Source organism: Tasmannia lanceolata, unplaced genomic scaffold (assembly GCF_043159265.1).
Source record: "Tasmannia lanceolata isolate RefF3 unplaced genomic scaffold, GAP_Taslan_0.1 ptg000006l, whole genome shotgun sequence".
NCBI lineage: Eukaryota > Viridiplantae > Streptophyta > Magnoliopsida > Canellales > Winteraceae > Tasmannia > Tasmannia lanceolata.
The window spans coordinates 23,014,051-23,074,998 of record NW_027518683.1 but is presented as its reverse complement, the minus strand read 5'-3'; the positions used below and the strand labels follow the sequence as shown (position 1 = coordinate 23,074,998).

At 39.1% G+C, this 60,948-nt stretch overlaps 2 protein-coding genes and 1 non-coding gene across 3 annotated transcripts in view; 2 read left to right on the top strand and 1 right to left on the bottom strand.

The window, feature by feature from the left end:
* The first annotated feature begins 9,289 nt into the window (after positions 1 to 9,289).
* Positions 9,290 to 39,650, top strand: ORP3C (OSBP(oxysterol binding protein)-related protein 3C). The gene is made up of 10 exons (XM_077382878.1): positions 9,290 to 9,680; positions 11,199 to 11,292; positions 12,508 to 12,624; positions 12,721 to 12,793; positions 12,882 to 13,000; positions 13,728 to 13,849; positions 15,438 to 15,614; positions 16,015 to 16,159; positions 38,553 to 38,731; positions 39,192 to 39,650. Exons 1-10 carry the CDS (start codon positions 9,583 to 9,585, stop codon positions 39,436 to 39,438), a joined length of 1,371 nt encoding a protein of 456 aa, XP_077238993.1. The 5' UTR covers positions 9,290 to 9,582; the 3' UTR covers positions 39,439 to 39,650.
* Positions 34,864 to 34,984, bottom strand: LOC143880527 (U6atac minor spliceosomal RNA). The gene has a single exon (XR_013251749.1). It is a non-coding gene; the product is annotated as a U6atac minor spliceosomal RNA (small nuclear RNA).
* Positions 39,651 to 57,283: 17,633 nt separating the features above from the next.
* LOC143880120 (telomere repeat-binding protein 5-like) overlaps positions 57,284 to 60,948 on the top strand; it is a 9,734-nt gene continuing 6,069 nt past the window's right edge. Inside the window, exons 1-6 of the mRNA XM_077382877.1 lie at positions 57,284 to 57,543; positions 58,255 to 58,338; positions 59,105 to 59,341; positions 59,446 to 60,328; positions 60,526 to 60,735; positions 60,817 to 60,879. Of these exons, the coding sequence (XP_077238992.1) occupies positions 59,261 to 59,341; positions 59,446 to 60,328; positions 60,526 to 60,735; positions 60,817 to 60,879 (1,237 nt within the window). The 5' untranslated portion in view covers positions 57,284 to 57,543; positions 58,255 to 58,338; positions 59,105 to 59,260. The remainder of the gene's footprint in view (positions 57,544 to 58,254; positions 58,339 to 59,104; positions 59,342 to 59,445; positions 60,329 to 60,525; positions 60,736 to 60,816; positions 60,880 to 60,948) is intronic.

Sequence of the window (60,948 nt, the reverse complement as noted above, 5' to 3'; positions counted from 1 at the left end):
ATACAAGAGAAAGGGAAAGGAAATAACGAAGATAGAAAAAAAAAACTACTCAGAAACAACAGACACCCCTCCCTAAAACACCGCCTCCCTGGCTAGCCTATCGGCCTTTGAATTAGCCGACCACCTCACATAATGATATAATATAGAATATCTGGCTACGCGATCACGAGTTTCATCAATCCAACGAACAAACCACCGAGGGGGAGATACCTTCCCTTCTAACCACTTAACAACATTCAATGAGTCTCCTACTATGAGCTTATCCAACATATTTCGATCCATCAACTTTATTCCTTGATGCACTGCTCTAACCTCCGCCTCATTAGAGTCGGCAATTCATATTGGACCCGAGAAGGCGTTGAATTTTCTTTATAAAATAAATAAATGGAATTAAATAAACTAACCTTGAGGAGGTAGAACACCCTGGCTAAGATGGCAAATCCAATGGGCAGATCGTGTGTATTCACTATGCCAAAATTCAAGGTGTGATCCTCCTTTTATAGATTAGGCCCATCCCAAATCTCTCTCATTAGATACGTGGAATGGTATTAAAAAACGAATCCCTCTTTTTATGTTTGTTCTTATCAAGCTAGAGTCATAGCCAAAGTGGAGTAGGAGAGTCAGTTAAGATAAGATCGAATACAAACCAGCGAATAAAATAAAAGAGTTTTTAAAGGCCACATATTTAACAATCTCCCACTTGGCCTTTAAAATCTTTTTGAATCAAATTTCACTCATACCCAATACAGATAGGTAGACCAATTATTTTAATCGCATGTGCCCCATATCAAAGTACTCACGAAATGAGATTTTCACAAGCACAATTATTAGGGATTATTATCGGGATCAACTTATTTTGTGAACTCCTGCCATAGATATTGTGAATTCCTTCCACAATTCATATTGTAAACTCTTACCACAAATACTGTGAACTCCTACCACATTTTGTATTGTGAACTCCTGCCAAAATTCATATTGTGAACACCTACCACAATTTGTGGACTCTTGTCACTTTAGATGGACTCATGTCATCTACCTTATGAGAGTTCTTTTCTTATTTTGGTGCACTCTTGTCACCCCATTTAATCTGAACCCTAGTCACATATTACATGAACTCTTGCCATGTTAAGGTGAACTCATGTCACTCTATTTAGTCAAAATACATACGAACTCTTGCCGTATATAATAAATCTTAAGCGTAAAAATTATCTGATAACTTCAACAAAATCAGAACATCTTACTCATATGATGTAGTCCCATATTTGACACATGCGTTTCAAAGCTTTTCATTTATAGAGCTTTAGTGTGAGGATCTACCAGGTAATCATTTGAATCTATCTTTGACACAATGATTCACTTTCCACTCACTTGTTCTCGAACATAATGGTAATGAACCTGGATTTGTTGTTTGACATATCTGATTTCTCAAATTCATTCTTGGGACACCGACTATTGTTTAATTTGTCTCATTTGACTATTTGTGTACTTCCTGGCTTGCATCCTTCCATTCTGAACTTCTTGAGGAATTTTGTTAACATAGGATTCTTGAGACCGTGCAAGTTACCTTCCTTTTCTACCACGATTGATTTTTACTCCAAGGACATAAGAAGCTTCACCTAAATCTTTCATTTCAAAAGATTTAGACAAAAAAGTTTTTTTTGTATGGAATAAAAGAGCTTTGTCATCACTTTTTAGAATGATATCATCGACATATAGCACTAGAAAAACTACATGTCTCCCACTAAACTTGCAATACAAACAATGTTCAATAGGATTCTGAGATAAACCAAACTGAGTGACAACATTGTGGAATTTCAAGGTCAAATATGTGTCAATCTGCAAACTCTTGTTGCAAAAGAAGAAATGTCTACTTTTGGGGTATGACATTCCTCAATAAATCATCTTGTTGAGAAAATTCGCCGGACAATCCGATTCGACCGTGAACAAATTAAACGAAAAGTAAAATAAACAAACAAGCCACAAGATGAACACCAAGATTTTACGTGGTTCGGCCAAGCCTACTCCACGGGAGAGAAACACGATCTCCCACTATGAGAAAACAATATACAAGGATTACAATGGATTTAAACCAAAACCCACAAAGCCGCAACCCTTTCTTTGCTCTCTCACCCAAGATCATACAAGAGGGTAACCCGAGAAAAGCCCAACAGAAACTCGAGGAAGAACCCCAAGAGAAAAATACACAAGAGAAAAAACCCAAGAAAAATACTTTCTTCTTCTCTCTTTCTCTCTCTCTCTTCCCTTCTCTCTTTTTCTTCTCTCTCTGTCTTTTTTCTCTCCAGGAGGTAGCCGAACACACCTCTTGCCCTCTTATTTTGCCACGCACCAAGAGAACAACACTTCTCTTTTTATAGTTTAGTTTTCCCCAAAAGCTAAAATAGAATTTCTATTTTTGCCTTTGCCTTCCCAACCAAGCAACCACCATGGGTGAGAAATAAGGCAACCTTCCCAACAATCTCCACCTTGGCTTATTTCCCAACCACCTTAAGATTTTCTGTTGATGTTGCCACCAGTCCACTATCGCCGCAAACCACCATTGGCCATTTGAAGTACTAGCTACACACTCCTCGAATTATCCTGGTTCTGATTCCTCCCAATTCGATCAACACGGCCAATGCACATGTGTAGCTACCAACCCATTGACTCACCCTGTCAACCTTGGAGAGGGATCTCGATCCATCCTCCCCAACGCAGGTATTATCATCCTCTCACCATCGTCTGCAACCTGGAAACCTGTCTCTGCACCAACTGCGAAAGAGACCCTACGCGTGCACGCGCCTCCAATCCTTTTCCAACTAGCCATCGAGATCTTAGGAATACTAGTCACCGTGTCGGCATGTCCCCAACCAGACGATACAATCCACCACACTCCTCTCCTTTCATCATAACCATACAGTCGCGTGTGATTTTCATAGCTCCACCTGCAGCTGAAAACCTGCAACCCTTGGAGTCCAACCAGCCAAGATATACTAGATTCTTCCATATCTTTGGGACATACGCCACACCACCCAAAGTACGAACCACTCCATCAAATATTTTGATCTTCACCGTTCCAACTCCCATGATGTCACAAGTAGACCCGTCACCGAATGACACTTCACTCGCCCTTATCTCCTGGAACGTATCAAAATATTTCCTCCTGGAGCATACATAAACAGAGCACTCTGAATCTAAAATCTACTCATCATGAGGAGAAGTGTGATTACCTGTGGCGACTGTGAGAACGTATCCAAACTCTTCGCTCTGTTCATCCGTTACCACCAACATAGCATTCGTAGCACCATTATCCGCCCGGTCAGCTCAATTCGGACAATCCCACTTAATGTGGCCATATTCCTTGCAACAGTAACATTGCACACCCTTTCCGCCAACCCTAGATCTTGACCTGCTTTTTCCTGATCCCCTGTCAGATGACCATCCTATTTGATTCCCACCATGACCAACCTACACACGCTCTTCATTTCCACAAGAGAAGGTTTCTTTCGCATCTCATTCGATAAGAGCAACGTCGTGACTACCTCTAACTTGTATCCTTACCATACAATAAAGTCGTCACCAGGTTGTCATACGAATCAGGAAGTGAAGTAAGAAGTAATAGGGCCTTGTCTTCTTCCTTCAACTTTTCGTCAACATGTGGAGTTGATCCACAAGCCCATTTGAACACCGTAATGTGTTTCAGAAGATCCCCACCTTCCTGCATCTTCAGCCCATACAATTGCCACTTCAGATACAACCAGTTGGCCAAGCTTTTTGACATATAAAGCTTTTCCAACTTCTCCCGTAATTTAGGCGCATCTTCTTCTTCCATAACGTTAAACATAACGCTATCTGCCAGATATTGTCGAATCGTGATGACCACCTTCGACTCAATGTCTTCCCACTCGGCATCTGTCATCTTCTCCGGCTTCCCATCATTCCCCTTCAACGCCTTAGCCAAGCCCTGTTGAACTAGGATGTCCTTCACCCTCATCTGCCATCGGGTGAAACTACCATTTCCATCAAATATGTTAATGTTGAACTGAGTAGAACTTGATTTATCGACATCTCAGATTACTTTGCACTTCTTAGTGTATCTCTTCACCTCGAACAAGAATCTTTATTGGACAACCTTTCTACTCCAAAAAATCGCTCTAACCGCGATCCAACCACAACACCCATGATCACTCCACCCGGCCTCGACGATCACTCCAACCACAGCTCTGGTACCACTTGTTGAGAGAATCCGCCGAACAATCCAATCCGATTGTGCACAAATTAAACGAAAAGTAAAATAAACAAACAAGCCACAAGATGAACACCAAGATTTTACGTGGTTCGGCCAAGCCTACTCCACGGGCGAGAAACACGATCTCCCTCTATGAGAAAACAATATACAAGGATTACAATGGATTTAAACCAAAACCCACAAAGCCGCAACCCTTTCCTTGCTCTCTCACGCAAGATCATACAAGCGAGTAACCCGAGAAAAGCCCAAGAGAAACTGAAGGAAGAACCCCAAGAGAAAACCCAAGAGAAAAATACCCAATAGAAAAACCCCAAGAAAATATACTTTCTCCTTCTCTCTCTCTACACATATAATGTGGCCCCCATTGTATTTTAATCTAGTGTGTAGATAACTTATCTACACATATGTGTAGGAACCGTTTTCTCTTGATAATTATATCTTTTTAAAATTTGTGTGAACTTTTTTACCGTCGGATTTCAGCATACTATAAATAGTAAATTTTGTTTTACTATAAATAGTAAATTCTGATTTTTACTATATCTAGTAAATTCCGTTTTTACTATGTATAGTAGGTTCGTTTTTACTATAAATAGTAAGTGGGTCCCACATGTTTTAAATAACTTTAATTGATCTTAGATTGATAACTACACCCTTTTATAATAGTTTAAACAAAGAAGGACTCTTGCTTTATTAGAAGTAGACTATGATTAGGAAACCCAACATGTGGGTTTATAAAAACAACCCACTATGGGTTTTCTAAACCCATGGACGCCCCCTTCTCCCAAAAAACGATTGGGAGAGAGACCGTGAGAGAGAAAGAGAGAAAGAGAGAAGAATAGATGAAGATGTTCGATCTTCGGTTTGATTTTCATCTTCGAGTAAGTGTCCGAAAAACCCTTTTTCATATTCCTTGTTCGAATTGTGTGTGTTTGCTTTTCTTTGTTCTTGATTTCTCAAAACAAGGGTTTTAGTGGTGTTTTTTGATTGATCATGATTCTTTTGGATCAAGAAAAGAGTTTTTAATTTTCTTTTAGTTTCTGTTCACTTGCTATCCCGAAGCCGGAAAGGAAAGGAAAATAGCCCTTTTTTCCCGAGAAACCAAAAAAAACAATGTTCACTTGCATTGACGAGAAAGTTTAAAAAACGACGTGGAATAACAAAAAAATTACGTGGAATATGGATTTTCCCACAAGCCCCCTTTTCATGTTCTTGCAAAATGGGTAGGAAATAGGGTTTCTCGAGAAAAAGCATCGGGCGCCTCTCTCTCTTTTGCTATCTCTCAAAACACAGAAACGAGGGTTCCTCTCTCCATCGTCGCCGAGCTTGAAGCCTTGTAATGCCACTTTATCTAGATGGCCTATCTGTAAAACTTAGGATCATGGTGTTCAATCTATATTCCATGATTATAACAAATTAATAAAATGATCTTCCATGCAAAGTACTAGGATACAAAAGAAAGATTATGAAGCTTACCTTGATCTCCTATGGTGGTGGACCAAACGGGATGGTCTTCTACTGCCTCTGTAGTCTGCCTAACCTCTCGTGGGGGAGATCTCCTTATGACAGGTTAGACGGTAGCAGGGACCAACCCCTTTACTTATAGATAAAGATCTTCTAAAGTCACGCCCACAGTCAAACTCTAGTTGACTTAATCTATTTCATCAACGAATACAATTGAATCATGGGCTACACTAATCATCAATGTCTCGATAGTGATGGGATGCACTGATTACCCTTATACCCTTTATTGATCACGGTGGAGACGGATAACTTCTGTAATTTCACACTTAATCTCATTCTTCAATCTAGGCCGTAGATCTTAGATCAATGATTGCCCACATAAGGTCTTACATTCTCCCTCTTGGACAAGCATTGAATATAAGACTAACCTTAAAACGTATCTAGATTGGAAAACCTTTTGGTCAAATAAGATTAATGTGACAACATCTCACAGAAAGGATCCTGTCTAACAAGATTCTAATAACGAACCATAGAGGTCAATACTCCATCAAACGGTGTATGACCAAGTATGATCACGATTATCAGAAATCTCGTTCATAAATGATCGACGACAAATATGGAACTTGTAGTATGGAAATAACGTACCATTTTGTGATCCTTTTACGCTAAATCCAATATTTGTCAACCTTTATGCTTCTCTCTTGAAGCCCTAATGTGACTAATAACCGTCATGCTTAAGTGTATAACTTAAGACTCTTTTGCTTCTTACCTGAAGCCCTTATGCGACTATTACCGTCATGCTTAAGTGTAAAACTTAAGGCTCTTTTGCTTCTTACCTAAAGCCCTTATGTGACTATTATCGTCATGCTTAAGTATGAAACTTAAGGCTTTCATTCCAGGAATATTTCCATAATTAACCAATGAATATAGATATTCCTTAACTGATATCAGAATTTTATTTTATTAAATCAAACCGGCTACGCTCTAAGTAACTTGAGCTGCCTACATACCAGGAAGTAGGATCAAGCCTACACGTAGTTCTTGTTATTCTTTACAATATGACAAAATTAAAATGTGCTCCAACTAACAAAGTACATAAAAGAATAATCAATTGAAAATGGTCTATGTACTTCGATAAAATTATTTCCTACTAATTTTATTAGCTCCAAGCAAACTTTCTCCATTTCCTACTTAGATAACAACTCCACCCTTAATTTGAATCCTCTGGCTTGAAAACATTAGCTGCCTTTTTCTTCTTCTCTAGCCAAGCTAGATACTTCCGACACTCCAACTTCTTATTTTCCTTCTTCCTGTAATTGAAACATTTAATAACATAGCTCTTCTCAGTCTTGGGATCTTGTTGAGGCTTCAATGTCTTCGACTGGAAAGGTTTCATAAAGTTTGGTCTCTCACTTTGAAAAGAAAACTCTTTAGCTTTCTCATGTTGTACCAAGTAAGCACTCTCAATTATTTCTTTCTTCAAACGATCTTCCTCCTGAACACACACGGAGATCAGCTCATTCAGCTTCCACTTTTCCCTTAATGCATTATAAGTGGTCTTTAGTTGTCCAAATTTCAACGGAAGTGAATGCAAGGCTAGGTGTACTATAAATGAATCGAATATGCCCACTCCCAGAGACCTAAGCTTGGATCCCATGTTTATCAATCGTAAGATGTTCTTGCGCACACTTCCATTTCTATCATATCTCATGTTAATCAGTTTATCCATTGAAGTCACAGTCTCCACAACGAAGTGAATGCAAGGCTGGTGTGCTATAAATGAATCAGATATGTCCACTCCCAGAGACCTAAGCTTAGATCCCACATCCATCAATCATAAGATGTACTCACGCAGACTTTCATTTTCATCATATCTCATGTTAATCAGTTTACCCATTAAAGTTCTAGTCTCCGCTTTGTTAGATTCAACGAATTTCTGCCCCACATCATCCAAGAAATCCTTGGCCTTATCACACTCAGGAATCCCACCCCTGATTACTTCGGACATGGACTCCGCATGATTAGAAGACACATTCGATTGGCCTTCACCCACCTTTCATACTTGGCCTTCGTTTCACGAGAGCAATATTGCATTGGTTTTGGAGGCTCATCATCTCTAAGTGCCAAGTTAAAATCCATAATCCCTAGAACAATCTCTAGGTCCTGCTTACTGTAAAACTTAGGATCATGGTGTTCAATCTATATTCCATGATTATAACAAATTAATAAAATGATCTACCATGCAAAGTACTAGGATACAAAAGAAAGATTATGAAGCTTACCTCGATCTCCCATGGTGGTGGACCGAACGGGTATCTTCTACCGCCTCTCTAGTTTGCCTGACCTCTCATGGGGGAGATCTCCTTATGATGATAGGTTAGACAGCAGCAGAGACCAACCCCTTTTACTTATAGATAAAGATTTTCTAGAGTCATGCCCACAATAGAACTCTAGTTGACTTAATCTATTTAATCAACGGATACAATTGAATCCTGGGCTACACTAATCATCCATGTCTCGATAGGGATGAGATGCACTGATTACCCTTATACCCATTATCGATCACTGTGGAAACGGATAACTCTAGTAATTTCACTCTTAATCTCATTATTCAATCTAGGTCGTAGAACTTAGATCAATGATTGCCCACATAAGGTCTTACACTATCATCCCTCACCATTAGAATTGGCATGATTGGTTATCGCCCGCTAAAGTGGAACAAAATGGGGTGTCTACGTTGGGCGCAAGAAAGAAACCTTCATTCGCAAACCACAATATTGATATCATCGCCCATTTATGCCCCTCGTTTTAACAAGGGCACCTAATTTTAAATAACCAAACACCTAACCATTCATTTATAATCCACTTGACTTCTACTCTGAGAGTTTTATATGGTGTAAGCTTGTATAGTCCAATATTTCAAGAAAGTATTGTACATAATACACCATAAGATGCCAAACGGTCCGTTTGATGGGCCACAACTTAAATTAAGGAACTGAATATTATGGACACCTCTAGATTGGAGAGTTAGGACCATCCTATGGAAATCGCGTGAGCCCTACAAATGGACGATTTGGATCATCTTATGGTGTAAGCCCTACAGTGAAAAATACAGGACTGTACGGGCTTACACCGTATAAAATCTCTCTACTTCGCTACCACTTCACCTCTACCCTCGTCTGCACTTGAACCATTGAACGACAGAGGACCTAGACAATTGCTCCGACCAAATATTCTTTTACACGTCACGTGAACAGTAATCCAACGGTCAGGATCTTCTATCCGGTGTGATGACTGGATAGTGGATCATTTAAGTTGGCCCACAGCCCAAATTTGATCTCCCTTTCGAAGAAGGGTGATGATAAATTCGCGCCCCTTGTAGGACGTCAAAAAGCGTTAAAATCTGACCCTTTTTGACGTTACAGTGGTGCGAATCATCCTACAGGGGGTGTGAATTCATCATTTCCCTTCGGAGAAGCGAAGAACCTCAAAGAATGAGGTCAACGCCATTAATTCAAAAGTGAGGGGTATATCAGTCCTTTCCACCATTCAATCCAAATCTCCTTTTGTTTTTCTTTCTGTACATAAAAATCACCGACCTTCAAACATTAGAAGCGCCAAGGGATTCCAATTTCCAAACCCTCATCCTCTCTCTCTCTCTTCTGTAATCCCATTTTTTCCCCCTTTTTTCTCCACCCCCCTATTTTTCCTTTCATTCGCCCCTTTTCTCGATCTCTGTTCCTAAATTTCATTCAAAAGGATCGATTGATCGATCCTTTATTTTGTCGAGATCTCTTCCTCCTCCAATCAAACAGATCACTAATTGTTTTTGAAGCTTCGTCTTTTGAAATAGGAGCGAAATTTAGGGTTTTGACATGGCATCGAACGATCAGAAACAAGGCGGGGGTTTTTTCTCCTCGATTGCATCGAGCTTGTCTAATTTTGGCAGCGCGATGCACAAATCTGTTAACGGGTATACGAGAATTTTTATCTGCTTTATTCTTTTCTTTTTGGATAGATCTCTGTTTGTGTGATGAATTATTAGGTTTTTTTTGGCGTGAACCCTAGTTTTCAGTTTTGTTTGCCTCGAATTTAGTTGTGATTTTGGTTATAATATTGTCTGTTCTTGACTCTTTTCATAAAATCTAATGCTTTGTTGTCGCAAAGCTTAGTAATTTGCGTTTTTTCTCGACTATGTTGAAATCGGAGCCTTTTTCAAATGGAAAGATCTAATGGAAGTTGCGTAGAAAAATATGGATTTTAGGTCATGAATGAAGAAAAGTTTATTCTGGTTAGGTGTTGAAAGTGATCAATTTTAGTGGATAAAACGGTAAAGAGGGGCAGTGAATTTTTAGTTTCTTAAATGGATTTCACCTTTAGTTTTTGAATCCAACTATTTCATCTGATATTGGTTATTCAAATATAAATCATCTAAAGAGTACATGGTTCAAAATATATAAAATCGCAAAGTGAAATTAGTACCTCACTTTCAAAGTTTGCTATCTCTAGGGATGAGTAGTTTTTTTCCTTCTTGAGCTTAAGTTAGCATGGCATAATGTTTAGCAATGTACATAAGGATTTTAGTCATCTGAACATGGTGTTACTGTTAACACTCCATCATTTTATGTGATTCAAGTGTGGTCCAGTTGTATTGCCCCCATTAACTTGCGTTATTGTGTTGCCATCGCGAGATATATCCTTTTAAACTTCTCATTTTGTAATCCTATTTTAAAAAAAATTATAAAAAATTGTGAAAATTATGCTGCAGCCTTCTGATATCTTCTGGGCCAGGGTTAATAGGTCATTTGCAGGTAGAAATAAACCCACTCAATGGAATCAGGATCTTGTTTCCAATATAATCCCTTTACATGGAAAGATCTACTGGCCATTTGCAATATGATTATCATTCTCACTTTGATAGCCATGACCTGTCATTGTGTTCGCAAAGTACAAACATTCTTGGTAGTTCCCAGACAAGTTTGAAATTCCACATCCTAGAATCGGATGGGCCATGCAATTGCTTATTTCCTATTATCTGTAACCTATATGTTTATTCAGGTTTACAAATTTTGCGAATCTGTAAACATTTTGGAATCATTATTTCCACATGTGATTTTTGGCTTCCCCTCGGTGTCTTCCAGTTGAGTTCTAAAATATACAGTATTACAAAGGAATTCTTCATTATTGTGAAATAGTTGCTTTATTTTAGTAGATTAGTTATTCCAGTATACACAGACCTCAGTTTGGGTCTTATAAGTGAACTTCTTTATGCCGACACACAATTGTTGCCACACTTCTATACTTGTTCTACTCAGTTTGTTGGTTCCGATCAGCCCTAGCAGGCTGCACTTTATTTTTTTTTCCAATCAACTGAAATATTCTGCTATTATCATCTTATATCATTGCCCGGTTTCAATATGTCATTGTTCGGGTTCTCTAGCCAAACTAGTTTTATGAGCTGTATAATATGGTCTTCTTTTCTCCCCTTCAGGTTGGTTGGTTACGAAGGTCTAGAAGTTATAAACCCAGAAGGAGGCACGGAAGATGCAGAGGAGGAAGCTCAGAGGGGAAGATGGAAGCAAGAGGTTCTCCCCCCTACTTTTCTCTCTCTTACTAGTCCATATAACTAATGTTTTCTCTAATATTTAGGAATTTTTTTTCATAGTTCAATGCATATGTTTTTTATAGCAGTGTGTGGAAATCTAATGAGTTTATATAAAGAGTTATGCTAGGAAGAGAAGGGTGAATGTAGGGGTGGTTATTCGGTTATAACTGAACCGAATAAACCGAAATTTGATAACCGAAATAATTTCGGTTTTCAAATTTCGGTAACCGAAACCGAACCAAAATTCCTAAAAACCGAACCGATTAACAATTCTGTTATTCGGTTATAACCGAATAACCGAATAACCGAATTGTGGGAGAAAAAGAGGGAAAAAAGGAAAATCTCGGTTTGGATCGGAGGGCTATAATCATCCGATCGAAATGATTCTTTTGAGCACAACCTAATTAAGTTGTGATGAATCAAATGGACGGTTTTGATCATCCTACGGAGTGCACATATAGCACTTTTTTTTTGTGGAAAAAAATGGTTTTCATCCATAATTTCGGTTATTCGGTTAACCGATATTTTTTTGAGATAACCGAAAACCGAAACCGAATAACCGAATTTCCAAAAAAAAAAAAAACCGAAACCGAACCGAAAAGAAAAAAAACGAACCGAACCGACCGAGCCAATTCGGTTCGGTTATTCGGTTATGACCGAATAATGAACACCCCTAGGCGAATGTCCTTCATAATTACACGAGTTACTAGTTCTATGGGTGCCAGCCATGCTTGGTGATTGGCTCCATTAATCTGGTGGGCCACCATTATTTCTGACTCTTGCCTTCAGTCCCATTGTAAGCGGGCGATTCTACACGATTGAAACATGTGACCATAGGAACCTAAGTCGCACCTTTCCAATTAGCCGAAAAAGTAAAAAATGATTTTTTGGTAGCAGCTTAAAAAAATACAAAATAAAAAGGACTTTTTTGGGTTTAAAAAAGAAAAGCAGGGTTGAGGTGTTTTTGTCATTTTCACTATTACTTTGGGCTATGTACTTGCCTATCTTTTTCCATTTAATTAATATAAATAGAAATAGCGTTTCACTTTTGATGTGGAGATTTTTTTCTTGTGGCACTAAGGTCTCCTTTTGTTAATATTTTACTCAACACTCGAAAGTCACTTTGCTTTTGCTTCTTAATTTTGCATTTTTTTGGCATGCGTTTCGGGTTTGAACTTCCCTTGTTTTCTTGCAGGATCGAGATAGTTATTGGAAGATGATGCACAAGTATATAGGGTCTGATGTTACGTCAATGGTGACACTTCCAGTCCTCATTTTTGAGCCGATGACAATGATTCAGAAAATGGCAGAGGTTTGTATTATTTCTAGATTCAGACCAAATATTTTTAATGTTCATGCTATATAATTAATGCGATTAATCACTCATATTTTATGATACTTATCACAGTTAATGGAGTATTGCCACTTATTAGATCTGGCAGATGAATGCGAGGATCCTTACATGCGGCTGGTCTATGCTGGTAAGTGTTCTATTCTATTATTTGATATTGATGAGCAGTATGCATATACATTATCATATGTAATGGGATTCTTGGTTATTGGTTATAGCATCATGGGCAATATCTGTCTACTATGCTTATCAGCGGACCTGGAAGCCCTTCAATCCCATCCTTGGCGAGACTTATGAGATGGTTAATCATGGCGGTATTACATTCATTTCAGAGCAGGTGAATTGTTGGGAACCATTTATTAGCTTTTATTTTCATTTCTTGTCTGCTTCTGGTATTTTCACGTGCATGGCCCAAAAGTCGCACTAATTAGACAATCCCAATACCCAATAATATGTATTTTTGGTTGTTGAATGTGAGCCGTTGCCTATACATAGTTTACACGTCGACGTCCAATGACAAAAGAATACATTTTATTGGATGCTAGGATTGTCTGACTGGTGTGATTTTTGGGTCATTGGGGATCCAACATAGGGCCTATCAGATGGATGACCTTGATGAACTGAAGGTGGGACCCACAATGTAGCATTACAATGCCTTAGCAAAGTATTCCTCCTTTTTTTATCCATGCATATTAAACCCAAGGATTGAAATGTCGGTTTCGGCCACAATGAAAACAGATACGTTCGGTTTTGGCCTAAATTTTAGCCGAAATTATGTAAAAAAAAAAAAATGATTTTCGGAAATTTCTGCTGCCGAAATTTCACCGAAATCTTGACCGACGCTGATTCTATGCTCTTTCGGTATCGCTCCCGATCGAAATCCGAAATTTTGGTATGTTTCAGCCGAAATCTAAAACTATGATTGAACCTCACCATCATTATTTGTTGTGGTTGGTTGCATAATAAACCTCACCATTAATATTTGTTGTGGTTGGTTTCTCTGATAATCTACTGTGTATCAGTGTATGTACTGCTTCTCATGTATCCTACTTCTTTCATTTCAGGTGAGTCACCACCCTCCAATGAGTGCTGGACATGCTGAAAATGAGCATTTTACTTATGACGTAACATCCAAGTTAAAGACCAAGTTTTTGGGAAATTCACTGGATGTCTATCCTGTTGGAAGGTGAGGCTCAACTCTTACGGGTGTATCTTCATCACATTCAATAGTTGTCAATTCCTTCCATTTTTTGGAACTGGATATCAAAAGTCTAAACAGTCCTTGAAAAAAGTTTTAAAAAGTTAAAATAATTAAAAAAATAATAAAAATATTATAAGAACACTAGAAAAATCTAGATCTCGTCTTCCATTTAAAAAAAATAAAAAATGAAATAAATTAATAAAAATAGAAAAATCTAGAGCAACATGAAGAACCACATTTTACTGGACCTACCATCCATCACATCAAGTTATCGTTCATGTAGAATCTATATTAGCTTAGTGGCATCCACATAATCCACATTAAGAACCTCCTTTTACCATTAAAAAGGAAACAAAAAATCCACATGAAGAAGAGGGTTTTAAGTTTGGAACCTCATATTCGATTGGGGAATAAATGTGCCCTTCTTGCGTTTATCTTTTATATAAACATTTCTGGATAATGTCAAAATAAAAAAATACAATTCAAAATTGAGTTCAACATGCCATAATCTAGGAAGCACGGGTACTCTCCCGGGGCTCCCGCACCCGCACCCGACACGTATGGGGTGCGGGTACGTCCGGGAACGCCCCGGGTACGTACCCCTTTTTTTTTTAAAAAAAAAAACTAGTTTTGCGTGTCAGGTGCGCACCACGCGTACCCGACACGTCCTGCTTCTTCCTGCTGCTTCTCTTTCCTCTCCTGTACTTCTCTCTACTTTCCTGTACTCGGTATTTACATGTAAACCATTTAAGTAAATTTACTTAAGATTTACATGTAAATAACAGAATACCCCCCCCCCCCTTTTGGATTTATTAAAAATAGTTTCAACACCCAAATCTAAAAGGAAAAAAAGTCAACTCTCCAGTTCTAGTACAAAATTCAAAGAAAAAGGGTCGGGTCAAAATTTTAACTTTCTTAACTTCCAAACGGTGGGGTATTTTTCAAATTTTAAAAATTCATAAAATCTATTTTGTCCAAACATTATTAAATCCCAAAAGTCCGGTAAAAAAAATCTCATAAAATGGTCTCTAAAAATTATTCATCTTGTCAGGCACTGGTCAACACACTGGTGACAGACTTTTTTTTCTAATGAATGATGTATTGATGCCTCATGTTATGAAATATGGAACTTAATCACTTAAGAAATGAAGAGTAATATTAGAATTTTCCATTTTGGTGATGTTATTGTTATTTGATTGCTTTACAATTTTTTTTTTAATTTTTTATAAATATATAATAAAATATTAAAATATATTATTATATTCGGCGTACCTGAACGTACCCGCACCCGGTTTTTTTGGCAAATCACGTACCCACGTACCCGTGTCGTGTCGTACCCGCACCCCGTACCCGTACCCGTGCTTCATAGGCCATAATAGACCGGGATAACTGAAATGACTGGAACATAACAAAATTTTGTATCTGTGCTTTTCTGGTTGCCTGATAGGAAGGAATGCTATGTTTCAGAGGTTCCACAGTTTCATTTGCTAAATTTTGGTTGATTTTTTTTTTCAAGTACTAAATTAGTCCTTGAAATTAATTAATTTATGCAATTGCTTTATCTTTTGTGCAGGACACGTGTGACCCTTAAGAAAGATGGTGTAGTCTTAGACTTGGTGCCTCCTCCCACAAAAGTCAACAACCTTATATTTGGAAGGACCTGGGTTGATTCACCGGGGGAGATGGTCATGACAAACTTGACTACTGGGGACAAAGTTGTGCTATATTTTCAGCCATGTGGTTGGCTTGGGTATGTTCTTTGTTTCACTCATAGTTTTTTGGGAATTTAAAATCCTGGTAGGTCTTCTCAAGTTTACTAATGTGTTAGATAGCAGTCATGAACTGAGCATGGGTGTTGTTTGGACAATAAAAGGGAAAGAAATCCTCTAGATGATACATCGAAATGCATTTTGACTTGTACTTATGTTATCATGTTTGTTTCTCTTTGATTGGAAAATTTTAAATTGGTGAGTATTCTCAGCCATGGACTCTTGGGGGACTGGGGAACAAGAGTTGAAAGCATAGATAAATCGTTGGCTTTGATCTTATTATGAAGTTGTTGAGGAGTTCCTTTTTCTGTGTTTTTCCTTATTATCACACTTTATGTAGTGCATGTCTGTTATCTTATCATAAATTGTCATTGATTGCAGGGCTGGTCGGTATGAAGTAGATGGATATGTATATAATGCAACAGAGGAACCTAAAATATTGATGACTGGGAAATGGAATAAGTCAATGAGTTATCAACCATGTGACTTGGAAGGAGAGCCACTTTCAGGCACTGAACTGAAAGAGGTAAATTTCATTGTGCTTTGGGTCCCAATTAATAATTTATATGAACTTTGGTAAATTTCATAGATCTTCATTATCAATGGTCAACATACTTTGTACGCTTACCTTCTTATGGTATGCCCAGTATTGGAATATATGGTTTTGATATGAACCTCTTTTTATTGTTTGCTGAATAAAATGCTTCATTTCCTTGGTAATTACTCTACATGAACAGTGAGGCACATACATGGAATGAGGTGTAGCTGCCTCTGCTGGTTGGAATAGAAGTCGTGGCCCTTAAGCACCACATTGGCAAACTTGTCATACAACATGCATCCATGCACACACACATGGATGTTTTCTTTTCTGCAATAACTATTGTGGATCTCCAAATAAAGCATAAAAATCAGATTAGTGTACCCAAAACATGAGAATTAGTTTGCAAAATTTGGACCTAATTTGAACCATCATTATTATTATTATTTTTTCACTTACTCATGATCTGAAACTAGGTAACTAATGTGCAGACTTCGGTCTTTTTCAATAAAATCATCACGTAGTAAATCAACAAAACCCAAAGTGATGTACCGTTCCCCTTTCAGTTCACCTATTACGGTACTAGAGTGACACAAGCTGGACAAACAATTTAATGGAGAGAAAAAGTCTTTTCAATGGATACGAGGAGTTTCCAATGTCTTTATGGTGTGGCAAAATAAATCTTTTAGATGGATGTGCGGACACACAAGGTTAGATAGAGTTAAAAATGAAGACATTTGTAAAAAGGTGGATGTGGCACCAATTGAGGAGAAGATGAGAGAGCACCGCTTAGGATGGTTTGGACATATCCAACGTAGGCCTTTGGATGCTCCGTTGAGAAGAGGCGACTTGTGCCAAATCGATGGAGTAAAAAGAGGTAGGGGCAGACCGAAAACAACTTGTGTAGAAACAGTGAGGAAAGACTTGATAGCTAGGAATATAACAGAGAACATGACCTTGGATAGGATAGAATGGAAGAAAATGATCCACGTAGAAGAACCCAACTAGAACCAGGATTAGAGCCGAGTAGGTTCCTTTTACCTTCTTTATGAATTTTTTCTAAAGGATTCATTTAGCCGATCCCAACTAGTTTGGGACAACGGCTTTGTTGAGTTGAGTTGAGTTGAATCTTCTGATGTGCAAGCTGGATTCAGCCTGTGACCTCAACCTTGCAACCCTTGCATACCATCCTATTATATTGCATGAGGTTTGCCCTAGAAAAAAGACAAGTTTTTTTCTTTGAAAGATGCCTCTTTTGATGTATAGGCTGGGATTCTACCTATGATCTCAACTTGAAAGCCTTTCATCTTTTCTTTCAATGTGTATGCTTAGGAACGGGCTTGCTGTTGTAGGATATTGGAGGGAAAGGCTGTTTTATTTTTTAGGGCTAAAATATATGTTGCTGCTGATTATACATTAATGTTCATGTGTACTGTTTATACATTACTTCTCATTGAACTTTTTATTGAATAGTGAAGATTTATTAATAAAAAGGCAAGAGCATAGCGACCAAGGTGGTCAAATACACCAAACAAAATGAGAAACAGGTAAACAAAAATCCAACATATCAAACAAAGTGAACAAAAGCAAAAAATCCTCAAGGCGGGAGATGATCAAGTAACAAGATCGACTCTCTTAGCAGTCCTGATATATCGCATTAACAATCCAAATATGATCGAAATAAAAAATCTCTATTTGATGGGGCTTGTTCGAGTACATGTTCTTCCTATACCTATGAATTCCCTTGGACCCAAATATGATACATTGGAAGAATCTTTTTGGTTGACCAGTGATTAATGTCAGAGTTGGCAGAACCCCAAACATGCTGGATCTCTCCGTCGTAGCCCTCAATGATGTCAAGAATCTCTTCCTTAGCATTTGTGAATCTTCAAGGGTATCTGACACCATCTCTCCGTCATAGCCCTCAATGATGTCGAGAATCTCTTCCATAGCATCTGTGAATCTCCAAGGGTATCTGACGACATCTCACACCTATATGTCCACATTGAGGGAATCACCCTTGATGATGATATGGTCTTAATGTGCTTCTGATCTAACATACGGTTTCCGTGATGAAGCGCTTGGACCTTCCCCTCATTTGAGTCCTTGCCAATAGACACTGAGAAAGCCCAAAGCATCTCTTTGTCCGCATTCCTGAGAAGAAACATGATACATGCCGAGCTCCGGTTGCCAAGACTCGAGCCTCTTTGGTACATCGGCTCAGCCTTATCTCCTCTCAGGATATGTGAAAAGAAACACCTATATTCTTCCGAAGGAAGATCTGTAGCCCATTGGGCGACTACAGAGAAAATTTGCCTTTGAATGTGGCTCCACACACATTTAGAGGCACCTTTGAAAACTCACATGTTCCATTCTTTCTAGATAAGCCATACGTAAGCAACAAAAAGGAGGTTCCAAAGAATCCCATATCTAGAATGCCAAGGGGAAAAACCCCACAAATTAAAATGATTCACAATACAATCTGGGATAACCTAACTAACTTTTAAACCAAAATGGAGAACCAAATTTCACACTCGAAACCACAATGAATCATGAGATGATCGACGGCCTTAACATTAACAAGGTAAAGGGCACTATGGTTAAATATGATTTTCTTCCTATGATGGAGATGATCAATAGTGAGGATCTTGTCGTGACATACCATCTAAATGAAAGCCTTCACCATTAAGGGAGGTTTTAAAACTCCAAGCTCTCCAAGCGGGTGGAGGATTAGACTGAAGGGCAAGCTGATTGTAAAAATAGTAAAAAAATGCCAATGATAGTCCATATCCAGACTCTTTTGTCGATGTTTAGGGTATACCAAATTAATTCTGGATAGGAAGACATCTAACTCCTAATCAAAGAAGTTTCTTCTAAGCTCAACCACTTCGAAAAAAGGAAGGAAATCCTCCTTCAAAGTACAACTCTCACACCATATATCCAGATGTTTATTTTCATTGCCCTTCATTATGGTATTTCAATCTTTTATTAAAAAAAAAAAAAATGTAATCTCTCAATTAGAGTTTAATGAAAGCATTTAGACTTTTCCTCCCATATGAATTCTTTGCTTTCTTCTCTTTCATAAGTGAAGCACCATGCAGTTCAATTAGTGTTTACATGGTATCAGAGTCGGAAAGATCAAGATGCAAGGATATTGTTTGATCTGTTGAAGGTACTCTTGCATCCTCACAAATCTTTAATCCGTAGATCTTACCCTTCTTTTCATCATCTCCTCCAAAACCCTAATTTTCTTATTTGATTCCTCACTTCCCTTATCCCTCCCTTCGAACACATACACCCTTTTTTTCCCCGAATGGTAGCAGTTTCATTCAAATAAAAAGACCAAGTTGGTCCAACAAGAATACAACGAAAAGCTGGAAAAGATTACAAAGGAGCCATAGAATACAATAACTAGCTATCAAGGAGGGAGGAAATCAAACAACTCAATCCCTTGCCTCCCAACTCCTTCACGTGCTGATCTATCTGCATCATTGTTAGGAGACCTTCTGATGTGATTAATTACAATTGAGGATCCTCCTATCCGGTCCTGAATCTCATCAAAATTGCAAGCAAAATGCCATGGCGGTACAACCGTCCCTCTCAGCCATCGAATTACGTTCATAGAGTCACCTTCTAGAATATTTATATTCAATAAGGCTTCATCTAGATACTTTATGCCCTGGTGCGCAGATCCTACCTCTACCTCATTTGTGTTTGATGTGCCTATTGACCCCGAGAAGGCCCAAATAATATCCCCACTTGAACCTCTCAAGACACCTCCAATACCTGTAGGACCGGGATTGCCCATACTAGAAGCTTGTTACATAAAACAGACAGGGGTGGACAGAAGGATATGAATTTGGGACTCTGCTGGGGTTGTTTTGTCAAATCCTTCTAAAATAATCTTGTGCCTTCATCTACACCCTCCACAGAAGCAAAAGTGTGGGAAATCCTGTCACCTCCAAAAGTGTGTATTTTCAGTTGGGCGACTTGCGGAGAGCGTATTCAGACGATCAAGTTCCTACGAGTAAGGGGGGTGTGGTTAGTTGACCATCGCTCGTTGTGCGTCGAAGCAGGGGAAACCATTGATCATATTTTCATACCCCAATCTTTCTCTTCTACCCATTGATCATACACACCCTAATCTTTTTGTTCTTTTCTTTTACCCATCGCCCAAGATCTATTCCTGATCTATCACTTCTAGATCTATTCTATCATTTCCAAACCTACATCTATTTCACATCTATGAAACATGGCATGGTTGGAAATCACGAAGGGAGCGCAATTTCTATTTAATAAGATGATTGCTTTAACTATATCTTGGGTTAAAACACTTGAGTCCTTTCGATTTATATCGGCATATGATCTATGGCACGGTTGGAAAGAGATTTGCAACGAATCTGACAATATTCCCAAAGTAGTTCAACGATGGTTGTCGCCGAATCATGGAGTATTGAAATTGAATTTTGATGGATCCAGTTTGGGGAATCTGGGCCCTTCATGCATGGGAGGTCTTTTAAGGGATGATAATGGTATAATATTATGGGATTTTAGAGCTCCCATCGGAGTAGCATACTTTAATGAGGCAGAAGTTCGGGCTGTACATCAAGGAATTAAACTACTCCAAAACGTGGATCTAAATAAGGTGATCGTCGAAGGCGACTCTCTTAATGTCATCATATGGTTAAGAAGATCAATGATTGTTCCATGGAGATTTGCATCTTTATTTGACGAGATCCACGATAGGATTGGGATAGCATCTATCTCTTTCAACCATGTAAGGAGGTCAACAAATGGCGAGGAGGATAAATTGGCCAGAGAGGGGTTTCTAGGGAGAGCTTTGAGTTCTTTGACTTTCTTCCTCCCTAGTTTTTGTAATTCCTTTCTTTTCTGGCTTTGCTATTTCTATTATGTCTCTCTGTTGTTATTGAGGGGATCCCGTTGGTCTTCTTTTTTTTCAATATAATTGCCTTTAACGTTAAAAAAAATGATACATTACTTCCCTATATATGTTCCCAATCTATCACTTCCATAGATATTTTTTTTGAAAGTTGACAATATATTACTAATATTTTCCTAGGGTTACAATAAAGAGGGACCGGGAGTCCCCTATGTGACCAACGCAGTGAGGCCAAGGAATGAACCCCTAGGCCCTTATAAGGTTTACGAGCCTTTTCCTTTATGCTACGCTATTTCCTTTACATTTTCCTTTACTTTCTCTTTCCAGCAAACTGAACAAACACTAAAGCTAGGTACACAAAAGCCAAGTACGACTCTCCTAATAGGATTTCAAGTCTTTCCTATTCCTCATTGACAAAGTTCGTAACATTTCCTGTTGGAGTAGGTGCCCTAAAACCCAGTATATTTCGCATGCTAATCAATAAAAGTTTCTTTTTCATGACGTTTATGGGTACTAAAAGTTAAATGTGTGTGATATGTTACTTATTGACACGTATTTGTCCTTAGGAAGCAAAGTAGGAAACCCATGCTCATGGATTCACATATCCTAGGGAGCAAGGAGATATGGGATTCCGGTTCTTTACAGACCTTAGTAGTTCCTAGTTGGGGTTGAGGTTGGACACCTCCTCATGTACACAACTAGCATCTATCTTGCCTACATGCGAGAGATGTGGAGTGACTTATCTCAATCAGTTGGGTAGTGGACCCTAAGCAAGATAGAATGGGTACGACAATGAGAGTGCGTACTGAACATGATCACATTAGAATAGCTTGTGGACATGAGACAATTGAGCTATTCTACTAGACATGACCCTTTACATGTCATTTGACCTGGGGGTCATATTGGTCTGTTGGCGAGTATCTTATTTTTGGTCTATCTAACCTTGGTTTTTATTGGAATCACCAGAGGTTAGTACTAGAGTGTTGGACAAACCTTCGAGGTCAATAGTGATACCCGACATGAAATTTTCTGCTTATTTAATAGGATAATATCTACGGTTTTTGTCAGAGCAGTAGGTCTAGAAAAATACTTGGCCAGGTGGATTTGATAAAATGTTGATCCAAAGGTTTTCACAAAATAAGTTTTCTTTTGAAATAAATTTTAGCAAATGCATTTGCAGGCCGACACTGCCTGACTGAAAGGTATACCATGAGTGAGCTCAGGGGGTAGTTGATGTCCACCCCCCGTAGGACTCAACTCGGTAGATGTGGACTTGGAGGAAGGACTTGCGCATTTGATGTGATTGGGGGTCTGATGATTTGACGGTTATCTTCAGGGTTACGTCTCGATAGAGGCCACTGACTCGATGCGATTGTAGCATAGCAACAGAGCAATAATCGCAGTGGGGCCCACTTGTGGGTCCCGCAGGATCTATCGTTAAATCCCTGCTACGATCCCACTCACTACTCGATTGACCTATTATATCTATTGGATAGAGGTCCCGCATTTATTTAGTTGCTCACACCAACTAGTTTCGTGGCATTGGATGCATTGGAAGGATATACACAATGTATATAGTGTATATGCACTATGAGATACATTGGGAATACCAAAATGGTTAAGTATTAACCATAAGGGTATTTTGGGTTTAACATAAATTATATTGGAGCTTTAATCCTATTGGATAGGATTGGATTGGATTGCATTAATTTAATTGAGAATTAAATGGAAAATGGAAGGGAATTTAAATTGGATAAGTGGGACTCACATGGGACGAATTTAGGTGGGACACATGTCCGCACGCCCCATGTGGTGTGCCATTATCAATTTGAAATTCAAATAATATTTGAAATATTATTGCTTGATTTGTTTTAAGTTTTAACAAATTAAAGCAACACATGTGATGAAAATGAAATGGGAGAAAGAAGGAAACAATGTACAAAACAAAATTGGAAACAAGAGAACCACATGAGGCAAACTCAAGGTTGCTTGGGCAGCAAGGCATGCCCCCCTTCGGCGCCCCATGTGGGTTTCCCAATTGGGTGTGTCTTGTTTCCCAATTAGAGCTTCCAATTTTGACTAGTTTTTGGGATTTTTCTAGAAACTTTGGATTGTATCAAAGGCAATTCAAACCTCTATAAATACAAGACAAAGTGCTGGAGTTTTTTAGAGCTCTCCCATAATTCCATGTGCTGGAGTTTTTTAGAGCTCTCCCATAATTCCATGTGCTGGAAATTGTAGAGACACCCCAAAGTCTTTCTCTTGTTTTTCCCTTTCAATTCCATCAATTAGTTTTGTCTTTTCAAGGTCAAAGACAATCATCCAACTAAGCTCCATTGTTTTGAACAATTATTCTCATATTATAATTTGATTTAGATCAGATTACAAAGTGAACAAATAGTTGTACACAAGTTTCTTTGTGCAACAAAAGGAATCCATCGATTCAACTTGCGGTTTCGCGTCGATTAGAGTGTCGGCTAATTTTCGAGGAGTAGATCAAGTGGACGTGTTCTTATCTACACCAACTAAAGGTATTTGATTTATATTTATGTTTATTAAATCACCATAAAATTAATTAGTCCCTCGGAATCCTGGGTTAGAGCAAATTTTTTGTTCTACATGGTTTATTCTTCCGCTACGTGTAGCAATTTTGCTCGGGGTTTTTCAACCTTTCTAACATTTCCTTCCACTATGAGCGAACTTCATCTTAGTCTTTCCAAAAACTGCAACTTGGGTAAGGCCAGCCGCATTACCGGTTCCCTTCATCAATACTCAGAACATCCAGAGGAAGCGACAAAAAGATGAGCTGGTCCTTAGCTTCTGAGGGCGTTAAGTTCCCTACTGCCTCTTCCTGAGGTTTTACCTTTTTTTTAGCTCAGAATCCCTCTTTTCAATATCCAAGAACATTTTCTTTGTTTCTTCTATATTTTCCCGGTATCCTATTCCCAGATGATCCCCCATTTTTGACATTTTGTCAAACTCCTCAGTGAATATACTTTCTTCATCGTCTGATGCGACTTCCTTATCCTCTTCTAGAATTTCTTCATCAGACTTCAACTCCTTTTCTTCTCCCTCAGGGGTTTCCAACCCTCCTACTGATAACTGATCTCCCCTCTCCATGCAAAACTTAATTTTCCCACTAAGATCCACTTCCAATGAATCTCTTGCCATTTTGGATTCTTCATCGTGGGGGATTATTTCCTTCTCTTTTCCCTTTTTTCCAGCCTTATTCTCCTCCAGCAGATCCTTACTTTCCGGCTTATTTTTTTCCTTCACATGTTGCTGATTTGGCATTGCGCTGCAGCCTCCTTTTCTAGTATTTGTACCTCTCTCCTCATAAACCTTGGTTGCCTGCCGAAGATTTGCAATTTGGAGTTTCTTGAATTCTTTTGCAATCTCGCTTTTCGACGGAGATACATCATGAAAGCTCCCCTTATTTTCTCCCCTTTCTCTTTGATGATTTACCTTCCTTGTATTATATTTATCTCCTCCTTCCTCCTTTTTTGATAGCATCATATCTCCCGATCGCTCATAATTTTTTAGCATTTTTAATAAAGATGAAACAAAAACGTTTCTTTTTTTTGGTCCTTTCTATTTGGGAGATTTCGTCCCTGCCATTTCTTGGGAACAACAAACCCACCTTTCTTAACTTCTCTTGGCTATTTGGTGGTCTTATCGAGGCGGCTTAAAGAGGAGACTTTATCCGCACTGAAGTTATATGATTTCTAATCGATTACATCTTTCTGTACTAGGTGACTATTTTCTCTGTGATCTCGACTGCGGAAAGGCTTTTTGAAACCAAACTTCGAGTTGTTTGAGGCTATTCCTAGCTTGAAATCCTTACTACCCTTATGATTAGAGACATCACCTTTATGAGAGTCGAGCCTTTCCTGGCCACGATTTGGTGAGTGGCCCTGGAAGGGAGCTATGCATGGTAAAGCATTTAATGCTGCCTGCTTAGCAGACTCTACCTTGGTCTAAGGGATCCAGCTAGAGAAGTCTCAGCTTCGGATTGGATGGGTGGGAATTTGAATTTTGAATTCAACGGCTTTTTCTGACCCTCCTGTCCTTGCCTCAATCTGCCTTCCCCGACTACGTTTACGTCCGGTGCCGGAGGGAGAAGACCAGTGATATTATTTTCTAGCTGACTAGTCGATTGAGATTAGGCTTCCTCAATTTCCACCTCAGGCATGAGTCTCACTTGAACTAAGCAGATTTTGTTATCTACTTTTAATTTAATAAATGGTGGAACCGATTTCTAGTACTCAGCTAGAACTTTCACTGAGGCGAAGGTCACACAATAATCATGATTCCCTGATAACTGAACTTGAATCACCTGACCGAATAGTGTTCCCAAAGTTTCAACAGTTGTTAATGACCATGCGTGGAGAGGGATGTCATAAAACCTTAAGCATACTGTTTTACTCCTGAATTTATTGCTGGGTTCCATGTATGCAGGGAAGCCATATAAGAACCTAGAGCATCCCCCCCTCCCCCCCCCCCCTAAGAATCCGCAATGGTTGATGTTCTGAGTCAAATCTAAATAGAACCTCCTGATTATTAATGACAAGCGGTTTTGGTAGCAATGGTAGATCCCATTCTTTAATAGCCCACCTCCATACCCCTCCAAGGTCTCGTGCGCCGATTTTCATACACCCAACCAAGCATTTTTTTCAGCTCCTTTTTGCGTTCTTCCGCTTCTTCGTCTGTTATTTCAACTTCTGGATATTTCGCAATAACTCCCGTGTCATGCGGGACAGATATCTCACTCTTCTCCTGTCTTGGTTTGACTCTTTCTTCCTCCTCCGGATCCTTGATTTTGTGTTGTGCACACTTTCGGCATCTATTAAAAGTGCCGTAATTATAATATTTGCAGGTTCCGCAAATCCAATTTTTTGGATGAAATGGACCCTGATTTTCGTTCCAATTTCTAGACTTCTGCGATTAGGAAGAGTTTCTGATATCATTTCGCTTTTGTTCCCTGGCCTTAAATCTAGTTCTCTGGGGCTTCTCGGCATAAACCTAGGAGATGGTAAGTCCCGACCATTTCCTAATAACGCTAGGTTTCTCCTACAACAATCTCTGTCTATCTCCAACCACTGCAGAGCTTCAAAAACCGTATAGCCCGCTTCTACAATGTCTTGGTATAGATCTTTCAAACTTTCGATTCTATATCCACAAGTGCAGGTTCCATTTGCTATATTCCTTCCTAGGTAGAAGATGTCCGGTGGGCTTACTGAACGCTTTTCGAAAGTGTCTGGTGGACTCATCAGACGCTTTTCAAAGTATTCCCGCACTCCCATCTCCCATCTCTTGATGCGTAGTCTCTATCTTTCTCTTTCCCTCTTCTTCCAATTTTAACTCATATTAGGTCGGTGGCAAAACCATGGAATCCCACTGCTTTGCAGGTAGTCGGTTCATCAATTTTTATTTACTCATACCAGAAGATCGGCCAATAGCATTGCAGATTGCCTAGCTAGGGAAAGGGGTAGAAAAGCAAGGGTCGGAGATTTTCGATTTTCTGCCCCCTTCCTTCCATAGATCTTTGCTGTCACTTTTAACCCAAAACCCTAGATCTGTTTCAGATCTATCACTTCCAGATCTGTTCTACCATTTCAACCCCCTAGATTTATAGCCTTGCCCTTTGATTTATAATATCACACCAAACCCTTGATCTATTCCAGATCCATCACCTCCCTTTACCTGTTAATTCGTAGGGCTATCAACAGGCTCAATTCAGATCGAATGCACCTATGTATGGGTCACGATCCATTCGGATCCATATTGGAGAATTCCTCGAATCCTACTTTCAGTGTCTATCACTATTGATGTGTTTTTAGTTCCATATTAACCTAATCACGACTATTTGATTGGTTACACCATTAATGTTGAAACAGTTCGCTGCAAAATCTGAGAAGCATAAACGAAGCCCACACTAAATGCATCCTAGCAAAAAAGTATACAAAAGTTCATGCTTTGTACATCTCCCATAGGCTTGTTTGGTTGTTTTCCAAATACGAAAAGTGAAGTGCAAGTGATTTGGTAGTGAAGTTGATAGAAAGTGAACCTCCCTGGTTGGTTTTCAAGGGAAAGTGCAGAGAAAATTTGATGGAGAAATCATGCATATCTGTCTCCATATCTTAAGTTTCTCATTCAACATCATGAACCACCCCTACAATCTTCCTTTTCACTTAAGTCTCTATGAAATCTAGAGAGCTGTTTCAAAGAAATACCAATTTTTTTTCCCGATGATTCACAACAATCCCAGAAGTAGAATCAATCAAGGACCAGCTGGATTGAAGCCCTTGAGATACTAAAAAAGGGCGGCCTGCCATTGCGAGGTCTGGGGAGGGCTAGATGTACGCAGCCTTTCCCCTACTTTGCTGTTACCTTGACTCGAACCCGTGACCACCAGGTCACAATGGAGCAACCTTACCGTTGAGATACTATATTAGTAAATTTTCCAATGTTTCAAATTCCATTAAACAAAAATTATTACCTCTAACGTAAACCTCAGCTGATTTAATGGATAACTGAAGTTTGCCACGATGATTTCTAGTCGTAGATTTCTGAAAACTATCATATCGAAAACCTTGAAATACTACACTAGCAAATTTCCAATATCTCGGATTTCATTAAACAAAGTAACCACAATCTCTTGCCAAATCCCGAAGCTGATTCCAACTACTTTATAATTTCACAAAAATCTACTCAAACTTCTAGAAGTAACTATTATCATGGAACTGCTGAAGTTGAAACCCAAACTGTTGAATTTGAAACCCTAGAAATAATATCGTCATTTCTCTCTGTGAATGCTTCAAATTATGATAAAAACACAATGATTTTACATCAATCTCTCTGGATTAAAACTTGAAACATGAAAATTTACACTGATGAATCTGCGGCTTTGGGTTTTGGGTTTCAAGCAACGGGGTATTTAAAGAAATAACTCACCAGGAAGTTGTTGGGTCTTTTGAGCTACTTCTCTTTGTAGAAGTTCGAGATGGGGGAGCAAGAATCAGATTATCGAGATAGGGGAGCAGGAATCAGATTATGTTTCCTCTATCAGAAAGAACTTTTAAATCCAAATACATGTACCTGATCGGCAAAGACTCCTACACATCGATCGTATCCAACGACCTGATCGGCAAAGACTCCAACGCATCCATCGTATCCAACGACCTCTTGTACGTGCTCTGCACCTTTGCCCCCCTCCCTTCCATTGTCATCTTATTCCTTCAATCGCAGTGAGCAATCGCCATTCCTTCCAATCAAAGAACACACAGAAGATGACTTTTCGTCGTGCGTATTTGTTCCAATATTCCCTTCTAAAAATCGTCAATCTTCTATCCCGATTTTGGCACATCTAAGAAAGATATGCAAGATGAAATCCCACTGATGAATCCTTACCCTTCGATCCTGTTGCTAATGCTCTACCATTCAGATGTTGAGATCTCAGAGATGTGTTCTTTAAGTCGTGGATCACCTGTCAACATCGTAACACTTGTGGGGGGGGGGGGGGGGGGGGGGTCCGATTTTAATTCCATTTCTCTCTCCCAGAAGAGGGGAATTTAAATCGAGTGGAATCATGTTCATATGGGCTGAGAAGGGTGGTATGGAAGAGGCCATGGTCATGGGCATGGCTATCCACATCCTCAGCATTATTATTAGCTACAAGGTAACCATTATTTTGGACCCAAATCTGGGCGCTATGTTACTCGACCAAGGCAAGGTTACCGTTAGCGTAGTCTACTCCCTACGCCACACACTCCTGCATATCTTATCTAGCATATAAGCACGTTCATTTGCACTTATATGAATGTGCCTTACGATGTCCTTTCCCTTACATCTGTCCAGGATTTCATTGATGAAAGAGGCCAATCTCAAAGGACCTTGGCTGTCCTTTTTTGCCAATGCGATAATGTTTGAAGAGTACTCTTCTATCATGAGCTTACTATCTCTAGTATATCGAAATATGTGCAACCCCTCGAGAAATTCTCTAACTTCAGGTTCGTTGGAATCAGTCCTACCAATAGGCCTCGAGAAGAACAAAATGATATCTCCATTAGTCTATAAACGTGCTCCCTATCTCTGTGAAGCCTGGTTTACCCAACGAGCAGTCATTAAAGTTCAATTTGATGCAGTCAACATGGAAGGAGACCATCTAGCGCAAACCTTCTTTTAGGGCCTATGGTCCATAGGAAGTCCTTCCAGTTCTTTAGCGGATCAGTCATTGGGATGCCCTAAAATTCTTTTCCGCACCTTTCCCAGCTAATGACCAACTCACCAACGACTTAATCTTTTGCAGGATGTATGACAGATAATGTCCCCCCTGCAAAAAAAATGATGTGATCCATCAACCGCAGACTTGATTTCAGTTAGATATTTTTCATGAGAGACTTGTTTACTTCCTTTTTAGTATTTATTTCTATCTGTAGTCATAATTTATTATCCTAGATTTGGAGGGATGTCCACATCAATATATGGCCAACCTTTCTCACATTTTTCCAAGCTCACACATCACTAATGTAAAGTACAACCTTACTATTTTTAGTGTGGACTTATTATTTTTAATAAGTACGAACCTCCCCTTAACCCTGTATAAAAGACCTAAGGAGGAAGCCCTAGGGGAGTTTTGGAAAAAACAGCCTCCCTCTCTCCCGTTGTGATTTCTCCCTCTCCTCCCTCGTTTCTTCTTTCTCCCTCTTTTTTCTGCTCACCGCTTGTGTATTTACCCCCTTCGTCTTTCTTCTCTTCCACTCTCTTTTCTCCTCAGCTCTTCTTCTCACCTTTCTTGTGCTTGGTTCTCCATCCTTCTCCATCTCTCTTTATCTTGGTTGTGAACATCCCCCTTTTCCTTCTCTCTAACTTGCTCTTTTTCCTCTCTCGGACATCTCCTACATCAGGCGGTCAAGGCTAGATATCCGGCACGTCATTCTCAGGTATTAAATACTTTCAATTTGATTTTCAGTAGCCTTCCCATATTTCCCTACCCTTTGGGCCGTTCCAAAATTAATTACATCCTTATTTTACCTAATTGACCCTACCCTTGTCGCCGACAATCCCTTCCTTACTTTTTTTGAATGGTAACACCCCGTACCTTACTTACGGGTGCAACTCGCGTAGGGTTCAACCCGAACAAAAATCGGGTCGGGTCGGGTTGAGTTTTCCCAACCCGGGTTGAGTTCGGGTTGGGTTCTGGTTAAGGATTTGGGCAATCCAACCGGAGTGAAACCCGGCATTTTTTATCAATTTTTTTTGTAAGCTTAAAAACTCGGGTCGAACTCGGGTCGGGTCGGCCTCAGTCCTACCCGACCCGACCCGAGTTGCACCCCTAACCTTGCTTTTACTATAAACCCATCATATCCTCACCCCTTGGAACCATGTTTTTTAATTTTCCTGATATTTTCATATGTTTATGTTTTTATCCCCATGGAAACGAAATCTCAATGAATTCCTTCCACGTCATTATTTCTAACCGATATTCCTGAAATTCGACCCAAATGGTCAGAACGGAAAATAAAAATGGAAAGATATTATAATTTTCATTTCATTTCATTAATGTAGAGAATGATATTTAGTAGGCAACATCATTGAATTGCATAGCAAATTAACCATATCTTATGCATGGGATGTTAGATGGACGTGAGACTAATAATACCTCGTAACGCTATGTGGTATTGGCATAGAGTTGGGGTGTTGATGCAGATATTATGATTTATTTCTATATTATTTAGTTTCTAGTATTTTTATTTCCATGTTATTAGTTTCTAGGATTTTATTTTCCATGTCATTTAGAATTAGGAAGTTTAGTCTTTTAGGAATTCTAATTTTAGTAGGTTTCTATCTTTTAGGTTGTTAATTGCCTATTTATAGGCCTCTTTACAGCTTTATTGAAAACTTTGATGATTAATTGAATTGATTGAGAGCTTCTCCCCCAAATTTCTATTCTTTCCTTTCTTCTTCTTCTCCTCTTCTTCTTCTACTTCTCTCTTATTTCGTCACTTCTTCTCTACTTCTTCTTCTTCTCTCTTCTTCTCCTCCTCCTATTCTTCTTCTATTCTTCTCTTCTTTTCTCATCTATTCTCTTATTCCCCTCTTTTATCCCCTTTCTTCTATTTTCCCTTCTCTATCCTACATCAAATTTGGTGTCAGAGCCATAGATCCAAGATTTTTCCGTGCAATTTCTCCACTTTTCGAAACCTAGTCTGAATCACCCACGATATTTCTGTCCGGATTAGTCACCGGAATTTCAGCCCTAAGTCCACACAAATTTTGTGTCGTGCGACGGAGATCGACAACAGTCCCAAATTGCATATCCGAGGTGACGACCATCGATTCTGAAGAAAAAAAAGGGGGTTATCACCATCCGAGCACCTAGTAACCTCGGACAACACCACCATCTCTCCCCTGTCGCTTTTAAGCAAAACCAGTTTATGTGCTAACTTCACCAAACCCTTGTAATAACCCGGAGAAGATCCGTACCCACCTTTCCATTTTTCTGGTGGGTCTCCCTCACCATAGTCTCCTTGCGTTTTCTCCTTCTCCGGCAACTGTTACGTGAGGTTCTAGGAAACTCACGAGTTTCCAATTATATTTGGGTTATCAAATAAAGAAGGTAAAGGGGAAGGCAGTCACGTGTCCACTTTATTAAAAGAAGTTTACTTTATTTGGCTGGCACGTATATATCTGCCCAAGATATTTGCCAAAGGAAAAGGAAGCATCTTCTTTGTATAGCCTGATAATAAGTGGCAAGTTGCCTTCTTACAGAAGCAACTTCTATTGCTGTACGTGTCCTTGAAAAGGTAAGTCCCTTATTTGATAGTAGTAGATATTTGTTAACCTACAATATTAGGTTACCGAGGCTTGTAGTAGGTTACCAATTGAAACTTAATGCTCTGATGACCTGGTAACCTGAGTTACATGTCAAGTACATTAAGTTAAGTACATATTTTCCAACCCCCTTTCTCTCCCTTGGGCACCCCCACTTTCAATATTTGTGAACTGCTTTCACCACCCCCTATTTTCTTTTGAATACCCCCTCATATTCAATTTCATAACAAATTCAATTGAATCTGCTACGTGACTGTTGCAAACAAAGCACTGGACTAGAGAGAATAACAAACAAAAAAACAGGAAAAAAAGAAAGTAAAACAGAGAAAAGAAAAGAAAAAGAAAATTCCACTCTCTAGTTTCTCTCTCCTCTTTGTTTTTTCTCTCTTCACTCGGGAAATTTCCGCTCAAAATTGGGTTTCGCTACAAACATGAAAGTTGTTCGAGAATACTTTTCGCGCATATCAAGTCTACTTTTAGCAGTCAACAACGAGTGCAAGCACCACAACGACCAACTTTGGTCGTCCGTCCATCTTGGTCCGATCATTGATCCAATCAATCTATGAGTCCGATCTGAGATCCGCAAAAAGCATTGTGTTCATTTTGACATGACAGACATATCAGACTGTTGGTTTTATTTTTTTCGACGCCGGTCCCAATGGCTCCACCATATGTTCCATATTTTGACGGGTACGACGATAGTTATTTGAAAGGCCAGACTCACTATATCAATTATGATGATGCATGTCTACGATGGATCTATGCTTTGGATGCATATTATGTGTACTACGACTATGATGACAGAGCGCCCTTCTACCGACTCAGAAAAACTGTGTGAGGACAAGCTCAGGGTTATTTGAGATACTTGGAGGCGAAGCGCCGTCACTTAAGCGAACCTCCATTCCGTCGATGGGAGGAGGTTCGTGAGGAGTTTCTCTACGCTTATGCGAAAGTAGCTCTTTATCGGTACGAGCAGAGGATAGTACGTGAAGAGGCAGCTCGTCGTGAGCAAGAAGTCGAAGCCCGCCGTGAGAGAAAAGCTGCAGCCCGTCGTGCACAAGAGACCGAAATTGAAGTAGAAAACAAATATTTGGAGCGCCGCATGCATGAGAAGGGAGTTGCGAACATTAGTGAGGACCTAGATGCTCATGTTGATGAGATCATTATAGTTGAGCCCCTGATTATGTCAGATACTAAGTCCATGATGGCAGATACTGAGTCAGAGATCTCTGATATAGAGTCAGAGAGTCCAGTGATTGCTGAGGCCGACTTCGACGAGCATGATGATTCAGAGATTTCTCCAACACCAGTTGCAGAGCATCTAGAGAGACGGCTTGACACTTCTCCAGCCGAGACAGTTATTGTGGCCTAGCCATGTGAGGCTGATCCATTGATTGAGTCGACCGAGCATCATCCTGAGTCAGAGTCGAGTGACCTGACTGTTGAGGCATTGCCAGATCATGCAGAGCACGAGCAGTTCATTGAGGATACCGATTCCATATCATTACATGAGCACAATGACATCATTACTTCTCCAGTAGATGTCCCGGTCGAGGTGATTGTGGAGATTGAGGCCGAGGATTCGAGTGCACATGATGATCATCATGAGGATTGTCAGCCTGACATCACTGAGCCCGATAAAGTTCTAGCAGATGGTTTTGTTATTGATTCCATTAAGCCTGATAAGATACTAGCGGTTGTTGATCTTTTGGAGGATGGTCATAGCTTGATAGTACCTATTGCTATCATGCCGATCTAGGAGGGGTACGTTGCCATCTTCCCAGCATATTTGATTGTCAAGAGAGGTTTGAGTCTTTATGATTCTGCATGGATGATTTCTTCTGTATTACTACGCCCACGTTCCATACCACATTCACAGTCATCACGAGCGTTGTACAGCATTCCAGAGTACGAAGGATTGCGACTCATGCTGCTTGATTGGGTCGTGTACATATTGGATCCAAGAGGACTAGAACTCGCGGTCGAGTTCTTTTCAAGCGGGGGAGAATGATGCAAATATTATGATTTATTTTCATATTATTTAGTTTCTAGCATTTTTATTTCCATGTTATTAGTTTCTAGGATTTTATTCTCCATGTTATTTAGAATTAGGAAGTTTAGTCTTTCAGGAATTCTTATTTTAGTAGGTTTCTATCTTTTAGGTTATTAATTGCCTATTTGTAGGCCTCTTTACAACTTTATTGAAAACTTTGATGATTAATTGAATTGATTGAGAGCTTCTCCCCCACATTTCTATTCTTCCCTCTCTTCTTCTTCTCTTCTTCTTCTTCTACTTCTCCCTTATTTCGTCTCTTCTCTACTTATTCTTCTTCTCTCTTCTTCTTCTTCCCCTATTCTTCTTCTCTTCTTCTCTTCTTCTTCTCTTTTATCCCCTTTCTTCTATTTTCCCTTCCCTATCCTACATCAGGTGTCCTTGAAGGGGAGACTGGTCATTGTACTTTCTTTTACTTCATCACATTGTTCTACTTTATTGATTTTACTGTTCCAGACATGTGCGACAACACATGTCACTAGGTGTTCGATGTGATTAAGCCATTATGGATTGCCTTTTTGCTTATATGATGGTTTCTAAGTATGTATTTGTGCTTATTGTAGTATTTCCCAAAGTTTCATTTTAAAATTTCATCATTTGCATATGCTTCCATACATTTCTTTAATTTTACAAGATTTCCACCGAAACCGAAATGTTTCCATTTCCGTGCCAACCAAAACTGAAATTTAAAACCTTGCTTGGGACATCTTGTAGCCATATTAGTTGGATTTCATACTTTCATAGATCTCATTATTGATTATTGGGACAGATTTACTGTTGAGGACTGATTTTTATTTCACATTGATTATTATTATTATTATTATTTGGTTTGCAAATTGGGATTGAACCTGCGACCTCAAGGTTGAGAAACAAAGCCTCAACCATTGAGCTACAGACTCATCCCCATTAAAAATTGGGTAGGATCCACCGAAGTGGGTAGCCTTAACCATGTGAGGTAACAAGTAAGCTCTAAGGATGTTCCCATCCTTGTCAAGGGAGATGCCAACCGTCTCCTTTCAACGAGCACCACGTTGATTAGTTACTTCTTGTTGGGGTTTATAGTACGGAACATGGTATGGACTATGCTAATTTAATTTTTACGGATGATTTAAATTTCCAGGCTATTTTTTAAAATCCTTTGTTGATTTTGATTATTCTTGTTATGTTTATATTGATTTGAGAATGCATGTTGCTGATTTTATTGAATTAGAACACATTCTATTGCTCCTAAATTCCCAAAAAAGCACCTGTGAATCCTAGGTTTGCATAAAAGCTCATCTGTTTGTTACTCTTATTCAAAATTGTCCAAATTAGAGGTAAAAGAACCGTAGACCATAGGTGTCTACCCAAAGATCCCAGCACTTCAGATTCCAACCTTCAAACAGTGTTTTGAGGATGCTAGGGAGAATCCCCCTGGCACACAGACCCACAAACACCGAAGTCGTTTTTTAGATCTTACGATTCTCATTGGGGTTCGGTTCCCAAACCTACCAATTCCACTCTGGTACTTCCATCCCCTTATGTGATTGGTATGCTCTTCCTTCCTGCCTTCCCTCTGGCCGGTCAGCCCTTCCAATATGGGCAAGTTTTAGTTCGCTTGCTGCTTCAAAATGTAAGCTTGTGCGCAACAGCAACACATGTACTATACTAATAAGGACTAAGAGGGCCCCTCTAACATAAGTTAGAGATGCTTCTTCAATTCTTTTCCCTGGCTCAAGAAGCCATCCTGGACTTGATACGAGTGACGGGACTGGTGTTGATCAAAGAGCGGTAGAGCCCTGCTTGAGTAATGTGCCGTGCTTTGCCCCAATGCTTGGTTATGAATGCTTTGATCTATGGGTTGGCACTCAAGGAGGATTCTCAGGCAATTTGATCTGCCAATCTGGTCACAATCACTGTCAAGCTCTCCCGCTCCGAAGGTGAGGATTTGACAGCGAAGATGCGGGAAATTTCATACAAGTTATTGCTTTCATTTCCTCTTTTATATGCCACTCCCTGGTCAGCTGGTTAGCAAAGAGGCTGAGGGTTTTCAATAGCAAAATGGCTATTGTTATACCGCTCCATGCACGAACACTGATTTCGACTCCATAGCTTCCTTAACATATTTCACTGTAGGAATAAATGTTTAATTGACTCCTCAACCTGGTATAGAGGGCTGTTGGTGAGCCTAAAGCTCCTGTTCTTGAGTCTGAGTGTTGACTGTCTCTATGTTATACCCAAAATGATGACATGGCAGGACCACGGTTGCCAGAGCGGGAATCGAAACGGAAATTGAAAGCGGGAATTGAAGGCTCCTGGGATGGTCGGAAGCGGGAATCGTGAAGTCACCGGAGAGTCGCTGGAGAATCGCTGGGGAATTGTCGGAGAATCGCTGAGGAGTTCGTTATCGCTAGGGAATCTCCTGGGAATCGCCGGGAAATCATGTTTCACATAACATTAAACCGCGGTTCCCAAAAGTAGGAATCAGGTTTTCGGGGAATCATAAACCGCGATTCCCAAAAGTGGAATCGGATTTCCGGCGAGTCCGAACCTGGATTCCCAGTTTTTGGGGATTCGAGAAGATTCCCGTTTCGGATGCGAGAACCCGGGAATCGAGGTTCCCCACTCCCAAGGAAGAATCCTGCTTCCTTGGGCAGGACCACACATCAGATGCTTGAAAAAAGATTGAGCTGAGTAAAAAAAGACCATAACAATAATATTGCAAGAAAAAATTATTAACACTAACAACATGTTTTAAAAGTCATGATATTTGCATATATATTTTTGTTTTCTCATCATTTATTTTATCCATAGGAACTCTCGAATCGTATTCAATCCATATATTTTTCATGTTGTTTTTTGACATCAAGGGAGATGCCTTAATTGGAATGAGCTCAAGATTAGTGGATATCCCTTTGAGGGGTGGAAAGGGAGAAGCCATAACAAGTAGTACCATAGCAGATAAATTTATGGGGAAGAGGTCTCATCATTTATGATATCCGTAGCAATCTTTCCAGTCGATAAATTTATCAAGAAGCTTATGAATTTGATCATGGGTGACCCAAAAAATTCATGGGGAGGCCTCATCATTTATGATATCCATAGCAACTCTTGAACTGGATTCAATCCATATTTTTTCCATGTCGTTCTTGACAGCAAGGGTATTGCCTGCCTTAATTTCAAGGAGCTCAAGATACTAGACGGCCTTTTTAAGGGTGGAAAGGGATAATGCAAAAGAAGTAGCGCCATAGCAGTCCCTAAGAATCCTTTCAAAAAAATAGCAATCCCTAAGAATTCCACCCACGGATCAAGTGTCAGTAGATAGTGGAGCATCAGTGTTGAGTTTGATGATATCTTGCCTGGGCTTAAAATCCAACAGCAGGAACAGCATTGAATGCTGACCGGCCTAAGCCTTCATCCTAGATTGCTAATAATCTGCAGGTTTTTTCTGATTTTCCACTTCCTTGAGAGCCTTAGAAAGGAAATCAGCTGCTTTGTTGGTTTCTCTCCAAGCGCGTGAATCTTTCCAGTAGATAAATTTATCAAGAAGCTTATGAATTTCATCATAGATGACCCAACTAATCCATGGACAAGAGGCCTCATCATTTATGATATCCGTCGCAACTCTCGAATTGGATTCAATCCAGATTTTTTCCACGGCCATTCTTTTTTTTTTTGACAAGGGAGATGCCTGCCCTGATTGCAAGGAGCTCAAGATAGTGGACAGCCTTTTTAGTGTTGAAAAACGAGAAGGGAAAATAACTCTCTCTCTCTCTCTCTCTCTCTCTCTCTCTCAATACGCGCGCGCGCACATACTACATCCCTGTCACTCCATACAATCGTACTCAGATAGAGATTCCCATATGCCTGTCTATCTGTTTACATAGAAGTTGCCCATTCCGTTGTCGTCTTTAAATGCTACCCAAGGATCAACAGAGCTCTCTCGCTCATTTTTTCTATTCATACGCTTTGAACCATTCCATAGCCATGGTTTTCATCTTGATCTGGATGGAGCTTTAGACAATTCTGCAGTGGTGGTTGAAAATCTAGTAAAATTCATGGCTTCCTTTTTAATTTTGTTATAATAGTCATCTAACAACTTCTTTGGATTTCTTTTGGATATCATTTTCCATTTAATAATTCAATACCAGGACATTTTCTTCTTCAGTACCTTTCTTTTCTTAGTTTGTTGTATTCATCTTGAGAGAGTAAGTTGATTTAAACATAGCGAATTCTGAGAATGATTGCTGGATGCTTTCACCCTTTACAATTAATGAAGCTATACTTAATAGAAGTTTCACCTAATTTTGGCTTACTCAGGGCATGTCTTTTCCCTACCACCTAGTATGGGTTATGTAACTGAGTTTTACACCCTCAGAAAGTATCAAAAGAGATGTGTGGGATGCTACTGTACACCAAACCAATGGGGGATTTATTACAAATTTGGCTGTGCATATTCATGGAGACTGTCAGTATTTCTGTTTTTTTAATGGCACTGTCAGTATTTCTGTTGTACTTAATTAGTTGGATACTTCTGAGCTGTGCTGGTATATGAGCTATTACTACTTCCTACCATTCAATGGTTTATGCTTATTGGCTATTCTTCTCTATGCTAGGTCTGGAGAGTTGCTGCTACACCAGAAAATGACAAATTTCAGTTCACTCATTTTGCACATAAGATAAACAGCTTTGACACAGCACCCAGAAAGCTATTAGCATCAGATTCCCGTTTGCGGCCCGATCGATATGCTCTCGAGAAAGGCGATCTGTCCAAAGCTGGTGCCGAAAAGAGCAGGTATTGTATTTTTTTGCAGTCTTTCTATAAATTCCAGTGTTTTGGAGTTTGGACATTCTTACTTTGAACAAGATCAGACAGTTTTAAGTTACTAGCAAGTGCAATTTAATTATGTGATTAGCCACAGTTTGAAAATGAACTCCAGCAACTCTATGAAGTGAATCAAAGGTTTTGATTCACTTCTTAGGAGAGTGCTACCTTGATGTCTTGGATTTGAAACCAGGTTACCCAGAAAAAATGGGAAAAGCCACTATATTACCTAGATATCCCAACTGAAAGATTATGGGTTTGTCATTAGAAAGTTAAAAGAAATAAAGGGAATCCGGTCTCTGCATTTTTTTGGTTCGGCATTGCTTTTGTTTGCCTGTTAATCTAATCGCAAAAGCTTTTGCCTGCACAATTCTCATGCCCATATTTATGCAAGAGTCTCTGTTTTAATGTAACCATGCGGTGATGTCAGTTTGGAGGAGAGACAGAGAGCAGAAAGGAGGAACAGAGAGGCCAAGAACCAACAGTTTACCCCACGATGGTTTAGTGTTTCCGGCGAAGTTACTCCAACACCTTGGGAGGATTTGGAAGTGTATGAATACAATGGTAAATATGGCGAACATCGAGCTGCAGTTGATAGCTCGGACTGCATCGAAGAGGTTGACGTTAAATCCATCGAGTTTAATCCGTGGCAATATGGAAATGTGTCTGCAGAATGAGGTATTTTGCTTTTTATCCTAGCTTGCTCCTTTGTTTTTTAAAAATGCAGTTGTTGGGCAGTTTGTATTTTCTTTTCTTTTGTAGCAGTAACAGCAAATTTGATGTTATATGCTGAAATTATTTGTGTGATTAAATGTGTAGATGGCGTCTGATTTCATATTTTTGTATACATTAATTACCCTTAGGAAGTCTCTCTCTCTTTTTTTAAAAATGTCAGTACATATTGTGGGATTTCTTTCGGGAGTGTGCTTGCGTGGACAGTTTTGGTGCAAGCAAGAGAAAAGGGAAGGAGGTAGTGAAATTTTAGGTCTTCTTGGGGAGATTAAAAGGGTGAATCAGTGCAGTGGGTTGGAGAGCAACTGGGAAGGGATACGAGGCTGACGGGTGATTAGAGTGTTTTGACGGATTAGAGTGTTTTGACGAAAGATGCTATACAAGTTCCTACTTGATCACGTGGATTCTGCTGCCCTTGCTAGTAGAGAAGGAAACTGCCAACAGAAGATTACACAACAAAAAAAGGATTTCTAATGAACTGACTGAAATATGGATTTACAGAATAGATACATTTACAATTGACAACAGGATATTATCTGCACATTGGGTTCTCTTACCTGGAAGATGTTGGTGTTGGGCTGGAGCTTTGTTGCAATGAAGGAAGCTCCTCGATCAATGTTGTGTAACAGCCAAAAATTTCGATGGCCGTTGATGGTGGACTCACGACAGCTGTTGTAATCACACACATACTGAAGAAAAACATGGGTTCCTGTTTTCTGGCAGGGCCTTGGATCTTTTGACGATCGCGTATAGTAAACTAAGATTGCTTATAGTGAACTAAGAATTGGTTATTTTGACTTTGTAAGAGTAGACAGATAAAAGCGTGATAGACAGAGATGATTACGATTAGGCGATCAGACTAAAGCTTCCTTGGTAAACCGGGCTTAAATTTTGTAATGATCTAAAGCGCTCATTTAGTGGTATCCATCATCATCATAGATAAATTGCAGTACAAAATACTTTCTGCCATGATGATCCTAGTCTTATGATCTAATTGGTGTAAAATGAACAGGTTAAAAAAGTTATACATTTACCTCCCACTTCATGTGGTCATGGAATACTAACAATGAAAATCAAATACCCCGTAAGTTTACTCTGCAAATTGGAACAATATAAATTAATTCGAGGGTAAATCAATACAGTTACCTCTGAAATGGTTTACACCAATAGAGTTACCTCTTCGTTTTTACCCTCGCTGGAATGAACACTTGATGAATTTAGATGTATAAAAATAGGGCTGTGATAAATCGACCACCTAGATGGGGGTTGATTTAAGATTTGAGGGGGTTGATTTATCACTGCCCTAAAAATAACTTCGAACGTGTAAGTTGATCTATCGCCCTCGAGTTAAGAAGGAAAAATATTGTCCACAGACCGCTTTTAATATTGTATGTCTGTCTGTCTGTATACTTTCCAAAACCCACTCAACCTGTAGAACATTTTTTTATTATGGGAAATGTTATCAGCACTACTGTATTTTGATGAGGGCACTCCTCAATTTATTAAAAGAACGGTATGGCCAGCACCATAAGATGATCCAAACCGTCCATTAGATGGGCAACAGCGTAAATAGGTTGTGGCCCAAAAATTATTTCCATAGGTTGAAACTAACCCTCCGATCTACAGAGGGTTAGGATCAACCCTCTAACATTCAGATCGGAGGGTTAGGATCAACCTATGTAAATGATTTTTGGGGCACAACCTATTTAGGCTGTGGCCCATCTAATGGACGGTTTGGATCATCCTATGGTGATGGCCATGTTGAAAAATTGAGGGTACTGTTGTTGATAGAAAACAGAAACTTGTTGCTTCAAGGCGTGATATCACTTTCCTTAAGACAAGATTCGCCCCCACTAGTAGTGTGCAAAGGGGATCCGCCAATTGCCTCCAAGATACAATGAAGCCTAGTAGGGAAGCCCTACTAATGTTTGATGACGCGTAGCACTAGCGAAATCAAACCCGAAATGCCCTTCCGAAAGTTCAAGCCTTAGAGAAATTTCTAGATAATGTTTCTGCAGAAAAACAGTATCTAGAACAGTAAACAAAAGAAAAACAGTATGTAGAAATACTTGGGGATTTTGTAGGAGTGTAGAAGAGAGTGTAAAGTCTATAAGAATTTTCAATTCGTTTTTTATATATGAAATGATCGAATTCTGCACATTTTGTAGACTACCTGGTGTCTTTTCAGTGTGAAAAACACCTCTACAGGGCACCTTTCCAGAATGTTTGAAATCTGACCGTTAGATCGCACCCATTGATATTGAACGGTCCTGATCGATCCTAGATGTGACTGTTGGTTTGAGTAAAACCTCTCTCCAACCCAGTCATCGTTAGATCAACCATCTATGGTGTCGATCGTACCCCCTTTGCACTTGACCGTTGGGGGAAGGGACACAACCCATTTGATCACACCCTTTGACCGTTGGAGTTATGGGCCCGTTGGGCCAACCGTTAGGCCCGAACCGAAGCCCCACCCAACCGGTCCACCTTCATCTTGATCCAACGGTGCAGATCAAATCTGGAAAAAATAAAGGCTCCAATCGCTCCTCGCGACGTTGCGTACGTGCGAAGTGCAAAGTGCGTCTAAAAAAGCGCCAATAAAGCACCACTATGCGCCCTATAGCCCATTGCGCACGCCGCGCGCGTGCGTGTGCGGAACGGTGCGTTGCACCGTCCCGCGGGTCCAACCATGGGTTCAACCCAATGTGCAATCAAATAAGTAATAGAAAAGTGGAGTGCTTTATAAGCCCTTCTCTTTCTTTTCTCTCATCCGGTACGGGACTATCTTTTCAACTACACTTCTACATCCTTTTGTAAAAGCAAATCTTTCCAAGAAAATATTTTCTTTTTTCCAAACGCTTTTGATAAAACATTTTCCAAAACACTAAAACATGCAAAACATATGATTTTGAAAATCCAAAATCACTAACAATCCCCCACCATTTTCAAAATCAAAGAAAATTTTCTCATCAGGCTTGGAAATCTTATGCATAAATGAAGGTATCTCTCGATTTGAACCTTCACTTAGTGAGGACACATCAAAGTTAACCAGAATTGCATAGTAGACGTATCTTTGAACTATCTATTCTATTTGGTTAACCGGATATGTCTCACACATAAGATTTCACCTCTTTGGGCAATTTCTAAAACCGACACATGTACTGGCCTTGTGTCTATATCTTGGTTTCATGAGCGCTTTAGAGACTAGTCAGGTCTAATAGGAAGCGGCACCACTCCCACACTCACATAGGTAGGCTTATCAAGAGTGCCCCTGTAACTAAAACACTCCAACACTATGTTATAAGCCTATTAAGAGTTTAAATACTCAGCCTTCTCCTTTTAAACATTACAGGTACCAAGCACTTTACCTTGGGATGGCAAATAATACAGATTATAGTGCTTGCAATCACTCCATATGATGTATTTGGACTCATTGAACTCAAGACTTGATGTTTATTCAAGTGTTGAGTTGATGTTCAATCATTGGTGACTATTGGTTAATGGCTTTAACCCCATCCCTAATGATGTTTTACACACCAGATCTCTTGCAAGAGCTTTAGTGAATGGATCCGCCAAGTTTTGGCTCGATCTCACAAAATCAATAGTTACTACTCCATTAGTAAGTAACTCTCTTATAGTACTATGTCTAAGTCCTATATGTCTGGACTTACCATTATAAACATGATTATATGCCCTTGATAGTGTGGCCTGACTATCACAATGGACATAAATCGATGGCATTGGTTTAGACCATAACAGAATTTCCAATAACAAATTCCGAAGCCATTCCGCCTCTTTACAGCATGCTGCCAGAGCTATAAACTCTGCTTCCATAGTTGAAGTTGTTATGCATGTCTGTTTCTTAGAGGCCCAGGAGACTGCTCCCCCACCAAGGGTGAAAATCCACCCACTGATTGATAAATAGTCTATACGCTCAGTTATCCAACTAGCATCAGTGTATCCTTCTATTACAGTTGGATACCCACTATAACATAAACCATAGTCTATAGTTTTCTTTAAATATTTTAAAACTCTATAGACTGCATTCTAATGAGAAAAACTAGGATTATTTGTAAACCTACTAAGTTTACCTACATCAAATGCTATGTCTGGCCTAGTACAAGTCATAGCATACATAAGACTACCAATTACACTAGCATACCCTAGTTGAGAAATAATCCTGCCAGTATTAAGATACAACTTTATATTTGGGTCAAAAGGTGTTGAAATGGGTGAACATTCAAAATTGTTAAACTTTTTGAGAACTTTTTCAATATAATGTGATTGTGTTAGAATAAGACCATTATCCTGTCTTATGATTCTAACACCAAAAATCACATAAGCTTCACCCATATCTTTCATATCAAAGTTTTGAGAAAGAAATAATTTAGTACTTTGAATGCTTTCAATATCAGTACTAAAAATTAACATGTCATCAACATATAAACAAATAACAACACCTTTGCCACCCTTAAATTTACCGTATATACATTTATCTGACTGATGTATCTTATAACCATTGACACTAAGACTTTATCAAATCTTTCATGCCATTGTTTAGGGGCTTGCTTAAGCCCATACAAAGATTTGATAAGCTTACATACTTTATGCTCTTGGCATGACAAAATAAATCCCTCAGGTTGTTCCATATACACTTCTTCATCAAGTTCACCATTTAAGAATGCGGTTTTAACATCCATCTGGTGAATGTGAAGTTTGTATATGGAAGCAAGGGCAATCAACACTCTAATGGTAGAAATCATAGCAACAGGTGCATATGTGTCAAAGTAATCAATACCGGGTTTTTGAGTAAACCCTTTGGCAACTAACCTTGCCTTAAACTTTTCTATGGTCCCATCTACTTTGATCTTCTTCTTGAAAATCCATTTACATCTTATAGGTTTAGACCCAGGTGATAGATCAACCAAAATCCAAGTTTTATTACCCATGATAGAATCCATTTCGTCATTAATTGTTTCTTTCCAAAAGGCAGTATCTTGTGACTTTATGGCTTCTCCATAGGTTTGAGGGTCACTTTCTATGCTTAAGTTTAACAAGACAGAACCTTGGAGTTTTTCTCTTGTCCCTTCTACCAGGTAGGTTACAAAGTCAGGGCCAAAACTCCTATCCCTTCTATCTCTTGAACTTCTTCTTATTTTACTAGGTTCACCAACTTCTGTTTGTGATTCTAAAGGATGATCTACAGAAGTTGTAGGTTCAATTTCTTTAGGAATTGAAGTGAACCTATTTTCATAGAAAAAGACATCTCTAGACTCAATTATGGTATTGACATCTATGAAATCATTAGGTTCTATAACTAAGAACCTATAGGCCTTACTGTGACTAGCATATCCCAAAAAGATACACTCAATACCCTTTTCACCTAATTTCCTTAACTTAGGTTTAGGGACTTTGACTATAGATCTACAACCCCAAACTTTAAGGTAACTTAAGTTTGGTTTTCTTTTCTTCCACAATTCATAAGGGGTTATATTATATTTCTTACTAGGTACCCTATTCAAAATGTGACAAGCCGTAAGTAAGGCTTCACCCCAAAAACTCTTATTTAAACCAGAATTAACAAGCATAGCATTAATCATTTCAGTAAGTGTCATATTCTTCCTTTCTGCTACACCATTTTGTTGTGGTGTATAAGGGGCAGAAGTTTCATGGACTATGCCTACTGATTCACAGAAATGAGGAAAGTGATATTCACCACCTCTATCTGATCTGAGACATTTAATGCTTGTTATACATTGGTTTTCGACTTCAGTTTTATAAATCTTAAATTTTTCTAAAACCTCATCTTTATGACTAAGTAGATTAACATAACAGTACTTAGAATAATCATCAATAAATGTAACAAAATACTTTTTACCTCCCTTTGTGGGAACACTATGAATGTCACATACATCACTATGAATTAAATCTAACAAGTTAGAAGTTCTATCTACTTTAGGAAATGACTTAGTGATTATCTTGGTTTGCATGCATGTTTTACATCTATCTACTAAGTCATTTTCATATTTAGGAATTAAGGTTAACTTAACAATATCATTCATTTTCCTAGTATTTACATGTCCTAAACGATTATGCCATAAAGATAAAGAAGAATCCAAAACATAAGCAAAGACATTCACTTTATTGATATTAAGTTTGAACATCCCTTCATACATATATCCCTTTCCAACAAAAGTACCCCCCTTAGAAAGAATGAACTTGTCAGATTCAAATACAAGTTTGAAGCCATTCTTGTTGAGAATGCTTCCAGGCACTAAGTTCTTTCTAACTTCTGGTACATGGTAGACATCGGTTAGAGTGAGTCGCTTGCCGGATGTGAACTCAAGTTCCACCTTGCCCTTCCCTTTGACTTCTGCTGTCGACGAATTTCCCATGCATAACACGCTTCCATCTTCAACTGTTTCATAAGTTGAAAACAGGTTCCTGTTTTTACAGACATGCATCGTCGCACCAGAGTCAATCCACCAATCATTGCCATCTTCAAGCATATTTGCCTCTGAAATCATGGCGACAAACTTTTCTTTGTCTGTTGGTGCACCCGACTTCTTATCCTTAAGAAGTCGGCACTCACTCTTGTAATGGCCTGGTTTGCCACAGTTGAAACAAGCACCCTTTCTTTTCTTATTCTTATTAGTCTTCTTTTCAGGGTGTTTGTTTATCTTCCAATTGCCTTTTCCTTATTGGTTCGAATTCTTGACATTTTCCACCAAATGGATCTTAGAGGATACAGTTTCATTTTCTTTCTTGTCTCTGATTCTTGACTCTTCCTCAATCCTGAGGCATTGAGCCAAGTCTTCAATAGACATTTCCTCTTTCTTGTGTTTTATACTTTTCTAAAGTCTTTCCAAGTTGGTGGAAGTTTGTCAATAATTGAAAGGACAATGAAGGAATCATCAAGAAGGATGCCTTGCAAATGAATTTGACTAATTACATGTTGTATTTCATGTAATTGATCAATAACAGACTTATCATCTACCATTTTAAAATTTAAAAATTGACTCACAGTGAATTTCTTGCTACTGGCATCTTCCGCCAAGTATTTGGCTTCAAGTGCATTCCAGATTTCACTTGCTGATCCCATGCCTTGATATATGTCAAATAGTGTATCTGACATAGCATTTAGGATGTGCCCTTTGCAAATGTAGTCATCCTTTTCCCACTTCATCCTTGCACGAGCCTCCGCGAAAGTTTCATTTTCATCTGCTGCCGGCTTTAGAGTAGTGAGAACTCGGACCACTTTGAGTGATGTCAAAATGAAGTGCAACTTCTTCTGCCAGCGCTTGAAATTTCCTTTGTCGAAACGTTCGAGTTTGACAAAGTCTTGGGTCATTTGACGAACCGAATAAAGTGCCATTGAAACAACAGTAGAAAATCTTGTCTTATGATTGTTGAAAAATTGAGGGTACTGTTGTTGATAGAAAACAGAAACTTGTTGCTTCAAGGCGTGATATCACTTTCCTTAAGACAAGATTCGCCCCCACTAGTAGTGTGCAAAGGGGATCCGCGAATTGCCTCCAAGATACAATGAAGCCTAGTAGGGAAGCCCTACTAATGTTTGATGACGCGTAGCACTAGCGGAATCAAACCCGAAATGCCCTTCCGAAAGTTCAAGCCTTAGAGAAATTTCTAGATAATGTTTCTGCAGAAAAACAGTATCTAGAACAGTAAACAAAAGAAAAACAGTATGTAGAAATACTTGGGGATTTTGTAGGAGTGTAGAAGAGAGTGTAAAGTCTATAAGAATTTCCAATTCGTTTTTTCTATATGAAATGACCGAATTCTGCACATTTTGTAGACCACCTGGTGTCTTTTCAGTGTGAAAAACACTTCTATAGGGCACATTTTCAGAATGTTTGAAATCTGACCGTTAGATCGCACCCATTGATATTGAACGGTCCTGATCGATCCTAGATGTGACTGTTGGTTTGAGTAAAACCTCTCTCCAACCCAGTCATCGTTAGATCAACCATCTATGGTGTCGATCGTACCCCCTTGGCACGTGCGAAGTGTAAAGTGCGCCTACAAAACCGCCAATAAAGCGCCACTATGCGCCCTATAGCCCATTGCCCACGCCGCGCGCGTGCGCGTGTGCGGGACGGTGCCCGCGGGTCCAACCATTGGTTCAACCCAATGTGCAATCAAACAAGTAATAGAAAAGTGTAGTGCTTTATAAGCCCTTCTCTTTCTTTTCTCTCATCCGGTACGAGACTATCTTTTCAACTACACTTCTACATCCTTTTGTAAAAGCAAATCTTTCCAAGAAAATATTTTCTTTTTCCCAAACACTTTTGATAAAACATTTTCCAAAACACTAAAACATGCAAAACATATGATTTTGAAAATCCAAAATCACTAACAATACCGTACTTTTAATAAAGTGAGGAGTGCCCTCATCAAAATACTGTAGTGCTGATAACATTTCCCTTTTATATATGCTTATGATCCACTTGTAACATCTTACGTGGGCAATCATTGGTCTAAGACCAACAGTAGTTTAGATTGATGAATAAGATTAAGTGTAAAATTACTGGAGTTATTTAATGACAAAACGATCAGCAAAGAGTATAAGGGTAATAAGGAGTTTTTATTTAGTGTAAGCCCCTATTCTCCATTCTTCTTCGAAAAGTACTGTATGGCTTAAACCATAAGATGATCCAACCTGTCCATTTGATGGGCCACAATGTAAATAGGTATGTGCCAAAAAATCATTTCTATAGTATGATCCTAGCCCTCTGATCTGTACGGGAACTGCATATTATGGAAAACTCTAGAGATCGAAGGGTTGGGATCATACTGTGGAATTGTTTCTGGGGCACAACCTATTTACCTTGTGGCCCATCAAATAGACTGTTTGGATCATCTTATGGTGTAAGCCGTACATTACATTTTGAAAAATACTGTACTATACGGGCTTACAACATATAAAAACTCGAGTAATCAGTGGATCTCTTTCTTATTGAGACATGGATGATTAGTGTTGTTCTAGGTTTAACTACATCAGGATTAGTAGTTGGTTAAACTGATTAACTAATTAGAGTTCTATTGTGGGTGAAACTATGTGAGTTCTTTTCTATAAATTAGGGGGTTGGCCTCTGCTGCCATTGAACGGACTCTAAGGAGATCTTCCCCATCAGAGATCAAATCAACCAGAGAGACAGTTGAAGATCCAGCCCAGATCTCACTACTATGGCCAATCAAGATAAACTCTAATCCCTTTAATATTCTAGTTTATTTGTATGGTTAGACCCATTTAAAATAATAGATCTTTAATATTACGAAGAGGAATAAATCTTTATTGTTAATTTGATTAAATCTCTTGTCTACATACTTGTAGACTTCTCCAAGAGACTTCTACAAAAGTTTAGACTTTTTGGAAGGTCCTCCACTTCTTCATGCTTATTTTTGAGAATCTCATAGGCCTATAAAAGTAGATCCCCTGCCCAAAATACTAGAATTCACACCCCGGGGCGTTCTCTCTTCTGGGTATAAAAAGAAATAAAAATACAACATGCTTTATGCCATATAGATTGCGTGGGTTGCAAAAATTGGGAAGGTGCACAATCCTCCCTGACTTTACTCCTTTCTCAGCAGTTTGTCTTTGATTGCACTCATGTGCCAATCCCAGTGACTTCCCTTGTCCTTGTCACATGATGTCTACATTAGAATAAAGAGAAAAGAACATAAAAGCAACAGTTATACAGCTCGCAATCTGAATAATAAGTCTACTTGTTTCTATTTTATATAAAACCTTACATCATACTCTTTTATTATTTTTATTCCTTCTGTGAGTAGGAAGGCCAGCTTTCTTGTATCTATGCCTCGTGAGGACGGAACCCGACAACTAACGTGATCTATATAACACATCTCACCCCATCTTGTTGGAGTTATATTACAGTGAAGGAAATGATATGGGCACAACTTTTTTTTTTTAACTGCACTTTTCATTTTGTTAAACACTTTTAGAATCTTGGATTTCCTCAAAATCCTAGATGGGAGACGAGAGACGAAGGAGACCGTCCGTCATTTTCATTTTCTGATTTCTCGCCCTTCTTTCTATCGAGAGAGAGAGTAGGAGATCGACCAGTGTTTTCAGGTTTTAGAAATCTCAAGCTGGGGGAGAGATTTCTAAAACCCGGATTTCTAACTTAAAATGCAACATAATGGAATGTAAAATCCAGACTTTTACAACTCCTTCCAAACTAAAACTTAGATTCTAAAATCCACGTATCCAAACAACTCCTGTGTAATTTTTAATTAAAAAATGATGTTCCGGAGTTATTGAATATCTGCATTTCCTTTGCATTAAATATGACATTTCTCATTTCGTTTAACATTTATTAGACTGACTGCTCTAGCTTTCTATAGTTGCAGTCTAAAAAAGGAAGGTGTGCCATTACCAAATCATGGGAGAGTGGATACCACTTTGCTGTTGTAATTTTTTTTTGAATGGTTTATAATTGAGAAAACGGTTCCTACACATATGTGTAGATAAGTTATCTACACACTAGCTTAAAATACAGTGGGGACCACATTATTTGGGTGATCCAAACCATTCATTTTTAAGGCCCTCACATAGATAGGGTGTCCACAAAAAATCAGATCCATAGGATCATCCTAACCATTCGAACTGTGGAGGCAAAAATGGACTAATTTGTAAAGGTTTAAAGACATCCATTTTACCTCCACAAATCGTAGGGTTGGGATGATCCTATAGATCTGATTTTTTGTAGGCACCCTATCTATGTGAGGGCCTTTAAAATGGATGGCTTGGATCACCCAAACAATGCGGGCCCCCACTGTATTTTAAGCTAGTGTGTAGAGAACTCTCTACACATATGTGTAGGAACCGTTTTCTCTTTATAATTACTGAGTTGATATTGAATCACCGTAAGAAAATACTTTTGGGTCCAATCTATACACCAAAGACTCCTTTGTATAATCAGCAACCATAAATGGTCATAAGATTACATCGATCAAATCATCCTAACCATCCGATTATCACATGCATCTGGCCAATCAACGAAGTTATGTGCCCATTACATTATATAAGATAATCGATTGGTTGTTAGAAATAGTTTATATACTGAATCTCAGTGTATGATCTACAGAAATGAACATTATAGATTCATAGCTAACCAGCATACATGTGTAGCAGATGTAGAGATTTTATACGGTGTAAGCCCTTATAGTCCTGTATTTTTAAAAAAAGTTATGTACAGGCCGCATCATAGGATGATCCAAACCGTTCATGTGATGGGCCATAACGTAAATAGGTTATGCCCAAAAAATCATTTCCATAGGATCATCCTAGCCCTCCGATCTATAAAGGTTTCCATAATATGCAGTTTTTCTATAGATCGGAGTGCTGGGATCATACTATGGAGTTGGTTTTCTGGGCACAACCTATTTACGTTATGGCCCATCACATCGACGGTTTGGATCATCCTATAGTGTGGTCCGTACACTACTTTCTGAAAAATACGGGACTATAAGGGCTTAACCCATATAATTTCTCGCACATGTAAACCACGTGGAAATCTTCATCTCACTCAAAACGCAAGGTTATTTTCGTCATTTAGAAAATTTAAAAGAAGTTGATCCGTTGTAGGCTTGTAGGCTTCTCTTTAATACTTGAAACAACTTTCCTAACGGTCGCTTACACGGCAAGAAAAATCGAGTCTTGTCAACTTGCGAAATCCGAAAACTAGATCTACATTTTTAACATGCCATCTGCCAAGCCTTATCAGTTGGTGGTCTACACTATCTCCACCAAATGACAATCCTGACCGCTAGCTTATCCCCTCTATTTGGCTTCTCTCCCGGCAAAATGCCTGGAAAGCTCTCTCTCTCTCTCTCTCTCTCTCTCTCTCTCTCTAAGCAACTTGGGTCAGGCCGGGCGGGTCGGGTTTTCTAGAACCCTACCTTACCCGAAAAGCTATCTCAGGTAGCTTCTCGAGCAGGCCGGGTTGCTTTTATTAAAGAAAAAACCCAAGATTCCTAAACCCACTGTCACAGGTCTTCAGTCTAGCAATTAGGGCCATGTGGCACTTGTGTTGCCCTACGGCAAAGCAAATAAGCTAAGCAAAGGTTGGAGGCTCAAACAAGTTACAATAGGCCTATGCCAAAAGGCTACAACTCCTAAAGGGCACTGATCGCTTGTTGACTAGGATGAAATCCCTGCTAAGACATGCACTAGCAATGCAACACTCGCTGGCCAAGCAAGCTTTCAGGATAAAGAGCTTTAGCAACCAACTCAGTTAGCCAGGAGTGCCATCCAAAAGTTCTGTAAGCGACATTCTAAGACTGACTACATTCTTACTACTAACAAACACACACTTATACATATTACTTAAGTCAAGGGTAATAGGCCATGCGAACAACGCTGGACTTAACGGCCCTTGACACCTTACCGAGATAGTTTCTCAGGTCGGGTTGGTTTTATTTTTTCTTTACTTTCTCAAAAATTATACCATAAGTACGAATTGCTTGACCGTTGTTCTGTTTAATCTCTTTTATGTTATATTGGCCGGCCAAGTGCCTACCCTTGTAAATTGTAATATTGACTAATAATTCACTTTAAACTCATTTTAGCCTGCCTACCCTTCCGCTAGCGTGTAAATTATAACTCTGATGGTGCATTGGTACATGGTAATAATGGTAAAGAATTTTAGTTGAAAATGAAGTACCAAGGGATTGTTAGATTCGATTAAAGAATCCCTACAAAATAAAACCCATCTCAATTTTTAAGGTCTTTCCGGACTACTTTTTTTTTTGTTAAATAAATACCCTTAGCCATAATCATCGTCAACAAGTTCTAGCATACCTTTCCATGATCAAAACATTGGGAAAAACTTGAAGAGATACATAGTTCTGAGTTAATATAATTATATCATGAGGAAAGTGTTGGTGCGCTCTAGCGTAGAAAAGCTTATATGCGCTTGAGTGCCCAATCACATGGGTCCCATATTTTTTGTGGTGATCCAAATTATTCATTTGCAAGGCCCCATTATAGATAGGGTGTGCACCAAAAATCAGGTGCTTTGAATCATCCTAACCCCTCCAAAAGTGGAGGGAAAAAATGGGCAAATTTGTGGACAAACAGTGTCTGTCCATTTTGACCTCCACAAATGGATGAGTTAGGATGGTCCAATGGAGCTGATTTTTGGTACATACCCCATCTATGGAAGGGCTTCTCAAATGAATGCTTTGGATCATCCTAACAAAGTGGGCCACATGAGTTCTGGCCACTCGAGCGAATATAAGCTTGGTGCGCTCGAGTGCACCAACACTGTCCTCTTATATTATTACCGGTTGATTGTTACAATAATCATCTTTTATTCACTTTTCTTTCCATTCTTTATTTTATCATTGTTAGTGAAAGACGTTAAACTTGGAGTTGCAACTCAGGTCGGGCGGGTCGGATTTTCTAGATCCTACCCTACCCTAAAAGCTATGTCGAGTGGGTCGGGTCATTTTTTTTAAAAGAAAACCTGAGATCTCTAAACTCGGCCCATGGTTTTTTTCAGGTTAGATCAATGCAGGTTGGGTAAAACCCGAACCAAGTTGCAACCCTACTCTCTCTCTCTCTCTCTCTCTCTCTAGCACAGCCAATAAGCAAAGTTCTTGTCGGAGAAAGAAGATATCCGGTTGTACACTGGGTGGGACCAAGCCTGGTATGGGACTGGGTGGTACCAAGCCTGGTATGGGGCATATTTAAATGGGCCTTGCCTAACACGTTCCTTCAGCTCTGGAGCTTTTTCCGTATTGGTAAGGTACCTAACATTTGGAATCATAGCAGCTATTGCGTCACGTGTTCGAGTCACGGAAGAGGCGACTTGTGGAAATGGCTACCTAGAAAAATTGGCTAGGGTGAAAACCGTCACATAGTGGGCTTCTGAGGACGATATATGCGGAAGTGTGGTTGAATATTACGGTCCTGAGTAGATCTGGCAAAAAGTGACCCGAAGCTGCGGGTCCACCCGGCCCGCCAGTAAATTCCGGGTCCGGGTCACCAATCTGTGACCCGTTAAAAATTGACCCGCGGGTCCACCCGGCCCGTCAAAACTGAGCTAGGCCGGGTGGACCCGCGGGTGCCAGTAGAGAATTACAAAAGTTTTATTTTGGCTTTTTATTCCCCTAATTGTCATATTTTTTTATATTTTCTTTGTAGTTTGTTTTGGTAATTTTTATACTCTGGTTACTTTTTTCAGTTATTTATCATTTAAAACTTAGTGACTGTATGATTATTATAAATTGATATTATTTTATTGCTAGCCACCTTTGCGCAATTCGTACTTCTGACAAGCCCAAAAGTAGACTAGGGAAAGGTGGCTAGCGAATCCCTATTAAAAAAAAAAAACTTAAAAAATAATATGTCAGAAATCCGGATGACGGCCCGGGTCCAAGCATAGTGACCCGTAAAATTTTACGGGGACCCGGCCCGTTTGACCCCAACCCGTACGGGCTGGGTCAAAACCGGCCCAGCACGCCCGTTGGCCAGGTCTAGTCCTGAGTGAGGGCCCATCTAGTTATGAGACCGGTTGGGATCCAGCCTGGAATAGGACAGGTTTAAAGGGGCTTGCCTAGGGCCTTCGCTTTTGGAATATTGGTAATGAACCTAACAGACCTAGAATCTCTCTCCATTGCTTGGTCGCCATTTTTCTCTGGAAAAAACGAAGCCTGTTTCTCCCATTTTTAAGATAGATTCTCATCATCCTGTCGGTAGGGTTGGGAATCCATTTAAAGGATATTCGGAAAGTACATTTTTTTTCGCCTGATGATGGGTATCGCGAGATATTAACGAGAAATACACGTGGCGAATTACTCTTGGCGTGTGACGAGTGTCAAATATACGACACCTTTGACGGATAACCGTCAAAAATCGTGGTGTCGTTTTCAGGCCCTCATTTCAACCTGGTCCCACCACTTCCACCACAAAAATGAAATTCCTCTAACTTCCCTTATCCGCTAAACTAACGGCGTTAAATCACTTGGCTCTGGGTCTAACGCCGTTAACTTGACGTGGATCCAATCACGCATTGCTCTTTTTCCACGTGGAGTTCTTTGTGGCATGCAAAACGGAACGGAATGTCGTGACATAACGGAACTGTGCTGCTTGAATTTCGGTGAAATGACCGAAATATATGTAGGTAAATTGAAATGACCAAAAAGCCCCTAGTCAAATGGAAGACACTTTATTTGAAACGTTTCTTAGATGTACACCCACGTGCTCGTAAGTCGTAACTACTTTTCAAAGCTAATTACCGGGAACCTAACAAGTGTTCCATTTAAATAGAAATGCATTTGGAACGATCCGTTGATCCATTTTAAATCAGACCGTCCATTAGAGTGTCTTAGGTCCTACTTAAGTTGTACACAGTTATGGTTTAGGGTTAGAGGTGGGAAGAGAGATGAGATTCGAGAGCGACATGAGAACTGTCATTAAAATGAAAAATAAAATAAAATAAAATATTGTTCCGACGTTTCGAGTGGGGTTTTTAAATAGGGAAATGATAAATACGCCCTTTTTCATCACTTGGGACACCCGGCTGCATTGTATCCGGCAATCAGGTCACTTCATTCCTTCAAATGTGAAGTACATAAGCCCCTTTGCATTCATAGTCTGCATTGTATGAGGCAGTTAGGTCACATCATTCCTTCAAATGTGAAGTACATCAGCCCCTTTGCATTCATAGATACACTCTAGCTAGGTGTCCCAAGTAAAGAAAAGGGGCGCATTTATCATTTCCCTCATAATATTGCAAACATACCCCTCACAAAATTGACATGAATGAATGATAATTTGAAGAGTATTTTGAATTGGGAGATGAAATTTTCACCCCTTGCAGTACGCATTCGCCCTGCTTTTAACGTGAACAGTTGGCAATTTTAATGCTTTTTGAGATTAAGTCACTTTAAAAGGGGGGTGAATGCGTACTGGAGGGGGGTGGGGTTGAAATTCATACATTTCTGCCATGCAATTATCATACGGATTCTTCAGATCTAATGGACCGTCTGAGTCCATTGAAACCCTACTTTTCAATTATGATTTATTGAGTGCTACTACGGAGATTGAGAGTGGAACCGAACCCAATCCCCACATGCCACATGGCATGGGAAGGGTAGTTTTGCCATTTTAAGAAAAAAAAAAAAGGCCAAAAACAAGATACATGATTGCTACTATGTGAAGAATCTATGTATTGGGTTCCACTATCGGACCCCTACTTGGTTTCCATATCATTATTCTTATTTATTTTGGGCAATGATAAATTCACACCCCTGTATGATAATTCGCACCTATTTAACGTGAAATGGCGTTGGAAGGCTTAAAGTCTGCTGCATACCGTCCTTTAAAGGGGTGCGAATTATCCTACAGGGGGTGCGAATTTATCATCATCCTTTATTTCCTACCCCGTAATTGAGTCCACAATTCACACTATAAAATTTTAGGCATCCTATAAAAGGAAAAGAGGGGTGCTAGCAAAACGGGATTTCTTTTGGAAAATAAGGACAAAACTCTATGTTGTGACACATGCGCAAGAAGACAAGGGAGTGAGCTAGCATCCTCACGAAATGCCAAAAAAACAGTGTGGAAATGATCAAATCATCGATCAATTCCACATTCATCTTTGTTTTCCATTTGAAATCCTATTTTGGAAGTGTTTCCATAGGAAAATTACATTATGCTACTTGTACTAGACACAACATTTGTAAGAAGTACACTGCATAAATTGAAATACCAAGACGGTTGGATGGACCCAAACGATCAAAACGTTAATGGACAGGATTTGGGCATGACACTGTGTCCATTGGACCCATTTCCTAAGGTTTGAAATTATTTGGATTGTCACCGAGAAGAAGCCACAAAGTCGATGGATGGTACTAATGTACAAAAATATCCTTCATATTTCCTTCTTTTGTGCCTATTGATGGAGATTTTCTTAACATTTTAAAAAAATGCCCAAATTATGAAAAAATATTTCATTTTTTCTCTTTTAATTTTGAAGAAGGCTCCCTCTCCCTCTCTCTCTGTCTCAGGAGTGCCAACGGATCCTATTCAACCACCTATGTCTTTGTCACAATCCATTCAAATCCCATATCGATCGGATCCTTTTAAATTTCTAACGAAAATCCGAAATTTTGTTTTTTCCGAAATTAAGCAAATTCAACCAAAATCTCGTTCTTTTATTTAATATTACGAAATTTTGGTAATTTCAGCCGAAATTTGGTATGATCGGTAATTTCGGCCTAAATTTTGTATAAAATAAAATTTTTTTTTTAATGGTTTCATCGGATTTCAGCTGAAATTTCGGATTCGGTGAATACCGAAACGCATTCCGAAACCGAAATTTTGCAACCGTGGCCAAATGTACCTGTAGAGAAAAAGTGCAAATTTATCATTTCCATTAAAAAAGGGTGAAAATATCATTTCCCAAAAGTAAAAAAAATAAAATAAAATAAAATTGTGGAAATAAAAATCCAAAAATCCAACTTCTCATAACATAACATATTAACATGTCTTGACGCCTAACTATCGCTATATTCCACGGAAAAATTGGAAGGTCGTGCAAAAGTGGATCCACCGTACCTTACAACTCCCATCCACATGTCGTCCATCTACTAATTATGGGCAGGGGAGTGGATAATCCGAAGAGAAAAAAACGGTCTGTGTAATTTTGGTGACGGGCAATAACCGGTAGACTGGTAAGATATTAACCTGCTAGGCCGGTTAGAGGGGGTCAAAGGTATAAGAACCGGGGTTTAACCGAAAGTGCGTGGTTTTCATAGGGTTTTGGCGATCAGAGAGAGAGAGAGAGAGAGAGAGAGAGAGAGAGAACGTGCATGAATCGAATTCCGATTCCGAGATCTCAAGAAATTCAATTCTCCGGCAATTGTCCGATCTCACGAATGACGGAATCCGTACGGAATTCGCTTCAATTTTGTCTCTTTGCAGAGAATTATATCTCGTTCAAACGGAAATCTTGAGAAATCAAACGATGTTTTTTGCTCATGGAATCGTTTGTTCGGAGGTGAGTCGATCTAATTCCTTTTTTTTTTTTTTCGTACTCTAATTCTGAATTTTTTAATTTTTTTCTCTTTTTTTGTGTGGTGAAATTGAGTTTTTTTTTTTGTTTGTATTTCAGTGCAATTTGGCCGTATTTTGTTCCAGATTTGTTCCTCTTTTTTAGAAATTGATTTTGATTTGGATTCGATCTCAGTTTTGGTCTGGATTCCTCTTGTTAGGAGAAGGAATCTTTTAAAAATTTATATTTGAGTGCAATTTGGTTGAATTTTGTTCCAGATTTGTTTTTCTTGTGCAGAAATTGATATCATATGGATTCGATCTCGGTTTTGGAGAAGGAATCTTTTAAAAATCAGTTTTTTCTGCTTCAAATTTGTTGAACTGTAGAAAAAAATATGATTAAGATCCGATCATTGTTTTTGAATATTTAAAAATCAGTTTTTTCTCCTTCAAATCTGTTGAATTTTCGAAAAAATATGATAAAAATCAGATCGTTGTTTTTTTTAATGTTGTCTTTATTTTCTAAATTTATCTCTTTTGATCTTCTTTTGCTAGGGTTTTAGGATCTGAAACCCTAGCAAAATCAGTTTTTTCTCCTTCAAATCTGTTGAATTTTCATATGAATTTATATCTATGGTTAATTCGTTTTATTTTTTATTTTATTCTTGAGTGAACTAAATTAATAAAATCCTTTTTTTTTTCTCTATCAATTTTGCAGAAATTATTGGGAGTTATCTGAGATCCAATTTAAGACGAATTTTATTTATTCATAAGCTGAAGGGTTCCTCAGAGGCTTTCCAATGTAAGATCTTGATCTGTTTCTCACAAAATCTAAAATTTTCTAATTGAGATCTCAAGGTTTGTCTAAGAAAGGGTTATCAATTTGATGGCCAGCTTAATTACATTCTTTCCGGCTTAATTTACATATTTAGTGATATTCTTGTTTTTCTCATAAGTGGGTTGGTATTCATGTTGGACTTTCAGTTTTCTTATTATTCTTTCACATATGGTAGGGATCTGATGAAACAGCCACAACAGGGTTTAAGCCTTTTAGAAGTTTAAATTTTGTCAAAATTTGCAATTTTAATGTTCTGGAAGCTTCTTCTAAAACAATTACTGCCATGTAATATAATTTTGATCTTTAGTGAGTTGGGTTTGGACCAAATTGTTGTGTTCGGTTTCAGTTGTTTCTTGGATGTTTTTACCACCAGTTGATTGGCAAAAGCACTATCATAGGTTACAACTGTGAATGGATTGGTTCCGGTTTCTTTCTCATGAAATTTTGGTGGTTTGAGTTCTCTAAAATGTTTAAATCCGTATGTAAGCCATTCATTGGTTCTCTTTTATGAACTGTTTCTTGAGTTATGTGCAATAAGTTTAATTTAGAACCCTCCGGTTTGTGATTTTAGCTTCTTTGCCTTCCCTGTTCCTGTTATTTTAATGTAGTTCTGGAATGTCTTTCATAGCGTTTTGTGCGTACGTGGGAGTGGAATTTTTTGTGCATACTTGTTTTTCAGACTTTGGAACCATCTCACTTTTGGGCATTGCTCATATCGTCCGTTTTGCAGGGTTTTGTTATGGGGATCATTTAGTCCAAGAGATGGCTCGGTGGAGTGTGCATTGAAGATGCGGGACTTTTTTAAGCGTTGAAGATGTGAATTGATCCAATAATTCTGTTTCTTAGTGCTTGCTGAGTTATTACGTTTGGTATGTGTCTCTGAGATATGGTGTTTCAGAAGAGGCTCGACTACGGATTCAATGGCTACCAGGTGCCTGCTATTCCCCGAGCTTTAAGATCAGCTAGGGTAAGTTTTCACTGTCACATCATCATTTGCGATTCACTCTTTATCAAATTTTCGGCTTAGAAACTCTGTTCTGAGTTCTTTTTTGTTTTTAAATTTATTTTCAGGGTAAGGGTTCATTTAAAAAGAAAATTGATGACAATCAGATGTGTGCATTTGATTTACTAGCCACATTAGCTGATAAATTACTACGGGAGAAAGAAATTTATCCAACTCCTAGTAATGTTTCATCTGGAAGAGCTCAGTTTGCTATTAGAAAGGATACCATTAAACAAGAACAGCAGGACGAAGAGAAACCATATAAACCAGAACCTTGTGATCAAGGAAGCTGCAATGAGAGTGTGATTGCTTTTAAGGAGGCCTCACAAAATAATACACAAACCTATAGTTCGAACGAATACTTGCATGCTCGGGATGATGCGACTTTGAGACCTGTTTCTATAATAACAAAGTCTGAGAGATCAAAGAAGGTTGCTTGTGCTGAGAAGCCAATAACTGACAAGAGTAGTAATGAATTTAGAAACTCGCTGCACCCAATTCTTGGAAAGTGCGATTCTGATAGTGGTTTCCCTGGCTATGCAGAATCCCACAGTGGCAAGATGGAGGGTGAACTTGAGAGAAAAGTGGAAGGTGAGCATCAAAGGATTGAAAGTATGATAGATGGAAATGTGCCTGATGCGCATAGTTTAGTGAATCCTATGGAATTGGATACTAAACCTCCTGCCTTAATTAGTTCAGACAGTAGCGTTGAGGTGCCTTTGTGTGGGGATCACATTCCTTGTCGTTCTCACCCCAGGTGTCAAGATGATGTGAAAATAGTTAATAGAGATGATGACGAAAACTCCTCTGGGTGCACTCAACCTAGCACCATATCCTTGAAGGCCTTTACACCTCCACGCCTTGGAGATCGGAGGATAAGAAAGTTGTGGGCATCCAAATTCCGGAAAGTATCTCCAACATTGTTGAAGGATGGGGAACTTTCTAACAAGGGTGAGCAGATCTCTATTCTTAGTTTAATCCTATTGTCTACCAAGTTGTTATATGGCAGTGATTTTTGAAATATCTGCATTTGAAGTTTTCACTAATTTTCTTGATTATGAGTATAAAAAGATAACTAATTATGTTTGCTTTCTATTCCATCTGAATGATCTGAATGATTTATTGAAATTTCTTATTGACGCTACCAGATTTGGGAACGAAACCTGTTTTCCGTAGTAGCAAAATGTGTTACAGACGCCAAAGGACTCAAAGGTGTTCTCCTTTTAAGAGGAGGAATCTGTTTGAGCGGCGCTCATTATCAACCTCTGATGGGGGGATTAGTAGTGAAGCTATTTCTAACTCACCTGAGAAGGGTATCAATGGAGAAGCAACTGGTTTATGTGCAACTATGCATGGAGGTTTGTTTATTTTGACCCTCTCACTATCTCCTTTCGTTGCTATTATTTGCAGTTTACTAAATCCCTATCTATTTTGTGCAGCCAATGGGGTAACACCCTCAGTAGCAGGTCAAAAGTCTTATTTCGGACCTGGAGACTCACAGGGTAGGATAACCTTCATGATGGAATGCCGAATTTGTAACTATTTGACTTGTTAGTGGTTAAAATCAAATC

Coding starts and splice junctions, on each gene's coding strand:
- ORP3C (XM_077382878.1), top strand. CDS start 9,583: ATGGCATCGAACGATCAGAAACAAGGCGGGGGTTTTTTCTCCTCGATT. Junction 12,794..12,881: donor CATGCGGCTGGTCTATGCTG/GTAAGTGTTCTA, acceptor TATTGGTTATAG/CATCATGGGCAATATCTGTC. Junction 38,732..39,191: donor GCTGGTGCCGAAAAGAGCAG/GTATTGTATTTT, acceptor CGGTGATGTCAG/TTTGGAGGAGAGACAGAGAG.